Source organism: Phytophthora cinnamomi (assembly GCF_018691715.1).
Source record: "Phytophthora cinnamomi strain GKB4 chromosome Unknown Contig13, whole genome shotgun sequence".
NCBI lineage: Eukaryota > Oomycota > Peronosporomycetes > Peronosporales > Peronosporaceae > Phytophthora > Phytophthora cinnamomi.
In genome coordinates this window covers 195049-266944 of record NW_027150946.1, presented here as the reverse complement: position 1 = coordinate 266944, position 71896 = coordinate 195049, and the positions used below count along the sequence as shown (strand labels likewise).

At 53.3% G+C, this 71896-nt stretch overlaps 3 protein-coding genes across 4 annotated transcripts; 1 reads left to right on the top strand and 2 right to left on the bottom strand.

The window, feature by feature from the left end:
- Positions 1-18550: 18550 nt before the first annotated feature.
- Positions 18551-19178, bottom strand: IUM83_19490 (Glyceraldehyde-3-phosphate dehydrogenase; the record flags this gene model as incomplete). Its single annotated transcript, XM_067944542.1, has 2 exons — positions 18551-18811; positions 18870-19178. 2 exons carry the CDS (start codon positions 19176-19178, stop codon positions 18551-18553), a joined length of 570 nt encoding a protein of 189 aa, XP_067797758.1.
- A 36-nt stretch (positions 19179-19214) lies between these two features.
- Positions 19215-55465, bottom strand: IUM83_19489 (the record flags this gene model as incomplete). 2 transcript variants are annotated; one of them, XM_067944541.1, is made up of 2 exons in its annotated part: positions 19215-19574; positions 55142-55465. In XM_067944541.1, 2 exons carry the CDS (start codon positions 55463-55465, stop codon positions 19215-19217), a joined length of 684 nt encoding a protein of 227 aa, XP_067797784.1. The 2 variants fall into 2 exon arrangements, with proteins under 2 accessions (XP_067797784.1, XP_067797785.1); XM_067944540.1 differs by lacking the exon at positions 19215-19574 and having other exon boundaries at positions 55133-55465.
- A 6746-nt stretch (positions 55466-62211) lies between these two features.
- IUM83_19488 (uncharacterized protein) lies at positions 62212-62929 on the top strand (the record flags this gene model as incomplete). The annotated part of the gene is made up of 3 exons (XM_067944539.1): positions 62212-62665; positions 62744-62845; positions 62916-62929. 3 exons carry the CDS (start codon positions 62212-62214, stop codon positions 62927-62929), a joined length of 570 nt encoding a protein of 189 aa, XP_067797783.1.
- Between the last annotated feature and the right edge of the window lie 8967 nt (positions 62930-71896).

Genomic DNA, 71896 nt, shown 5'->3' with positions numbered 1-71896 from the left:
CCCTCCACCAAACGATTACCTCTTCTTCTCCTTCTCCTCCTCCTCCTTGAACCCATGCTCTCCACCAAAGGATGGACGGCGGCTTTCGCCTTGACGGGCCGTCAGTGCAAAGCCTCACTGACCTTAATTCGCTGGCGGGCCGAAAACCCGCGCTCGTACGCTCGACGAGCTCCTTGCCCTGAGGGGAGAGGTCCAGAAACCACCACACACTCACACACGCTTCTTGGACTTGCCGGGTGGCCCAGATCACTTCCGTCACTTCGGTAAGCCGATCTTAACGGTGGGCATAATCTAGTCCTACGGGGACGGTCGTACCTCGAAGAGTCGCCGCGTGGCGCTTGCGTTGGACCCCGTAAATTCCACTCTGTATTTATGTTTGCTTTGCTGGGCTCAACGGCCCTCCCTCAGGTCCCTATACAAATATCTAATGAACATGGGCTGTTACGGCCTCTTCCATACTAAAACTAAGTCACTTCGCTGACCAACCCTTTAGCTCGCTGACCTCTTCGGCGAAACTACCCGGGTCAATGTCCCGTGTACAAACTTGGGCCGGACTGGCTCTGGTCACCGAATTATGTACCTTGGTGTGGAGTCAGAAATCGCTTCACCACAGGAGCAACTGCTCGCTCTCGACGCTGGTGTTAGCGATGCCTGGATGGTTGATATTTTGGTTCGCTCGATGTCACAGTTCGAGTATTACCAGGAGTTGCACACGTTCACGCTTTTTGGTACTGCTGAAATGACAACCCCGCTTGATGCCAGGGCCATGATTATAATCCTCGAACAGAATACCGCTCTGGAACAAGAGCAGAATAGACCCAGTGCAAACATTACCGGCAAGAAAGGAGGTCGTGAAGACCGAGTTAGTGTGGGGAAGAAGAGACTGACCCACTATCTACCCGCTGATCAAGGTCAACAAGCGCAAACGAAGCAGAAGGTGATAAGTGAAAAAGCCGTGCAGAGACAGAAGGACATGTCGGAGGGAGGGTGTCCTTTGCTTTGAAACAGGACATCGAAAATTTGTATGCTCGGACGCGGAGAGTGGGTGCAGACACAAGATCGCAGCAGAAATCCAAATATTTCCCACGCAAAATTCACGGTAGAAGCTGGTACCGCCAGACACCAACCAGTATCGCGTCCCTCTACGGTTCGAGCAAGCAGGCAGACCGACGATAAGTCAAACGAGGAGAAGCCTAGCCTGGGTGGGAACTTGATACGGACAGACGTGTGGACACCAAGACCTGGCGATGATGGTTTCCGCGCCGACGCTGTTTTAATGAAACCTCGGACGATATGCCGTACTCTATTAGTCGATGGTGTTTTGATTGTACCGCTAATCGACACCTTGTAGAGGACAAGAGCTACTTCGTCAAATACAAGGATCTGGATGGGGACCAAAGGAAATTGATCCTAAGTTGCCATGGATGAACACAAGCTGAAGGCATCGGAACGGTTCGAAATCCAGGGTAAATTAGAATCTCTTCAGCTGGAGGGCGTATACTATGCTGAGAGACACGAAAGCCTTATTTCGCAGTCGAAACAGGAAGACCAGAGCTTCAACGTTCACTATGATTCCGATCGCACATTTACTCAATGGAAAAGGAAGCTGTGCCCAGCCTTGAAGTACAACGAGATGACGTCAGGATGTACTTCATTAGTGCAAATAATAACTTCCTGCACGGGACGCCTGACGAAAAGCAGCCGGACACGTACGTGAATTTTACGATGCACGACGGCGTAGCCAAATTGCAGAGATGACATGAGCGGCTCGGCCATACGTGCCCGCAGCATGTGGTGATTAAGGCTGACCTGGGTAAGTTCTGGAACGACGCGATTGGCGACTGGTACAAGCTACACCGGATCGAACACGCCAGGAAGTCGAAGAGCACGTCACATCTCAATTTGTGTGAGTGATCCCACCAGACGCTAACTGCTATGCAGAATACTATGATGACCCACTCGGGCTTTCCTATGTCATTCTGGATAGATGCAGCGCAGACAGCGATCTGCATAAAGAACCGGGGGTATACACGTGCGATAGAAAAAACTCCCTACGGAGCAATGTGGGGACGACACACTGACCTGCACCATATTCGACGATTCGAATGTTTGGCGTACGCTCACAGCAAGGTCGGACCTTCACGAAAGAAGTTCGCTCCCCACAGTAAGGTTGGTTATGTTTATGGATATCAAGAAGGACGGTTTGGTTGCAAGTTGTACTATCCTGACACGCGCATAGTTGGAGTCGCTCCCCACGCCAGATATAATGAAGACGTCGTGTTTAAGGATCGCCACGCCGAAGAAACAGCGGCCGCCGTTGCGGAATTATCGTACGTCAACCTGGACAGTAAACCGGTTTAGATCGTCCGGACCAGGCTGAAAGCGAGACTACTGAGCGCTCCAAGCGTATCGAGGGGTCGATCGAAAATGCCGGTCACCGCAGATCGCTCGAGGTGCTACGAACTACCGAGGAGCTGCGGTGGGTGGAAAATGAACTCAGGGAGTTTGAGGAAACTGACACTAGAGAAAGTGAGGCTGAGGGAAACCAGCCACATAATCCAGTGCTTTGTGGGGAGGCGCGGCTTCCCGTCTTTCCAGATCGAACCTTGAATAAACGTAGACCGCCGAACGTCGAACTAGACCACAGACGGCTCAGAGTCTTGGGGTCTCAGCTGAAATACCTCAGCTGAGCCCAACAACGGCTCGGATGAAACTTCCCAGCTCAGGTGCTTGGCCAGGTGCGGCGTGTGCACCCCCTTCGACGGTTCTTCCTACGGCTACGCTTTGGGCCCAGACGTCAGCCAGCCACAGCAACCTTGTTCCCACTTCAGATGTCTCCAGTTCTCTCCAAACGAAACGTGCTCCCCACTCAACAGGTCTCAGCTCGCACGTGTCTAACCCAATCTTCCCCTGGTTTTCTTCGATACAAACACAACACTCCACACGTAACTTGTCTACCTCTTCCGAGACCTTGGACCTGGTCTCCGTAGCTTCTTCACTTCCTCCGGCGGCTCCAGCTGGGATCCGCTTCCACAGGTCTTCACTCGCCCCTCAGACCTAGAGTGGCCCCGAGAAAATTGGCTCGGTTTGAACCTGTTCGTAGTTTGGGTTCTCGCTCTGCACCTGCGCACCACGCTCAAATACAAGCGAAATCTAGCAATCCCACCGAAGACTCGAGCCAATCGCATCCCCCGCGCAATCGCTCCGCCGAAACCTCAGGGGAGTCACTGACTCCCCGAAATATGAAATATGTGTCGGTAATGTCGTCCATAACACGTAATAATAAAAAAATAGCTAATTAAGCTCCTCCTCACACCAAGGCACACCCAAAAAGACTATATGGGACTTGGAACCGGTCCTCGACACCCTTTTACACAAGGAAACACTCCCACTTGCGTCTTTCGGGGCAAATTCGATTCTGATTCAATTATTACACATGCAAGCAAAGACCTACAAGTGGGGGCACACAGCGCCATTTGGAGAGCACTCACAAAGGCTGCTAAGACCATCCTGAGAGCTGCCGGTGTGCCTAAGGCATTCGGCCCTTCAACATGAGTTATAGCCAATAATGAGCCAAGCTCAGCAAAATCCACCGTGGTCAGGCATGGGTTCAGCAGATCTTCAAGGAAGCTTCAGTGGTGAGTAGCTGATCCCCGGTGACTAATTGGTCAAAAGTGTGTCGTAAGCTGGGTACAGCTCGTCCCATCTCCGCTGATATGTGAGTCCGTCATCATTGATGACGCGACCTCCAGCAGCGCGCATTCACCGTGTACCCATCGGCAATTCTGAGACCCCATAGTCTCAGGCGAGATTCCAACTGAGGTCCTCGGCATAAGTGTCCACCAGTGTCCGCATCATCTGAGACCTGGGTCGCCAAACTGAGACTCCGGAATGTCCGCTGAGCCCAAGCACATCCCGCTGAAACATCTGAGCCGAGACATACAGATTCCAGCTGTTCCGGCTGAGACCACCTAGGCTCATAGTAGTGAAATCTGAAACCAACTGACTTCATCTGAAACCAGCTAGTCTCAGTGATCCAAGCTGAGACCCGGGGAATTCAATTCTTCCAGCTGAGACTTGGAGACTTCAGCACCTTCACCACCAAAGCTGACCGAATCTCAGCCGATCCATAGCGAGTTCAGCTGAGACCAGGTCGGCTCAGTTTACCGCGCATCCATCCATCAACAGGTGTCTATCCGGGACGTCTGAGCTCAGCGGGGTGACCGCAATCCAAACGTTACAGGAGTCAATCCAATCCATAGTTAACTTCAGTCATCGTGCCTTCAGAGTCGCAGCAGTTGCAGCAAAATGGCCGAGACTCCCAGCTGAGACCTGAGGCTTCGGCCGAGACTGTGTCCATGTTCTCCGAGCCAGTTCTTATTGAAGCGACGGTTCCTTGAAGCCAGCTGCCCCCTCCCATCCACTAAGGGTCGCGCGTGGGACATAGAGTGCGTTGGGGGCAGACTATTGACGGGTTCGCCGGAAAGATCCGAGCGAGCCTCGTCACAACATTGACTGTGAAGTCTCTATACCTGACCGGCGCATTTTAAGTGGTGAAGGTCAGTTCCCAGTATTTATCAGTGCTCACAATACGGGATCAGCACGTAACCGCAGTGGTGAGCCTAAAGATCAACGACAAAATGCGGGCGGGGTGCCCTCGTTGAACGCCGGTTCAATTGGAGAAAGATGTCAGCGCAAGCATCGACCAGGATTGATTGAGTACGTTCCCCATAAGCAAGACGAGTTATGTACGCTGCACTAGCAGAAAAAAATGATATCGATGAAGCAACTTTCGCATAGATTTCTGATTTCGCAGATAAGGCTCATGGGCTAGAGGCCGCAGCTGATGATGACGAAAGTATTGCGACTTTTACGCTGCATTTACAGAACTGCTGGAATCTGAAGTTCCATCTGAAGGCCGTTGCAGGTGCGAGTGCCCCACGGCTGAATGTATGGGCTTACTGAGGGGCCAGGAAGTCGGACGCAAGGTGGTTGTGAAGGTTCCGAAGAAGTGATCTTCGGAGGACGGCGTGTTGGAAAGCTGTGCACTTTCCATGTGTGTGACTTCAAGTTGTCCGTTTGTACCGTTAGTTGCAGTATAGAGGGCACGACAAACTGAAAGTGCAAGGTCTATGACGTGGTGCGACGAGGGGCAGAATGCGTTAGGTTTAAGAGAGCTCAGTAGCAAAGTTTTCAAGAAGTATCGAGGTAACTCCACTGAGGCGCGCCGAGTTTTGTCATTTATTGAATCCCTCCCCCGACAGATTGCAAGAATGCGGAATCATGCAGACTCAAAAGACTTTCATCAAATCTGGTCCTTGTGTAGTCAAGAAGTAGTTTCTACGTAGGCTGCTAATAACTTTTTCTCGGATCTGGGATCTAGATCATGATCAGATTCTATCGATTAGAGTATGGAAAGTCGTGCTTTGGACGGGGAAGCTCTGGAATTTGTAAGTCAGTTTTTCAATTATTATATTTAAAAGTTATGTGATGATTAAAGTTATTGTATACCTCCGCTTCGCTCTGAGATGCTAATAGTCATTATGGCAATTTCACGTTTTCGACATACCTGTGAATTGTGTGACCACACTGTTTTGGTTGACGGTCCACGTTTTAAGACGCGAAAGACCAGGCTTTGCTGCTCGCCAAGCGTCAAGCTTTGGTGCTCCTTGCTTGACTCGCCGAACTCAGCGCGTGAGCAGATATCAAACATTGTCAGGTGCACTCCACGCACAAACAACGCTTTGCCGTAAAGACGCATCGTAGTTCGAACTGGAGTACGATTTCCAGGCGTCTCAAAATTAGGCAGAAATACCTACCTACCTAATTTAACCTCAAATAGGCATTCTGGAAAAAAGCGGATTAGTTAGTTCGATACAAACCGCTCAAAATCCAAATTAGGCATACCCGTGGTATATATTATTCAAGTGAATTGTCTTAGCTACGTGCGTTCTTAGCTACGTGCGTTCTTAGCGACGTGTTCAGCTAGATCCAGCAAACTGAAGTGCTGCAGCGACTGGAGTTGGCCTTTCATCGCATAGTTGGTTAGTTCTTTGCGGGTTCTTTACTTGCTTCATATCGCTGAACTCCCTAAAAAAAAAACGTAGCGTCTACCGGCTCGACCTTCACGTCATCCAGCGCATACAGTAGCTACAGCTACCAGGCAGCTTATCCGAACGACTTGCTCGCTCGCATGGTGGAGCTGGGCCGCGTGGCCGAGCCCACGTACTCCACGACGCAGCAGAACTGTATCTACCGCTCCCAGCATGTGCGCGCGAGGACGAGGACGTGCTGTAGAATACCAACTAGTTATTAGCTGGGACATGTGGACTCAAGCGACAGACATGGACACTCCAATTGCCAATTGTTACATGTATCGGAGGCAGGATGTGCTTCTACTCACGCCGGAACCAGCAGCACTTTGCCGGCAGTGCGGCGGACCCAAACGATGCAGTACAATGTGCAATTTCGCGGCCAAACGCTTCACAGAATTTGCATCTTGCCTCGGTAATTTCTCCATCAGCAACGCTAAAACCCAAAGGCTGAAGACCAAGCTCAGCCTCGTAGTTGGGGATCCATTTTGTCGCTGCTCCAGAGGGATGGTTTTAGTTTGCAAAAGGGCCGAGTAAAGAAGAAGAAGAAGAAGAAGAAGAAGAAAAATGAAGTTGATTAACTGGGAGATAGACTTGTCGTAGTGCTGGTTTAATCAAACCTAAATCAAACCACAAGCTGAGGTATCCACACACGCGTAATTGCGAGTTGAACGTCGTCACCAAATGGTTCAGGGAACCCCAGGTGGCGCAAAACCGTCCTGATCTCATCACTATCAAGCGAAGATCTCGAACGCGTTGAAGCATCAGCCACTGCGGCGAGAGTAGGTCTTATCCTGTGTGCTTTTTGACGCAAAGGCGAAAGTGACCTAGTTCCCGTTGGATGGGAGAGAAAGCATGCACCCGTTAGCTCCACGAGCTATCATTGCACCAAACCAACAATACGACAGGACTGTTTGAGCTAAGTAATATGTAATATTCTAGTATGCAATATTGTAGGTCTTTCTGTTTTTTGCTCTTGTGAGTGTGTTTCGTGACCATCATTGTGTTGAATGTGTATTGAGGCACAAGCAGCATTCAGTTTTGGTGTGAAATGAGTGCACGGGTATAATGCAGATATAAATCTGTTGTGGTGCTATCATTTCAAAATTGGGAGGGTTTTGGGGATCGCCCCAACAACTCTGGCTTAAAATCTAGAGAACACAAATCAGAAATGCGACCAAATATAATCTGATCCAGACCGAAATCGTCAACCGATCTGCTGAAAAGGTAACCCGTCTGTGTACGATGGATACTACAGTATCTACTACAACTAACAGAGTCTCCGGTGTGTTTGTCTGTCCGAAGGTCCGTTCTCTGTCTTCGGGCCTTAGCCTGCCATAGAGCATCGTCCTATCGCCCTGCATTAGCGCATTAGTAGCCTGCCCTATGGAATCTCACCATCATCCCGACTGGCTTATCTTTGCCCGAAATTACAACGCATAGCCATGCGTGATAATTATAACGCGCTGTGATTGGCCGATTTTCCTCAGCGCGCACATTTCCTTTTTTGAATTCCGCGCGCGGCGGAGCGAGGAAGCGCTCGGACGTCGGGCGCCGCTGCGAGCCCCACAGGACGCGAGCGCCGCACAGCGACGACGGTGCGCTGCGTGTCCGACATAGCAACCTGTATATGTGCTCTAAAGTTAATAGACGACGACCTTCTGGGCCTGAGCGTTGACTTGATAAATACATAATATATTATTACTGCTCTGTGATTGGCCGAAACCCTCTCTGTTAGAATATATTGCTATTCGGGGTGCCACACACATTTCGCGATACAGCGCGCGAAATACAAGACGTGCGCTGGACAGGGGTGAGTCAGGACCTTCAAGCACCTCCCACACGACCGTCAAGCACGTTGGACTTTCAATCATGCTGGACATTCGAGCACCGAACGCGATCGCGTAGTAGTGGAGCGAGCTGGAACAGCGAGCGGAACGGGTTGGGACGAACGGTATATCCAGTAGTGAAGCGAGCTGGAACAGCGAGCGTAACGGGTTGCGACCAACATGAAGTCCAGTAGTGGAGCGAGGTGGCACAGCGAGTGTAACGGGCTGTGACAAACGGTATGCCAAGTAGTGGAGCGAGCTGGAACAGCGAGCGGAACGGGTTGGGACGAACGGTATATCCAGTAGTGAAGCGAGCTGGAACAGCGAGCGTAACGGGTTGCGACCAACAGGAAGTCCAGTAGTGGAGCAAGCTGGCACAGAGAGCGTAACGGGTTGGGACGAACGGTACACCCTCCGGAGCGAAGCAGAGGGGGCTATCGCGATTAGTGGAGCGAGCTGGAACAGCGAGCGTAACCGCCTATGACTAACCACACACACACCGCCGCGAAGCGGCGGCGATCGGCTAGTCTACTACAACTAACAGAGTATCCGGTGTGTTTGTCTGGTGTCCGTCGTATTCCGCCCTTGGGGCATCAGCCTGCCATAGAGCATCGTCCTATCGCCCTGCATTAGCGCATTAGTAGCCTGCCCTATGGAATCTCACCATCATCCCGACTGGCTTATCTTTGCCCGAAATTACAACGCATAGCCATGCGTGATAATTATAACGCGCTGTGATTGGCCGATTTTCCTCAGCGCGCACATTTCCTTTTTTGAATTCCGCGCGCGGCGGAGCGAGGAAGCGCGTGGACGGCGGGCGCCGCTGCGTGTCCCACAGGACGCGAGCGCCGCACAGCGACGACGGTGCGCTGCGTGCGCGATATAGCAACCAGTATATGCGCCCTAAAGTCGATAAAGTTAATAGACGACGACCTTCTGGGCGTGAGATAAATACATAATATATTATTACTGCTCTGTGATTGGCCGAAACCCTCTCTGTTAGAATACATTGCTATTCGGGGTGCCACACACATTTCGCGATACAGCGCGCGAAATACAAGACGTGCGCTGGACAGGGGTGAACCCGGACCTTCAAGCACCTTCCACAGGACCTTCAAGCACGCAGGACCTTCAAGCATGCTGGACATTCGTGCACCGAACGCGATCGCGTAGTAGTAGAGCGAGCTGGAACAGCGAGCGTAACGGGTTGGGACAAACGGTATATCCAGTAGTGAAGCGAGCTGGCACAGCGAGCGTAACGGGTTACGATGAATGGTCCTTCAAGCGCGACCTGCGGGACCTTCAAGCACCGACCTGGCACAGCGAGCGTAACGGGTTGCAATGAACGGTATGGTAAGTAGTGGCCTAGCGAACTGGCACAGCGAGTGTAACGGGTTGCGATAAATTGTCGTTGAAGTACGCCGGACCTTCAAGCACTTCGGACCTGCAAGGCCGCAGGACCTACAAGTACCGAGCGCTATCCGTTTTAGTGGCGCGAGCTGGCACAGCGAGCGTAACGGGTTGTGACGAACGGTATATTCAGTAGTGGAGCGGGTTGGGACGAACGGTATATTCAGTAGTGGAGCAAGCTGGCACAGCGACCGTAACGAGTTAGGACGAACAGTAGGCAACGGGTTGCAACGTACGGTATCTTCAGCAGTGGAGCGAGCTGTCACAGCGAGCGTAACGGGTTGAGACGAACGGTATGGCAAGTAGTGGAGCAAGCTGGAACAGCGAGCGGAACGGGTTGCGAGCAACGGTATGTTCAGTAGTGGAGCGAGCTGGCACAGCGAGCGTAACGGGTTGAGACGAAAGGATTGCCAAGTAGCGTAACGGGTTGCGCCGAACTGTAAACCCACCGGAGCGATGCGGAGGGGGCTATGACAAATAGTGGAGCGAGCTGGAACAGCGAGCGTAACCGCCTATGACTAACCACACACACACCGCCGCGAAGCGGCGGCGATCGGCTAGTCCCCTACAACTAACAGAGTCTCCAGTCTGTTTGTCTGTCCGTAAGTCCGTTCTCTGTCTTCGGGCCTTAGCCTGTCGTAGCGCATCGTCCTACCGCCCTGCATTAACGCATTAGTAGCCTGCCCTATGGCATCCCACCATCTTCCCGACTGGCTTATTTTTGCGTGATTTCTATTCGTGCTGTGATTGGCCGGTTGATTTGCCTCAGCTTCACATTTCCTTTTTTGAATTCCGCGCGCGGCGGAGCGAGGAAGCGCTCGGACGTCGGGCGCCGCTGCGAGCCCCACAGGACCCGAGCGCCGCACAGGGACTCAGGTACGCTTAGCTACATAGTTTCCTAACTGTAATAGAAGTGTCGGTTTCGGGAGTTCCGCCTGTTGGGATAACTGGTACCTTCAGGGCAGTCGAGGTATTATAGTGTGGGATTAAGGGCGGCCTGGTGCCTACTCCGGTGGGGCCACGGGGGAGTTGCAGTGGGTTCCACGACACGGCCATGTAGTCGAGACTCCCCCGTTGGTGCACAGATGCCAGGCAGGCCGTCCCGAATCTGCAACATTGCTCTCTTGCTTGCATCCCGAGTTTAATTACCTTGGAGAATGGCATTTGGGTACTGCAGCTCTCCACTATACTGACCGTTACTTTCTCTAAAGTGGGTAGCAATACCCATTTTAAGATGATAAGAAAGACTGCAGCTGGCACCCGCCGCCGACGTCGGATTTCGCGTGTCCTTGCCGCAGCGACCGCTCTTGGGAGCCGCGACCCTGAGGTGCCCACGTCCGCCCGCCAGCGGCGTGGGAAATCTCATCCCAATCCGGGGTAAATGGGGCAGATCTCGGCGAAGCCGGGTGACCTGCCTCATCTCCGGGCCAGTGGTCGTGTATGGGACCGGTGCTTTAGGTGGACGCACCTATTTGCGCTTCTGTGTCCGCGGCGGGGCGCGTGTACAGGACCCAGGAAATGGCGACGGTGTTCTTAGACTTTATGTCTAACGCGCCATGTGACTCTGTTGCGTGTGCGTAGGTCAAAATTGGTCGAGTCAAAAGGAAAAGGACGCGCGAGGAGATCGAGCAGGCCATGCGGGACAATGAGCGTATCAACGCAACTCCCGCTGCCCCAGAGGAGCCTGCCGCTAAAAAGCGTCGCCAAGCGCGCCGAAGGTCTAAACGATACAACTTAAACAAGGAATTTCAAGCGCTTAACGTGACAGCCACAGCCACTACTGTCACGGCGGGCGAGAGTCACGTTGCGGCCGGGAATACGTCTGTTGAGCCCCCACCAGCCCGCAGAGAACAACCTTCGGTCCCGGCGGCGGCGTCTGTTGCTTCAACAGTTGTAGCGGCGGATACCAGCACAACGGAGCAAGTTCGTGGCCCGACCCCGGCGGAGCTAGCGCGTAGGCGACGCGCAGCAATGACAGCGTCTCAGACAGAACGCACGCGAGCCCGCGACAGAGAGCGAGCCCGAGTTAGAAGGGCTAACATGACCGGATCCCAGCGCGAGCGTCAGAGACGTAGAGCTGCAGAACTCCAACGTGCACGTCGAGCGTCAGTCCCCGAAGCCGAACGGAGCTCAGTGCGCGAAGAAAACCGTTTAGGACGGGCCAACAGAAGATCTAACCAAACGGAGCAACAACGGGAGATCGTGCAGGAGACCGATCGTCTACAACATGCACAACAACGACAGCAGGAAACGCCTCATGAACGTGAAGAACGCCAGGAACGCGAGCGCGTTCGCCAGGAAGAACGTCGAGGTAACATGACGCAAGAGCAAGCTGAGACGGAGCGAGCAGCCACTCGAGAATACCATGCCGTGCTTCGTGACGCTCTAGACGAAGAGCAGAGAGAGGAACAGCGGCAACAAGAGCGTATACGGCGCAGCACTCTTCGCAGAGGCCATGCACTCGCGAACCAGGAGGATTTCAGAGTCTCCATGCTCAGTGGCGCCAATATCGTCGATGGGCGCCACAGACTGCCTCCGACTACGGTCTGCCCTCATTGCAACGCGTGGAAATGGCCTGCGGAGTCCAAGAAAGACTGCTGTTTAGAGGGAGCGGTGCAGCTACCTTCACTACCAGCTGCGCCTCCGCGATTGCACCAGTTGTACACGGACGCCGAGTTTCGGCGCTGCATCCGTGCCTACAACCAAGTGTTTGCCTTCACGTCGATTGGGGCTTCCTGTAGCAGCCGGTACAACTTCGGGGACGTGAACCAAGACGAGAGCGTTGCGGGACAACGAGGCGTATACACGTATCGCATTCAAGGAGCCATGGGTCACTACCTGGGCTCTCTACTTCCGCGTATCGATACGTTCACAAATGAGCCCATGCCTCCCAAGTTTGCCCAGATCTACATCGTCGATCCAGACATGCAACAGCGAGCGGAGCGACGCCGAGGTATCTTCGCTGACCTCGATTCTGGAACGCTGCTGGAGATCGAGCAAATGATGGAGGAGTGCAATCCGTTCGCGCAACAATTTCTCAACTTCGCGGAGAAACTGCGCGCCGACCAGGCGGCGGGAAAGGAGGTGGTTGATATGGTGTTCCGGCTACATGAAAAGAGGTCGAACCCGCGAACCCACAACCTACCAACTGTCTCGGAAGTTGGGGCGACTCTTATCGAGGATGGCAACTTGGACAGCCCGCGCGACATCCTTCTGTGTGCAAAAGATCACTCTCCGTTGCGCCTTTTCGAGAGTGTACGACCCGTTGCAGTATCCCCTACTTCTTCCGCATGGAGAACTGGGTTGGACCTACACAGACGTGTATGCGAACAACGTGGTGCGCAGAAAGAAGCGTGAACTGTCCCTCCGCGAGCACGTAGCCTACCGGTTATTCCAGAAAGTCGGTGACGAATCGGTACTGCACCAAGATGGACGATTATTCCAGCAGTACTGCGTAGATCAACGAGCCAAGTGCGAGCAAGAACAACTGCGTTGGGTGGCATCCCATCAAGCTGAACTACGGGCCGATCAGTACAGCGGGGTTCAAGACGCGCTTCTAAGCGAAAACACGGCGGTTCTGCGCGAGGGAGAAGCTCTACTAACGGAATACAACCGCGAAACGGGGGCGCTACAACACCCAGACGAACCGCAACGTCGCTCGGGACACTTTCTGGACCAAATCGGCAAGCGCATCGTTTTACCAGCTACGCATTCGGGGAGTCCGCGGGCCATGTACAAGTCTTACCAAGATTCCATGGCTATCGTGCGCGAGTACGGTAAACCGGACGTCTTCGTCACTATGACGTGCAATCCTACGTGGGAGGAGATCCAGGAGAAGATACCGGAGCCAAACCAAAGCGCACAAGACCGTCCGGACATCGTAGCCCGCGTTTGGCAGCAGAAATTGGCGGCTATGCTGAAAGACTTGGATGAAGGCGTACTGGGACGTGTTCTGGCGAGGATCTACGTGGTGGAGTTCCAGAAGCGGGGCCTCCCACACGCACACATTCTTATCATTCTCGCAGACGAAGACAAGCCGCGTACAAGACAAATCATCGACAAGTTGTGCTCTTCGGAGCTCCCGGACGCCGAGATCAACCCCCAGCTGTACGAGACCATCCTCACTTGCATAATGCATGGTCCATGTGGCGCGGCCAACCCCTCCAGCCCCTGCATGAAGGACGGAAAGTGTACGAAGGGATACCCGAAGCCGTTGGTAGAGGTTACCCAAGGAAACGTGAACGGGTTTCCTGTCTGCAGACGTCGCCGCCGGCCACCAGGAGTACTCAAGTTCAAGGGAAGGGAGTACGACAACGCCACCATTAACCAATGGGTGGTCCCGTACAATCCGTACCTTTCGCAGAAGTACAACTGCCATATCAACGTGGAGGTTTGTACGGCCCTCACGGCGGTCAAATATCTGTACAAGTACGTCTACAAGCGGTCCGACAAGGCTGTAATAACTGTGGAAACGGTGGGCGGGGAGTCGAATAGCGCAAGGATGGAGCCCAACGAGATTCTCCGGTTTCTGAACGCAAGGTATATATCTCCGATAGAGGCATGTATGCGGCTTCTCGACTTCTCCGTTCAAGGCAAGACGCACTCCATTGTACAGCTGACGATTCACCTGGAGAACGAGCAATTCGTGACCTTCCGTTCGAGCGACAACCCGGATCGAGTTCTCACGCGTGGTCGCCACTCGATGTTGACCCGCTTCTTCGAACTGTGCGCGAGTGAGGCCCCGGAGAACCAAGTTGCAAAGACCATGGTGTACCAAGACATTCCGAAGCTATTCCGATGGGATGACAAGGCAAAGAAATGGGTTCGTCGCAAACAATACCAAGCGGCGCTTGGGCGGATGGTTCATGTTACCCCTCGGGACATGGAGAGGTTCTACATGCGTGTACTGCTGTGTCACCGCAAGGGACCTCAGTCCTTTGCCAAGCTTCGGACAATGGATGGTGTTACGTATGCGTCGTACCGCCAAGCCGCACTCAAACTGGGCTACCTTGAAGACGACGCAGAATGGATTACGTGTATGGAAGAAGCCGCATCCTTCAAGATGCCGTACCAACTCCGCCAGCTCTTCGCGACTATCATTGTTTATTCTCAAGTTTCGGAGGTTCGCGTACTGTGGAATCGATTCTACGAGGTTCTTTCTGAAGACTTCGCGCACACATACCGGGGCTTGGAAGGACAGGAGAAGGAAGACATGATCAGGTTCCACACACTCAAGGACCTTAACGACCTGCTCCAGATCAATGGCTACGTAGTGGCGGACTTTGACCTCCCTCAGCTGGATGACTACCCGCGGCTGGTGCTGGATTCGCTGCTGCGGAACAACCTCATTCGACGCGAACTGGAGGGGTACCAGCACTCTACCCTTCAAGCCATTGTGGACCAAGAAAGCCAGCTGAACGACGGCCAACGAGCTATTTACGACGAAATCATCCAGGCGGCCGAAGTACCAGTTCAAGGCAACAAGCTGTTCTTTATTGACGGCCCGGGAGGTACAGGAAAGTCAACTCTGCTGCGGCATATCCTGGCGAAGGTGCGACTGTCCGGGAAGATCGCAATTGCTGTGGCTTCGAGTGGAATTGCTTCGCTGTTGCTCACGGGTGGGCGCACAGCGCATTCAACGTTCAAGATACCTCTCAAGCTGAACGACAAGTCGACGTGTGCGATTTATAAACAATCGCGCCTCAAGATGTTGATCGAGCGGGCCAGTTTGGTTATCTGGGACGAAGCTCCGATGACTTACAGGCACGCCTTCGAAGCGGTGGACAGGTCTTTGCGTGACATCATGGGTAACGACCAGGAGCCTTTTGGAGGAAAAGTATTTGTACTTTCGGGTGACTTCCGACAGATTTTGCCGGTGGTAGTACGCGGCACACCAGCGGAGACCATCGACGCGTGTCTGAAGTCATCTACGCTATGGCGACAATTCAAGCAGCTGCATCTCACGGAAAACATGCGTGTACAATCGACAAGTAACGAAAGCACCGCCGCAGAGCTCGCGGCTTTCTCGGAGTTTCTTCTACAAGTCGGAGAGGGTAGGCACGAGGTCAACAGGTCCCTGGGCAGGGACTTTGTGAAGATTCCGCGCGATATGCTGATCGACAACATCTACGAAGAAGGAGACGACATTGAAGACGAAGAAATTACACCTGGAGCTGTTCCACGGGGTTTGAAGAACATTATTGATAAGATGTACGCCGACATCAACGATCCCGAGGTTGCTACGGACGAGTACTTCGCCAACAGGACCATCTTGACGACTACCAACGCCGTGGTGCACCGCATCAACCAACCCGTCTCTGAACGACTCTCCGGGGAGGCCCGCGAGTATCTATCGGTGGATTCAGTGGATGACGACAACGAAGGCAACTTCTTCGAGCCGGAGGTGTTGCATTCGGTGACTATCAACGGTATTCCTCCACACAAGCTTACATTGAAGGAAGGCGCCCCAATTATGATGATGAGAAACCTGAACCCCGACTTGGGCCTCTGCAACGGAACACGACTGCGGGTTGTCCAGCTCAAGCCTCACGTTATTCATGCTACCATCATGACTGGCGAGCGCATAGGCCAAAACGTTCTAATTCCAAGGATCGTCTTCGTCAGCGATGGGGACGCGCGCGAGTTCCCCTTCCGTTTGCGACGCAAGCAGTTTCCAGTTGTACCAGCGTTCGCCATGACCATCAACAAAGCCCAAGGCCAAACCGTCCAGAACCTAGGTTTGTATCTGGCGACACCCTGCTTCTCCCACGGACAGCTCTATGTGGCGCTGTCGAGAGTTACATCCAGGTCCAAGATCAAGGCTTTGATCGAGTATCCAGAGCTGGAGGAAGACGACGGTGCATACACTGACAACATTGTGTACAGGCAGATATTCGAAGATGCTTAGGCGGAGTAGGCAATCAGCAGTACACACTTCATAATTACATAAATACACACTTCATAATTACAGAAATACATGTCCTTTTGGAAGTGCGTTCCAGTTTAGCAATGTAATCCTTTGACGAAACCATCGCCCGCCGGAGCGAAGCGGAGGCGGGTATACCCATCCCCCAACGACAAAGCGTAGTCTAAGCGAACCAATCAGCCCGCCGGAGCGAAGCGGAGGCGGGCGGTCCACACTACTGTGACCAAACCCACAACCACCGCCGCGAAGCGGCGGCACTCGGCTAGTCCTACACAACTAACAGAGTATCCTGTCAGTCTGTCTGTCCGTCGGTACGTTCTCTGTCTTGGGGCCTTAACATACCGTAGAGCATCGTGCTACCGCCCTGCATTAACGCATTAGTAACCTACCCTATGACATCTCACCATCTTCTGGACTGGCTTATTTTCTGCGTGATTTCTATTCGTTCTGTGATTGGCCGGCTGATTTGTCTCAGCTTCACATTTCCTTTATTGAATTTCTCGCGCGGTAGAGCGAGGAAGCGCTCGAACGTCGGGCGCCGTTGCGAACCCCACAGGACGCGAGCGCCGCACAGGGACTACAGTGCGCTCGTGTAGTGGGTTTAACTTGACTCACTACTATCGCTTACACGTTGCGCTACGTGTATGAGAATCGTAGGTACTTGGTAAGAACTTGAGTTAATTATACTTGAGTACACAAGTATAATACAAATCAAATAAAACACCAAATAGCTAGTTTAAGGTAAAATGAGAACTGTATTGTTTGTAAATTGATCTTCCTCCTAAATCTGCTAAAACTGTTTATCATCTATGAAAGGGGTTGACAGCGGCTGGCTGTCAGAGCCCCGTCAATATGCACGTCTCTAATTGGTAGAAATATGCTGCTTTCTACCAATAGGGTCTTTGGGTAGGTGCGGACTACTCATCGTGGTGGCCCACTTCAATGTACCCATTGGCGTGACTTACAGCAAGGTGAGGAACTATCTAAAACTTTTAACAGATATCCTATCTGTTAAATTCACAAGTGGTTTGTAGCCACTTGTACGTGTAACCCAGTTACACTTCGTGTCCGACATACCAACCTGTGTATGTGCTCTAAAGTTAATAGACGACGACCTTCTGGGCCTGAGCGTTGACCAGATAAACACATAATATATTATTACTGCACTGTGATCGGCCGAAATCGTCTCTGTTAGAATATATTGCTATTCGGGTTACCACATACATTTTACGATACAGCGCGCGAAATACAAGACGTGCGCTGGACAGGGGTGAACCCGGACCTTTAAGCACTCCCTCCAGGACGTTCAAACAATTCCCCTCGACGTTCAAACTATTCCACTCGACCTTCAAGCACGTCCGACCTTCAAGCCCGAAGGAACTTCAAGCACGCTGTACCCTCAAGCACCGAACACGATCGCGTATTAGTGGAGCGAGCTGGAACAGCGAGCGTAACCGTCTGCGACGAACCCCACACCCACAGCGATCGGCTAGTGTTGCAAGTCTCGATTCGAGACTCTCGAAGGTCGGATCTCGTCCGATAACAAAACGGGGTTGGACGGGCTGCACTGCGCTGTGCATTTGCTCCTGAGACGACGAAAGCTACTCTGTCTGAAGGGCATGGCTTGTGTGTGCATGTGCCCCTGCCGGTAACCAAACTCAATCCATAAATGAAAATGCCGTATATGTACGAGATACCAGAAAATTTCAAAACCAACTTACTGAAGTACACAACGACAACAGAAACGCGGCTTCATAGTGGATATGCACCGCGCAGCTCGCGTGCATTAGCGTCGACCTGCCCAACATACCAGCAGATCGTATATGTATCCGCTCATATCGAACGCACTGCAGTTGCCTACAACGCATTGCACCAAACTCGAGGGAGTCGAAACCCCGACAAACACCCGAAGAAGACGCGTGGGAGGAAGGCGAGTCCCCGGCAGACCCGCCACGGAACTGAGCATTGCTGTGCCACAGTCGACACCGATGTGTCCACCGTATCGATTCGTTCGTAGGAGAGTCCGCGTGACCGTCAGGTGGGTTCGCCAGGTTTCCAACTTCAGTGCACAAAAACAAACTAAAACAGTCTTGGAAGCAATTTCAATCCGGACGTTATATTTTATAAAACAAAACTAGGCTGCGCGTCAACAACAAACACGGCAACAGAATCGTCTCGTCAGCGCTTCGCCGGAAACGCACACTCCTTGCATGCACGCGCGCTGTGACAGGAATCTGGCAGACGACTCGATCTATTCACTACACCAGGTGCGTGAACTACACGCACCAGTCAGCTTAGTTGTCGATGGTGGTCAAGTGCAGCACCAGGTCCACGAGGCGGTTCGAGTAGCCCCACTCGTTGTCGTACCACGACACCAGATTCACGAACGTATCGTTAAGAGCAGTGCACCCGTCTGCGTCGAACGTGCCCGAGTGCTTGTAGTGCAGGAAATCGTTCGACACCACCTGGTCCTCCGTGTAGCCGAGGATGCCGGCCAGCTCGCCCTCCGACGCGGCCTTCACGGCGGCCTTGATGTCATCCATCGACGCAGGCTTCTGCAGACGGCATGTCAGGTCCACCACCGACACGTCGGGTGTCGGCACGCGGAATGACATGCCCGTCACCTTGCCGTTCAGCACCGGCAGCCTTGCCCACGGCCTTGGCGGCGCCCATCGATGACGGGATGATGTTCTGGCCGCAGCCACGGCCGCCACGCCAGTCCTTGCCGCCCTTCACAGGGCCGTCCACGGGAAGCTGCGTCGCCGTCGTCGCGTGCACGGTCGTCATCAGACCCTCCACGATGCCGAACTTGTCGTTGATCACCTTGGCCAGCGGCGCCAGGCAGTTCGTCGTGCACGACGTGTTCGACACCACGGGCGCCGAGCCGTCGTACTCCTTGTGGTTCACGCCCATCACGTACATGGGCGTGACGTCCTTCGGCGGCGCAGAGATTACCACCTACTTGCAGCCGCCCTCGATGTGGGCCTTGATCTTCTCCGTCGTCGTGAACACGCCCGTCGACTCGCACACGTACATGGCGCCGGCCTTGCCCCACGGGATCTCGGCCGGGTTGCGCGCCGCGAACACGTGGATCACCTCGCCGTTCACCACCAGGTTTCCGTCCTTCGTCTCCACGGAGCCGTCGAACTTGCCGTGCGTCGAGTCGTACTTGAACAGGTACGCCATGTACTCCAGGTCCATGAACGGGTTGTTGATGGCCACCACCTTGGTCTTGGGGTTCTCGATGGCGGCGCGGCACACGAGGCGGCCGATGCGGCCGAAGCCGTTGATCCGATGGCGACTTGCTCCGGCATGGCTCTAGTAGGTAGGGAGAGGTAGTTGGATGTGGTGCTCGGAAGCGTGCAAATGAAAGAATGACCTCTGCAGTCGAGCAGGAGCAGCAGGACACGCATTGGTCGGTCCCGATGGCGGATCCGGAGACGTTCTTGATGGACTCCATCAGCCTACACGCATTGGCACGCATCGGGTCTGTGAGACTCACAGTGAGTCACAGTAGTATCGGCCCTGCCCTGTCACAGTGTGACAGGGCAGGGCCGACACCGTAGAGTGAAGTTGGGGCTTCGACGTCTAAGCTTGGACAAGCCATGCAGTTCATTGACTTGTGTCGAGATTCCGTAACCAAACTGTCATAGAGTGAAGTAGCAAGTTGTGATTGGATAAAACTAGGTATTTTCAAAGATCACTTGCAGAGCTTAGCACCCAGCCGCCGACAAGCTCAACAACGGTAAGAGGAGCTTCATCAACGCCTTTATAATCATCTAGCACTTATTTATCAGTTACACTGTTGCTTCTTGCGCTTTATGTGACGAAAGGGGACTGAGAGTGCACCTGGATTGGCGTCGTAAATGGTCTCCTGGATACGACGCAGTGTGATAACAGCACGCTCGAGACCCTGTGTTTCGGGTGGGCAGATGGCTTGAGCGCCATGTTTGCCATCCCTAGGTGATAGAGACGATCTACCTCCCCTGGCTTGGAGGGCGATGCATTGCTACCCCCCCCCCACGCCATTCTTAATGTAGCGCACGAGCACCGACCGCTCCGAATACATTTTTCGGTTCGAGGCGGTAAAATCGGAGGCATGCAAAGTTCGAAACGGAGGAAAATCGGCAGCTGAATTACCTAGCCACCACAATCGCCACACACACGCCCAGTGGAAACTTAAAGTCGTTGGGCATGCGGTGGAATCGGCCGTCAGAGGACCAGTAATAGGTAGTGCTGCTTGAGTGTTGGGGCGAGGCCTCTTCACGGCCAGAGGCTTGAGAGCGCACAATCCAGCTTCCTCCAGTAGTGTATGAATTGTAGAATGAAGCATGTCACAAGTAATACTTTCATGACCGACACGTCGGTCTTTCGGTAGCTTACCAAACCCATCTAACAGCACATCAAGCAGCTAATGTAGAGTGGTGCAAGTTTCGGCATGCTGGTGAAAGATCTCGATGTGAGGAGAAATGCTGGTTTGCCGCATCCATGAACTACCCTCAGTAAGAAGAGAGCCACGTAGCCTAGTCAATACCTCCTGAGACGTAGGAGGACCACAAGCATAAAAAAAAACAGAAAGGTTAATGCTGCTGCCCGCCTCCACGAAATTGTCAGGGGAGCCCTGTGTCTCGTGAATCTAAGCAAGGATCACTCTGATGTAGCTGCGGTATGCTCTTGCTTTGTATTGGAACACTGCAAATACTACCCAGTTGTTCTGCGTTCAGCGCACCAGGCGACGGGGTGGCAAAGCATGCCAGGTGTAACGGGGTTACACGCACAAGTGGCTACAAGCCACTTGTGAATTTAACAGATAAATATCTGTTAAAAGATTTAGATAGTTCCTCACCTTGCTGTAAGCCACACCAATGGGTACATTGAAGTGGGCCACCACAATGAGTGGTCCACACCTACCCAAATATCCTATTGGTAGAAAACAGTATATTTCTACCAATTAGAGACGTGCATATTAGCGGGGCTCTGACAGCCAGCCGCTGTCAACCCCTTTCATAGATGATAAACAGTTTTAGCAGATTTAGGAGGAAGATCAATTTACAAACAATACAGTTCTCATTTTACCTTAAACTAGCTACTTGGTGTTTATTTGATTTATATTATACTTGTGGACTCAAGTATAATTAATTCAAATGATTAACACACTCCTACGCTTCCTCATACACGTAGCAGAACGTGTAAGCGAAAGTAGTGAGTCAAGTTAAACCCACTACACCTGGTAGCACTTTGTAGTCCATCCAACGACCGACTGCTTGACGTTCGTACGAGGTGTACGAACGCGGAGCCGAGAACCACATGAGCACGGAGGTGTCCATGGAGAGCTCCAACATGTCTGCAACGGATGTTGCACGCGCCGACTGCCCCCACCTGTCGGATCCATAGTGGGAGGCCCTCCAACGCCTGTCAACAGTCATTGGGGAGGCGGCGATAGCTACGATGCTGCGTACGCTATCGCCGACGGAGCAACATGGTGTTGCTCTGGGCTTCATTATGAAGGAGCAGCGTGATGCTGCTTCCTCAGTGACGGCGTCGTCAGGGACGACACCGCGAGCTCAATCATTGAAACTGAGTGTAAGCAACTACGTGGGAAGAGAGGGTGAGCCTCTCCTCCGATGGCTTGTCGAACTCGACACAGCCATTGCGGCTCGACGTATCGTCGACCCGTTGTCAAAGGTTGCGTTCGCCATGTCATGTCTTGGCGGACGAGCGAGGGGTTGGGCGTACTGACGCCGACTCTCCGATCCTACGTGCTGTAGCACGTATGAGATATTGAAAGAGGAGCTCAAACAAGCGTTTGAGCCCCCGCAAAACGAGTTCCGGCGAGGGCGGAATACCTCGACCTGCAGCAGGGTAAGCATGACGGCCATGCTTACGCGCAGCGCGCACGATACTTGGTCTCAAATATCGTGAGTAACCCGATTGACGAGGCGACTAAGGTCGTCACGTTCATGAAAGGACTTAGAGATGGGCCCGTGAAGACCTATCTCTTCCGAGAGTACCCGAGTACTCTCGAAACTGCAATCACTCTATGCATGCAAGAAGCGTTTAGCCTGCGGCAGTCTCAACTCCATGCAAATGCGCCGAGGCCGCAACCGGTCACATTGCAAGAGAGTGCACAGCTCCCATGCCCCCAGGAGGTGGCCGTCGTGGCGATGCTAGGCATCGCCGCGGACCAACAACAAACCAGTAGGCCCGGGGCGCCCTACTGGTAATGCAGTCGCGCGTGCCGACATCGGGCACGCGACACTGAGGACTGCAGCCCCCAGTGAGACCAGCTCTCACTGCAAGAAACAAGATGACAGGCCGAACCTAGTCATCTTGAAGGTTTACTCGAAGAGAGCGAGTGACTCGCTTCGAGCTTTGGTAGATTCAGGCGCGTCGAACAACTTTGTTCGACTACGAAGCCTGTCGAGACTTGACTTCGAGGAGGTAGATACACCTCGAAGTCTTCTGGAGGTACGACTGGCAACAGGTGCCATCGTAAAAACCGAGAAGCGCGTCGTGAACGTGCGCTTCTCGTACAAACAACAAGTGTTTGTCGAACACTTTATCGTCCTGGACCTGGACGATAAGTTCGACGTGGTAATGGGCATGCCGTGGCTTGCACGGCATGATCCGGTGATAGACTGGATGAAGCGCACGCTCGTGCGCTTCGGACGCGACAGCGGAACAGAGAGCGATGGCCCTGTTACCGCAGCGCACGCACCAGCAGGTGCGCGCGGCTCACCAGTCGAGACAGCGCTTAATGCTGCTATCCCTGAGTGCCCAAGAAGTGCGCGAGGGCGCGCACAAGTGAGACCCACGTCGGTAATGCCGACGTCAGAAGAAAAAGATGTACTGGTTCCAGGAACCAATACCCACGTTCAAGCGTGTAAGGGATAGTCCCTGACCCGAAGAGGTCAGGTCGACAACGACGCGTCGGCTCCGAGAGCCGACGCACCCTCGGTCATGAGGGGCTCCGCCAATGAATGGCGTCGAGGTGACGAAGGCGTGCCAACTCCGGGAGTTGACGCTGCAAACCGTGCAGACGGTTGCAAACGTACCGCACTGACGCAATTTGCATGCTGTCATGCAGCCGGGCTGCACGACGAAGTGCCATGCGATCAAGCCGGGCTTGATATCGCGCGCCCACAGACAGGGTCCGCCGGCGAAGGGACACGTTACCGCGCAGCCGGGCTGCACGAAGGAAAAAGCGGTCAAGCCGGGCTTGATACCGCGCGCCCGCGGACAGGGCCCGCCGGCGAACGACTGTCCACGGCCGGGCCTGGACCAAAAGAACAACTGTGCGGAGCCCGGCTCCGCACAACAAGAAAACGGCGCAAGCGGAAAACGCTGCGCAAGTCTCGGTCCGGGACCGAGACGCAAAAAGAGCAGTCTGCTGGGCAGACTGCGGCGGTGACGCCGAATGTCAAGACGCTAAGCGTCTTGACGCGCACCGATACTGGATTCCAGTATCATGAGATGGAACTCGCTAGTCCTCCGACGACGGCGTCGGAGTTGACTTCGCTTCCAGCCATGAGCTGGAAGCGCTTCACGCGCGACTTGCACGATGGACGCATCGAGCAAGTCTGCGTTCTTTCGGACAGCGGAAGAACGGAGAGCGAGAACGAAGAGCTGAGGCAGCTCTTCATGGGAAGTACCACTGAGAGTGAAGACACTCTCAGTGCGAAGACGAAGCGAGAGCGCTTCGAGGAACAAGGTTGGGACTCGCTGAAGTCGAGTCCCTATTACGAATTGTTGAGGGAGTACAAAGACGTACTGCCGGAAGAGATTCCTGCGGAGCTTCCGCAGGATAAGGGCATTCAGCACGAGATTGATCTCGTGCCGGGCACGAAGTACTGTATCACGCGGCAGTGGCCACTGCCGCGATAGCAAGTAAAAGCAATCGACGACTTCTTTGAAAGTCGTCGCAAAGCAGGACAAGTGCGGGAATCAAAGTCCCCGCACAGTGCTCCGACGTTCTGTGTCAAGAAGCCACAGGGCGGATGGCGCATCGTTCATGCCTACAACAAGCTGAACGATGGGACGGTACTGGCGCAGACGCCGATACCGCGAAAAGATGTTATCATCGATTCGATGGCCGGGAGCACCGTTTACAGTGCTCTCGACTTGCGAGATGGATTCTATCAGATCCTAATGCGTGAGAGCGATATCCCTCTGAGGGCAGTGAGCACGCCAAGCGGCATGCTCTGGGAGTGGCTAGTGATGCCACAGGGACTCAAGAACGCCCCTGCGACCTTCAACAGGTGCGTGACGCACTTGTTGCGCTCGGTGCGCGACTTCGCGCCGAACCGCTTCGGTGATGTGTTCATCCACAGCCGGGCTGTGGACGGGAAGACCGAGATTGAGATGCACCGGGTGCATCTCCGGAAGCTACTTGAGCTTACGCGAAAGCATAAGCTCTATGCGAACCTGAAGAAGTGTATCTTCGGGGCGAGCGAGATACCCGTCCTCGGGTGTCTCGTAGGGAAGAATGGTGTTCGCCCTGACCCGGAAAAGGTCAGAGTGGTTAACGGATGGCCAACGCCTTCAAGTGTCAAGGAACTGAGGCAGTTTCTTGGCTTGGTCACGTACTTGTGCAAGTACGTGGATGATTACGCGGGCAAGATCCGCCCGCTGTCACAACTTCTTAAGAAAGAAACTGGACAACCGATTGGCAAAGGCATTCGATGCAGTCAAGCGGGGCTTGACTGAGGCGCCGATCTTGGCAGTGGCTGACCAAGATCGCCCATTTCACGTAGTGTGTGACGCATCCGACTTTGCTATCGGATGTGCGCTGATGCAGCACGATCACGAGGGCCGTGATCGTGTCGTCTACTACCAATCTCGTCAGCTGAAGCTAGCTGAGCGCAATTATCCGGTGTATGACAAGAAACTCCTTGCCATGAAATACGCACTCGCAAAGTTCCGAGTGAATTTGCTTGGAAGTAGACCGTTTGTGGTCTACACCGACCATGCATCACTGCGCAATGCAGTGAAGTCACCACACATATCACAAAGAATGGCGAGATGGCTCTCATTCTTTGCAGAGTATAACTTCCGGGTCGAATACAAACCCGGAAGATTGAACGTGGTGGCCGACGCGTTATCACGTCGGCCGGACTATGCAGAAGCTGTTGACGTCAACGCCATTGACGTCATGCGATCGAGCAAACCCACATCATCTCTGTTGGATGATGTGAAGGCCGCGTACGCGCACGACGCGGACGCGAAGCTCTTGCTGGCCTATGGCACAGCGCCTTCTGACAAGTCTCGCCAGAAGCTGCCCAAGCACCTTCGAGCGCGTGCACACCGCTTTCGTGTGCACGACGGACTACTGCTTTACAATGCAGTCGACGGCAACGTGGATCGCGTTGTGATGCCGATTGACCATGATCTGCGACTCAGGATCATGTACGAATATCATAATGCCCCGACTGCGGGACATCTCGGACGTGAGAAGACATACGTCCTTCTCACGCGCAACTTCTACTGGCACCACCAGTATAAGTGGGTGCGCAAGTACATCCGTGCTTGCGAGGTATGCCAACGCGTAAAGCCTGCGCCATTCGCGCAGGCTCCGTTACAATCACTACCGACTCCGTCGGAGTGTTGGAAGTCCATGTCTTTGGACTTCATCTTTGGTCTTCCCCCGGATAGCGGAGGGAACACCGGTGTTGTGGTCTTTGTAGACCGTTTCAGCAAGATGGTACATCTTGCTGCGGTGCCAGCAGAGGTGACCGCGAAGCAGACGGCCCGTCTGCTCGTCGACATGGTGTTCAAACACCATGGCATGCCGTCCGACGTCGTGTCGGACAGATACCCGCGCTTCACAGCGCACCTGTGGCAAGAAGTGTTTACACTTCTTGGGAGCCAGCTTTCCATGTCGACTGCGGATCATCCGCAGACGGACGGTCAAACCGAGCGCGTGAATCGCGTGCTCGTCGATATGTTGAAGAGCTACGCTCACTCGTTCCAATACTGGAGCGAGTGCTTATCGATGGCAGAGTTTGCCATCAACAACTCAGTGCATGCCTCGACAGGGCATACACCGTTCTACGTGAATGCCATGCGACATCCACGCCTACCGAGTTTACTCGGAGTGACGGCTCCCACTTTAAGTGGGGGGATCTACGACTGCAATACAGCAACCGCAGAAAACCGCTGACACTTGCATAGTGTCAGCTGCAGCAACGAAGAAAACGCATGAGTATGCGCAGGGCGCAGACTCCTCCACCAACAAGGACAACGACCACGGGTCTGCGCAGGGCGCAGACACCGCAAAGAACCACGCAGAGGCCGGGCCTCTAGCGGAGAGCGAGCTGAATGATTTCAGCTCGGATGCAATCAGTTTCATCACCAAAAGACAAGCCGTAATTCGGTTTGTCCAAGACACAATGGCAGCTTCTGTTGATCAACAGAAGCTGAACGCAGACAATGTGGGCAGAGGCAACACATGAATTCAAGGTTAGTTCATTGGTTTTGTTAGCTACTCAAAACCTGCCTAAACATGCAGTTTCGGATTTCCGAGCAAGCAAGCTTGCTCCGCGCTTCATCGGGCCGTTCACTGTGTTGGCACGGCACGGCAACGCTTACACGCTAGACATACCGTCTAGCATGCGCCTCCATCCGACCTTTTACGTCGGACGTCTGAAGCCATACCTGCAGCACGAGCCATCTAGCTCGGCTGACCCGAAGCCGAGGCAGAAGCGGAAACCTTGGCCTCGGCGACGAGCAGCCTCTCCTCCAGCGCGCGGACGCGCTGGAGCAACCCCTTCATCTGGGTCCCCAACTCGACCTGGATATTCGAGGCGGTCTGCGAGACCGCCGCGACTTGAGCTTTCTGGTTCGCCAGCTCCTGTTTCAGGGCGGCGAACTCAGCGCCCTGCAAACGCTCCACGGCGGTCATCCAGTCGTGGAGAGACGCTAATTGATCAGCCCGGGGCTGATCATACCCGGGGCGTGTTCTCACCCCCGCCACCGCCGATCCGTGACGCCCGCGACTCAACCCGCTGGATTGTTGAGCGGATTGTTGACCATAGTATCCCGAAAACGAACCCTCAAGGGGCTCGTTTTCGTATTCGTTGGAGAGGATTTCCTCCCCATCAAGATACATGGGAGCCGCGGAACGTCTTGCTGGAGGACGTGCCGGAAATGGTGAGGGCGTACGAGGAGCAGTACGCGCTGGTGCAGCGGAAGTAGTACGAGCGCTGCGATCATCGCTAGCGCTCGAACCCTCACGTGCTAAGAACTTAGCACGGAGCTCTTTGAGACTCTCGGACACACGGAACGACGTGTACCCGTTCAGGTCGCGGTCACTCAAGCGGACCGCGCCTGGAAAGCACTTCGTGCACTGAAAGCCCTCGGGCACAGCGCACGGCACATTTGCCTCCTCCGCAGCAACGTGGAGTTGCTCCAACTTTCCACTCTTCGAGTACGTCACGAAGCGATCACGCACTTGCTTAATCCGATCACGGTAAGCACTCGGCTTCTTGTTGAAGTTCTCAACAAAAGCGTTCCAGCTTTGACAAAGTACCTGCCACTCGGGAACTTTGCTGCGAGAAGATGTCTTCTTGCTTTGAAACCATCGGAGCTCATGGAAGCGTCCGATGTAATAATCGCGCCTTTGATGCGTTTCCGCATCAAAGTGCAGCTCGGCAGCCACGGCGTCATCTTTGATGGCGCTGCATACGTACAGCGGCACCTCATTCGGAGCTACCGAGTTCCCATACCAGTCCGAGATCTCGGACACGGACGGCATCCACGGATCGCGCGCTGCACCTGCAGCGCGCGGAGAACCCAGCGCGCGGAGTACTGAGAGCCCCAGCGGAAGCGAGTGGGGTATCGCTCTCAGTTCGCGAACGCTTCGAGCTCGAAGCGTCCGATTCGTCCCCTTCACGCGGACGAATGTTCTTAGCATGAGGGTCGAGCGATTCGCTCGACACTGAGTCCTTGCGCTTTGAGGGCGAGTCCTCCTCGCCCTCCATGTCTTCATCGTCGTCGTCGAAGTCGACGACGTCACCGTACTTCGCCTTCTGGCGTTCGAAGTAGTCATCGATGGAGAGATGACTCCCCACCGACTTCGAGATCTTTTCCTGTGGCGCGGTCATCGTTGAATGAGCGCGGGTTTCTTCTCCAAACGCGGAGAATTGACGAATGGTCAATTCAGAAGCTTGACGTGCGGAGACCCCGCGCGTCTAACCTTAAAGGTGGATGGTGTAACGGGGTTACACGCACAAGTGGCTACAAACCACTTGTGATGTTAACAGACAAAATATCGGTTAAAAGGTTTAGATACTTCCTCACCTTGGTGTAAGTCACACCAATGGATACATTGAAGTAGGCCACCACAATGAGTGGTCCACACCTACCCAAAGGCCCTATTGGTAGAAAGCAGCATATTTCTACCAATCAGAGACGTGCATATTAGCGGGGCTCTGACAGCCAGCCGCTGTCAACCCCTTTCATAGATGATAAACAGTTTTAGCAGATTTAGGAGGAAGATCAATTTACAAACAATACAGTTCTCATTTTATTTATTCTAAGTCACTTGGAGTTTTTATTTGATTTAAATTATATTTGTGTAGTCAAATATAACTAACTCAAGTAATTACTAAGTACTTACGCTGCCTCATACACGTAGCGCAACGTGTAATGAGTCAATTTAGACCCACTACACCAGGGCTACGGGCTCGCCTCGGGTGCGCTCGGGGGGCGAAAGGCTCATGTTGGGGCTTGACATGCGTGTAGGTTGAGCTGGAGGGAGGCTGGCTTCTTGGGGCCCGGGGAAATGTTGGAGTGAAAACACACAACTCGCGAGCCTCCTGTGGAAATTTTATACCAACCAAATGCACACAAAGGTGTAACAAATCCAGGTTACCTATTCCGCAGCAAAAGCGTTGATAGGAACGCTCCCTGTCTCGTGAATAGAAAGTAATGGTCGTCAAAATCACATTGATGGAAATAGTAAGGCATTTTGGTTACGTTGACACAGATTCTGCTATAGTGGTGTTACTAGTGTTGGAGAATGCCTGCTGACGCCTAGTCACTTCTTGTGAGCAAGCACGTGAACGGCGTACTGACAAGACGGTGGGTGGGAGCTTACCCGCCAGCTGATGAACGAATGCAGCCACAACGCACGATGCATGAGTATTATATTGAAGGCCAGTAGAAAAACCAAGGTCATGCATGTATGAAGTTGGAGAAGGATTGACACATGGTTGAGGGAGTAAACCATGAATACAACGAGACTAGGACTAGGTGTTTTAGGCGGCCCTCGAACTACACCTTTTCCAGGCCAACTTCACAAAGAACAAGGTCAAATACACAACGAACAAAAGCAAATGCACTGGAACCCAAATCAAATGCACAATGTGCAGGTTGAAATGCATTTAACCCCTGTATCCCCGTATTTTGTATCCTACAAAATAAGAAATATGACAGGACAAAGTGTGTCGATAGCTTCCCATTAAACATTTTCACCGCATAGATATATTTGTATTCCATGGGGATCGGGGAAATTTCACATAGAAAGGCTGTGAGGGGAAGCTATGTACACATTATTCGCATAGAAAGACGATATAAATGAGTGGGAGGTACCTCCCCACTCATCATTCGAGAGCGTAACACGCGGCGCGCAATGAATGGACCAGGGGAGAAGAAATTCAAGCGCTTGTGGCGGGAGCTAACGGCGACCGGGTGGAAGGAGCGCAAGCCAAAGGGGTTCAGCGTCGATTATTCGTATGTCAAGCCAGGTGTTGCGGGGCGGCTCGATGTATCGAAGATGGGGGTCGACTTCTTTGTCGGTGTGTTCTATACAGGTGCTTTTGTCGCGGGCCATGTTGCTTACAGTTGTTGCTTTGTAGGGGAGCGGCACTCGTGGCGTATGGAAGGGCGTCAAAAATCCTACAACTAGAACCACCACCACCTACACCACATCAAGTGAATGCTCGATCCGCTGGAGCGCGTGCGTCTACTGAGGAATCTAGCCGGCTATCAACAATCGACGCCGACCCTCCACGTACGCCGACAACGGTGTCACCCGAAACGGATCGCTCTTATCGAGGAAGGCGATCGTCCACGACGTCCCTGAGCGTGCCACCCCATCCAGTCTCAGGTGCGAGCAACTCATTGGTCTCTGCTTTGGTGGTGAATCTGACGATACAGATTTCATTGTTCTGTCTCCTACAGAATTAGCTGTTCCGGTTTTAGCCGCTACAGAGTTGCCTGTTACGGCTTCTTCAAATTACGACCAGCGGTTCATCCGAAGTCAAGTAGATGAAGAGCAAAGAGCGAGAGCAATGAAGATGACAAAGATCCTATCCAGCCATATGACGACGATGCATTTTTAGATGCCTTACCCAAAGATACGCTATTTGGCACGACAGTGTCTGATGATATCAATCTATGCTTTGTTGATTCTACAGCTGGGTCGGCATCGAATGGTGAAGGAGAAGACGTCATTGTGGAGTAGCGCCCTCAGAGAAGCCGTAATTTACTGTAAGTTTGTCATCGCAAAAAAAACTTCACGTCCAATCCGGGGCGCGTCGGGCTAATTCCCAGTCCGTTGAGTAGCGTATCTTCGGGGGGGGGGGGGGGGGGCTGCCTCCAGGGCAAGGAGCTTGTCGAGCGTACGAGCGCGGGTTTTCGGCCCGCCAGCGAATTAAGGTCGATGTGGCTTTGCACCGACGGCCCGTCAAGGCGAAAGCCGCCGTCCATCCTTTGGTGGAGAGCACGGGCGCGAGGAAGAGAAGGAGATGGAGAAGAAGAGGTGGACGAAGTAAGGGGAGCGTGCTGTGTGCTCAAGGCACGGCTCCTGGTAGGGCTTGGCAGGTGTCTAGGGAGGAGCCACTACACCACTGTAAACGGACTGGGCGATCTTCGGATCACCCGACAGGCCTACGCTCAACGAGTGTAGGTGTTGTTGGTGTGTGTGTGTGTGTGTGTGTGTGGGGGGGGGGGGGGGGCGAACGATTTTGGCACGTCTCCTACACCACACTCCCTCAGTGGTAGCTCGTAAGATAGATGGTCTCCACGTCAGCACCGTACCCACACTAAGCATTTTCGAGTTTCTGTCGGAGTGTCCGCTGTGTATACAGTTTCATCGTGGTATTTTCACGCCCTTCAAATCGCTTCGACAGCTAGTCACACATCTCCTGGCCGGAGTTGAACCTCATTACCTGGTGAGCCAGCGTCCACGACAACGAGCTTTGATATGAATTTGGCCAAAAGTGTATTTTGCCTCTAGAATCGGGCCTTCTTCTCGTTGGTCCAGCACTCTAGTGCCACTTCGCCACACATAGCATCCAAGGAAACTCGTTCTCCTTAACCTCCACCCAGGTAAAGTAGAGCATCATCCGGCGTGTGTAGAGTGGCCAGTCACGACCACTCAAGTTGATCGGGCGGCCGTCCTCGTTCCAGGCGACGTCTGGTTCCTTCACTTTACTGTCCATTCGCGCTTCCCCCGGCCACGCAGCTTGGTTCCCAATCTGTCGTGGGGGTGTCAGTAAACGACAAAACTCGGCGCGCCTCAGTGGAGTTACCTCGATACTTCTTGAAAACTTTGATACTGAGCTCTCTTAAACCTAACGCATTCTGCTCCTCGTCGCACCTCGTCGCAGACCTTGCACTCTCAGCTTGTCGTGCCCCATATACTGTAACTAACGGTACAAACGGACAACTTGAAGTCACACACATGGAAAAAGCACAGTTTTCCAACACGCAGCACACTGTCTTCACGGTTACTTATTTTCCGGGTCGTGTATGGTCGGACTTTACGTCAGGCTTTTCTGGAGACCTGAGGTCAAATTGGGAAGCCCTCGGCAAGTGAGCTCCTTGTTTTCGCCACCAATTTCGCTTCGCTCATGGCGGGCAAGACGTCGGTAAATCTACTACAACTAACAGAGTATCCTGTAAGTTTTTCTGTAAGTCCATCGTATTCCGCCCTTGGGGCATCAGCCTACCGTCGAGCATCGTCCTGCCGCCCTGCATTAGCGCATTAGTAGCCTGCCCTATGGCATCTCACCATCATCACGACTGGCTTATCTTTGCCCGAAATTACAACGCATAGCCATGCGTGATAATTATAACGCGCTGTGATTGACCGATTTTGCCTCTGCGCTCACATTTCTTTTTTTTTAATTCCGCGCGCGGCGGAGCGAGGAAGTGCTCGGACGTCGGGCACCGTTCACTAATTGCCGACACCCGCTGATTAGGCGGGGGCGTGTCTGCGCGAGCGAGTGGAGCGAGCGCTGCAATGCGATATTTTGTTCTAGAAAACGCGCCTGGCCAAGACGAGGACTTTGCCTAAGGCGGTGGGGCAGGCCGCGCACCCCCGAGCGCAGCAACAGAGCCCCCCCCCCCCCCCCCCGTCGCTAAGTGCGCGAGTGTCCTGTCGATCTATAGTCAAAACAAGATGAATTTTATAGTGTCTCCTTGAACTATCCATGGATTTTAGGGTGGATTTTAGGGATTTTTGTTAGGACAGATAAGTTGGTTTAAGACGCTTTGAGGTACGCACAGGACGAGTTCTAGGAATCGATCACGAAATCTCCACATATTAGAATTACTCGAACTAGAAGTGGAAGCTGTGGGCGAGTTGATGATATGGAAAAACGTTTTTGCCTATTACAATCGGCTTTATCCTCAAATGACTATCGGATGGAAGATGCGGACGACAAACTATACTACGCTTGGCAGAACGTGGTAAGACAAGAAATCGTCAACGAAGGAGCGCGAAGTTGGAGAACCGGAACCTTCGCGAGCTCCTAGCGTGTTAGCTGAAAGGTAGCGCTGCCATCAAGAAGATATTGGGACTACAGGCGGTGATGAAGTCCATTCCCGGGTTTGTATTGAGATCAACACCTATTGATTCATTCGTTTCTGTGTCCGCAGAGATAAACCTGACTGTCGTGCTCGTCCGTATTAAGACGACTAGGTGTGCAAAGTGGATGAGGCAGCCAGACGACTATTCTTCTTGCCCAGCTATGGGCAGTACGTCCTTATGGGTGAGGCTGCTTCTGGCTACCAGGATCTGGCAACGGTGGGCGTTTTACGTGAGCTGAAGTGCTGTGTTACGAATATTCTGCTTAGGAAGGAGCCGAGTAACAAACCAATACAACATGAAGCGAAGTGGCCTCGTTGGTTTAAGTCACGCAGACATGGAACAAACGACAACAATTAGCTGGGCGGCAAAAGCCACCTTGTTGGTCCAGCGTGTATTCTCAACTGAACCGTTCGTCTCTTAGATTACTCTCTTTCCACCTTTTTGCCTTACATCTACTGCAAGTAGTAGAGTGGGGATCAGTATAATCCTCAACAGCCCCACCTACGGATTCTCATTAACTTGTAGCTCAAAATCTTGCCCTCGGTAATAACCCCATTGCGGCCCTGTGCTTTTCAAATAAAGGACGCGATAATGGATTGGCAAAAGCATCGGTCACGTTACCCAACCCTGGTACTCGAAGCACCTGGATTTCTTTCAAATCGATACGCTCACGTACACACCGATGCCGTTCATCGTTGTGCTTGGTCCGAGAATGAAATACAAGGTTGCTTACAAGCTTCTTTGCGCTTTCATTGTCCACAAAGATTTGTGATGGCTGCTGTTGCTGCACTTGCAGCTCTGTCAGCATATGGCGCAACTGCACCACCTCCTGCACCAGAAGACTTAGTGTCATGCATTCCCCTTCCGTCGTGTGTAGCGCGACGGTATTCTCAGTTTGGCTGCTCCACGAAGTTATGCTCCCACAAAACTGAGTCACATAGCCTGCAACAGAATTTCGGTCGTTAACTCGATTTGCGAAGTCAGCATCTGCGTGTGCTCTTGGATGATAATCCAGCTTTTGATCTGGCCATACTAATCCACCAGGTTGGACTCCCCAGTCAACTGTCTCTTTCAGGAAGCGCAAACCACGTTTGACAGCTCTCCAGTGCAATAAACCTGGATTCTCCGGGAACCGGCTGCACTCTCTCACTAGGTAGGCCAAATCTGGTCGGGTACCAAACATTAGGTACATCAAACTGCTGACCACTGCACGATATGGCTTTGATCTCATTAATTTCCGTTCGTCATTTTCCGTGGGCCACATGGCTTTGCTCAACTTCAAATCTGCCGTGCTTGGCGTCTTACAACAGTTGCAATTCTGCACATGGAAGCGCTTTAGAACGGACTCAGCATACTTCCTCTGGCCAATGAACACCGTCCTTTCTGCCCGGTTCCGGTGATCTCCCAGCCAATGACATAATGTAGTTCTCCAAGATCCTCCATCGCGAACCGATCCTGGAACATCTTCTTCATCCTGTTGATGGGCGCCATCGATGGAGCAAACATAATCAAATCATCTACGTAGAGAGGGTAAAGATCACCGTCCATCAATTACTTTAACAGACGCGCAGGTCTCCGACAGCAGTATTGTGAAGCCCTGCTCCTCCAAGAATGACTTGAGCAGTTGAAACCACACTCGTGGCGCTTGTTTTAAGCCGTAAATGCTCTTGTTCAATCGGCACACGCAGTCTTCTTTGCCTTTCACTTTATAGCCTTCGGGCTGCTCCATATAGACCCCCACGTCTGTTGCTCCATTCAAGAAAGCAGTAGTAACATCCATCTGATGCACTTCATAATCCCAGACAGCAGCAAGTGTCAATAGAACTCGTAGCGTCTACAACCTTACAACGGGAGAGTACTCTTCTAGGTAGTCGATGCCATAAATCTGCATGAGGATCTTGATTACGAACCTCGCTTTGAATCTCTCGATATCTCCGCTCGCGATATACTTAACGCGAAATATCCAGCGATTCTGCAGTACTTTCAGGTGCTTCTCACGAGGTACGAACTCCCAGGTATAATTCTTCATCAATGAGTCATACTCGTCATCGGCTGCAATTTTCCAGTGCATGGAGTGGTCATTTTCCATAGCCTCACCATACGTGCCTGGCTATGTGAGTTCACCAGTAGCCATGCAGTAACGATCCTCCCACCGTGTCAGGATTAATTCGTTAGTCATAGCACGCTGCAACTCGGCTCGTGCTTTTCTCCATCCAGCTAGTAACGAATTTACACCATCATGTGGATTTGTGTTTTCGTATGCATGTAGTCGTAGTAACCGAACTACGTTAGCGGCTTACTCATCCGACCACTCCGTCTCACAGGAGGGTTCTGAGGACGAGTACATTTCGGAGCTTTGTACTCGCCTAACGCTGTACAAGTGGACGTTCGCAGACGCTCCTGACTTGCCGCATCACTCGATAATTGCCTCTCCGAATCAGCCCGCTCAGCAGCCGATGACTTGCTTTCTTCAACTGCATGGCGCCCTGGTAGTAACCCCAACTGGACAGTAGTCGGTGGCTTGCGTCGCCTACTGCTATGTTTTCTTTTTCGCCCTCGTGTAGAATTTCCTGGCACGCACTCACCTTGCAGGTTGTCTACCTCATGGTCATTGACATATTCCTCATTTCGTTCCGCCACCATGATAGAACGACCACGTTCAGGCGTCGCAGAGCGCACTCTACGTTCTTCATCTGGTTCTACCACCATGCTTGATCAGATCCCGCAGATCGCACGCTCTTTGGCCGACGTTTTCCGGTACTACTACTGGGGTTTCGCTTCTTGACTCCACTGACTCCACCTGACCGGACCACCCGTTCGACTGCCCCACCTCGCCGATCATCACATTGAGTGTCATCGGCACCACAAGGCCGATAATCACTTCCGTCACTAGTCGTCGGCCTCACCAGTCCAAGAATCTTCTCCAATACTCCAACTGTCCCATTTGTGCCCGCATGCATTTCATCCAGCATCGGCTCAATATCATACTCCGCTATCAACTCCAAAATATTCTGCTGTAGAGGCTGAACTTGGCGGCAAAGCTGAGTTCGTCCAGCTTTATTCTCATAGAAGACAACAGTATGACTGTAGAGGCCTTATTGGTCTTGCTATCGAGCAAGCGGTAGCCTCGCTTCCCTCGCGAATACCAAATCAAGACCGCATCCCAAGCCTTCGGCTGCATCTTTTTGGCGTCCAGCCTTGTCTACATACAACAGGACAGCGCAGGCGAACGTCTGAAACTTCTCGTATGCAGGCGTTGCCACACTGCATATGGAACCTTCATGCCTCCCACAGAGCTGGACATAATATTCACGTAGTGTGCAGCTGTCATCGCTGCCTCAGCTTACATCGATTCTGGTAGGTCGAAGTGTACAATCATGCTTCGCATTCGCTCCGTAATGGTGCGGACCATTCTCTCCGCGACAGCATTTTGCTCCGAAGTATGCTTGATACTGCTGTCAAACTCCATGCCATACTTCGATTCGCATGCACTTTGCAGCTCCTTGAACCCGTTTGCGTTGTCTGACCTCAACGTTTTCATTCGTGTTACGGCGTCTTGGCACGCTCATAGTATTCCTCAAACTTTTGGAACAGTTCCAAACGATGCTCGAGTACAGGTCTCGCAATTGAAACCCATTGGAATACGCAAATTCATATGTGGCCACTGATCATGGCTCAACAGTGCATTAAATGCATTTTTACTAGGGTGCCCCAATCTCACATGCCACCTCTCCAAGCTACTCACTTGGATTGGTAGCGCCACCGTGGCTACCTCTCGAGGTCTTTCCAACTTCAAGCGATACCATCAACGTGAGCGATAGGCACACCAGAGTATAGAATAACATCTGCGCGATCTGCAGCATCAAAGTTCATCTTTACACGATCATGTTCAGGCAGATATTGCTACAATTGCTGTCGCACTGAGTAGAGACTGCACAGTAGCATAGCGTACTCCACGCAGTGTCAGTGAGCACGTCCTACCAGAGGTCTTTATCTCTTTGACTACAGTGCCAATACCTTCTACACTCCGCGAATTATTTCCTCCAACGCGAACAAGGGCACTGAGAGGCGTGAACTCCACAAAATCAGTCAGCTGGTTCGAGATATGACTCGATGCCCGGAGTTCAGGTACCAGATATCATGGGCTTTGCCTGCGACCGGCTTTTCATTTCATCACTTGAAGAATAACATATGCTCTATCATCACTTTCATTAGCATAGTTACCCTTATGCGCAGCCTTAGCACTCTCTTCACCACTCAACTTAACAACTTAACGCGCTTTTGTGCTTGTGTATCACTGTGATCCTCGGCTGAAGGTCGCTTGCCTAGGAAAGGGCAATCAAGTACATGGTGTAGTGAGCAAGGTGTAAGAACTGAAGCCCTTCCACCTTGCGTGGGGATGACGGGCAACCGAAGCAGCAGCAGAGACGGCGGATAAGTGGACAGCGGCGAGGACGCTCAAGTGGACAGCGGCGAGGACGCTCAAGTGGATGGCGGCGAGGACGATCCAGATGACAGACGCGCGGACGACAGTGAGACTGACACAGAAGATGAGGAGATGCAGCCATGCATTGGCATTGCAGAGAGCAGCTGGCTCACCGAGGAGACGGCAGCTGGGGTGTGCCACGAACCGGCATTTCAAGGACGCAAGGATATCGCACGTGAGCGGCTGTAGAGAGACAGAAGCAGGTGCAGAAGTAGATGTAGCAACAGAGTTAGATTCGCCCTGTGGAGCGTAAGCCGCAGCGGTGCGCGGTGTTGCCGGCATTGGTGACGCCGTAACTACTCTAATAAAGCTGAAGATGCGAAGCAAATATGTGTGTGTTGGCGAGATGTCCAAGTGTGGCGAATGGGAGTGTGCCTGAGTGGGTATCTGCAGCCCCACGAGAGGAACGAGACCGCGGTATCGGCAGCCCGCGTAAGCAGAAGCGTGCATGGCCAAGAGAGGTATCAGCAGCCCCGCGGTAGACTAGCCCGCCCGCCCCACGCCTGCAGGTGTCCTGAGGATCTCCCGGACTGCCCCAACTTCAGCCGGATGCACGGAGGGTCGACCAGCAGCTATGCGTGTTTCATATGTAGTGTGCGTGTGTAGTAGCAGCTGGAAGGCTAGTCCATCGAGCACTGTCTCGACGGCCGCGAGATAAGATCGACGCTGGCGACTGGAGTCTACGGGACAGATTGCCCCCGCTTACTTGGTGGTCATACAGGGGCCTTCCAATCGGGAGGCTCCATTCAGCTGAAGAGGACCTTCACGAGGCTCGGCCTTGCGGCTCGGACCTTGGTGTTGGCAGCAAGGGAGAGAGGTGTTGGCTGAGAGAGAGGTGTTTGGCTGAGAGAGAGAGGTGTGTCGGCGGATGATGAGAGTGTGGTGAACGGTGGAGGACGACAATGCAGACGCAGCAATTCCAGCTGTGAGAGCCACAGATGAAGATGTAGCAGTCACAATTGCAGAGGACGGGGATGCAGATGCCGCAGCAGTACCAGCATAAGAAGACGCAGCAGAGGAAGACGCAGCAGAGGAGGTCATGGTACATGTTGGCCTAGTCCGGAAGATGCAGCAGCAGGTGGCCGCCCCGGACAAGATGCAGCAACAGACAGCCACAGCAAGCAACCTAGCAAAAACGACAGGGTGGCTACGGAAGCCGAGGACGCAGCCTTGAAGTTGAGCGTGATTCGCACCCAGCAGCGAAGACTTGTAGCAGAAGACGGCACAAATGTCGCAGAAGCCAGCAGCTAAGTTGCGAAGAAGGTGGCACTGGGCCAAGATCCACAGCAGAGAGTCGCAGGATGCAGCCGCATGCAACGGATGGATCCAGACTCAAGGGTCGCAGGCGAAGATAACCCATAGAAACATTTGGCCGATGGAAAGACAGCAGCGGCAGCCGCAACCAGTGAATGAAGCACAGTTTGAGTTGAAGCAGCAGCCGCAAGTGGAATACGCAGCAGTAGCAGTAACCACGACGACGGAAGCACGCCACATGACGCCACGTGCCACGCGAGCAGCGCGCCGCGCAGCCTTGATCGACGATGACACGTCGCCTCGGGGGTGCCGGTCGATACGCAACGCCGAGAAGAAACCGCAGCACGACTCGTGCACGAAAGAGACGTCGCACGGCACAGACGCGCCTTCGCATTGGCACTGGCGATGAAGATGATGAGACGGTCTTGGTCAGCAGTGATGTGGCCATTGCAGCCGCCGGTGACGGTGGCTCAGGTGATAGCAGCAGTGAAGAGGAAGCCGAAGACAACAACCGTGAGCACCGAAGAGGCAGCGGAAGACCCAGCACGCGGCAGCCAAGTCGTCGTTCGACACGCGCGACTTGGTCGAACCAAAACGAAGACGCCGACGCAGGAACCGATGCGGCCGACGATCTGGAGGACATGAGTTGGTGGGAAGCGCTGACGCCCAGCCGGCAACGTAGCATGATGCGCCGATTTATCATGGCACCACCGCCTGCAGCAGCTGCAGCAGCACCGCCGCGAGCTGTTGTACCGGTGGAGCAGCTGAGGAAAGCCAAGCGGAAGAAGCTGCTGATCAGCGACTTCTACGGGAAACCGGACGAGTCGGTGGAAGTGTGGTTAGCGTCGGTCGTGAAGGAAGCTGAGAACCAAGCACATCTGGGGGAGACGAGTGGACTGTCAGTGACCTCTACCATGGCGCCACTCGACACCTCAAAGGCAAGGCTGAGAAGTGGTTCATTGCCTGGTCGCAAAATGTAGCTCCAGGGGACGAGACGTTCCCGAACTTGGTGAAGAAAATGAGGGGAAAGTATGGCGGCCGGGAGGATGCGTTCGAGATCGGACAGCGGCTAGGTCGACGCAAGCAGCAGCCGGGCGAGCGCCTGAGTAACTTCGCCGATAGCCTGGTGGACATCGCGTTCGGGAAAAACGTAGCAGACGAGCTCATTAGAGAGGCGTTCTTGCGCGGCATGAACAATGAAGTGGTGGCCACACAAATACGTACCTCGAAACCAGCCACCCTAGAAGACGCAGTGCAAGCAGCCATCGAGACGTGCGGCGAGTACGGTGAAGGCCTCAGCGTCACCGACTGGAGGACGGCGCAGGAGTGCTACCGCCCCAAGCGAGGTTCCGCCACTGAAGAGGCAGGGTCTAAGAAGAAGGCGGCGAAATCGGAAGTTGCAAGCCAGTTTGATTGGAAGCAGCTAGGACTGGGATTCGGTACGGAAACGCAACCGATGTACGATAACTCAGGGGAAGCTGTTAGCGGATTGGCCGAGACGGTCAAGAAAGATCCAGTGTCAGTAGCCGCCCTCCGCGCCTTGATGGTGATAGTTGGTGTCGGAAATAAGACGGCCGATCCCAGTGAACAGCAGGCGAAGGCAGCAGCAGGCAAGACCAAGGCGAGGTCCTGGAGATCAAGGCAGAGAGGACAGCAGGCGGCGCAGCCGCGGAAGAGCAGCCCGCAGCCGCAGGACGCAGCTGGCAGCTACAGCCGGCCGGCGCAGGTGGCAGAGGGTATGGCAGCCGCTGGGCGCGGAACGGCCGAGGACGAGGCGGAGGACGCGGAGCTGGCTTAGAGAACTACGGGCCAGTCGACAATCGGCCGATTGCGCAGAGGAAAGCCGAGTCGTCGTGCAGCTACGGCGGACGAGCAGGCCACTGGTGGCGAGAATGCGCTACGCGCCTAGCAGACGCCAGCGCCACGGAGGCACAACAAGCCCAAGCCGCCGGAACCAACAGCAGAACCCGAAGCAATCAGGATGCTGAAGCAGAGGAGAAGGCAACCCACTAGCAGCGCAGGGAAACGGCCAGCGGCAGTAGACGAGGGGACTCTATTGCCGGCAGAACAGGAACGCCCCATAGCGGAAGTGACGGATGGAGAGCGCACAGCTCACAGACGGAACCGGTGTAGGAAACACCAAGAGAGACGACGTACGATACGCAGTGAAGCACCCAGAGCAGGACAAGGGATAGAGGTTCCGCGGAGTGCACCAATCTGGGGGAAGAGCGAGTCTGCGGCCAGTAGTCCAGTCTGGGGGAAGAGCAGCAGTGCGCGCGAAGACGAAGAGGCCAAGAGTGAAGATATGGCCGATGAGGAAACCAAGGAGGATGCAGTAGCGGTTTTGGCCGTGTTAGCAGACAGTGGAGGCGCTCCTGCGCTCGCGCAGACGCCGACAGCCGGAGGTAGTGCAGCTGTCGTGCAAAAGACGCCGCAGGGATTGATGGGGAAACGCCTGTTACTGAGCGGAGGCCGGACCACGGCCGCCAAGAGGCGACAGCGGAGAACGGAGCAAGAGTTAGCCGAGGCGAGACGCATACTGGCGGCAGAGATTCGTACAGAGTACACCGAACCTGCTAAAGTGCTGCGGAAGAAGGTTCAGAGAGTGATAGCCGAACTGCGCAAGGTGTCCGATCTGTTGCATCTGGAACACGACCGTCGAGACGCGCAGATAGCAGCAGCCGTTGTGCTGCGAGAGGAACGCAAGAGGCGGTTGAAGTCGACGACCGCAGTCGCAGCAGCTGACGACGAGCAAGTCAAGACTGGACCATCGACAGCAGTCGAAACTGTGCCAGAGGTGGCACAGCAGAAGGCTCAGAAGCCAGCAACCATTACCGAGGAGGAGTGACAGAGGATTGTGCAGCAGTATGCTGACAAGGCGCCCGAGACGCTCGAAGAAGCTGGCTCGCGGAGGCAGATGCGTGCAGCACGCCGCCGAGCCGAGAAAGAAGCCAAGTCGTACCGGGTGGCAAGATGCATAAGAAGACTGCAGCAACGCCGAGAACGGCAGAGGCGTCTGAACGTAGCAGAAGCAGCTGGTCGAGCAGCAAGTGAGCAGAATAGAAGACGCCGAGCCAAGAGCAGCTACCGCTATGAACAACAAGGCAATTACGGAGACGTAGAGTTGCGGACAGAAGCCGACGGCCAGACGATACGAGTGGGGAAGTTGCGCGCCACGAGCAGCGGCAGTCCTAGCTGTTTGCCCACCGCGCTTCTCGCTCTGACGAAGAGACACACAGGAAGTGAGGCTGGACACTTGTGCCCAGTATAGTGTGGCTGGTGATGGTTTACGCAAGTACGGGTATTGTGTGACGCGCAACGCGCCGGTGGACATTGTTGAGGGATTCGGCGGAGGCATCAACCGGGTACTTGGTGTATGGAGATTCACGGGCACGACGCGATACCAGCAGCGGATAGTCGTGGATGCATTGTTGGTTGAAGGCCAGGGCGACGAGTTCCTGATCGGTGAGAATTGGATGGTGGACAAACAGGTTAAGATGGATTTCGGCAGCCGTGAACTAAAGTACCGCGACGAAGCTGGACAGAAAGTGATCTTACCCTTCACCTGTTATGGAGTGAGTTCGCTGCCACAAGCGAATGGCACCAGACGAGCTGTGGTACGGCTGGCTAAGACCATGAAGTTAGCCACCAACACCCGCAGCATATTGCGAGTCGCAGTGGATGCAGAGGATGGCACCACTGGCGTGTTCTTGCCGAAGGCTGGAGGCAGAAGGCATTTAATGCTAGCGCCCACAGTCGACACGGTGCGCAACGGGAATGTTCGGATAGCAGTGCTCAACGTAGAAGGCCGCCGCGAAAAGCTGCCAGCGCGAGAAGCGTTAGGGACGTGGATTCCTGCTGATGTTGACATGCAGATCCTGTCTCTGAATGGCGAGTTGGAAAGGGGTCGAGTGGCCGAATGGGTCCAGACGCTACGTAAGGCAGACGTTAAACCCTTAAAGGACGAGGATAAGCCGGACATTGGTGAGATGGAAGCGGAAGACCGTGACCTAGTCATTGCATTGCTGAGGCAGTATGCCGACGTTGTCGAGAAGAAGGAAGGCTGTCCGCCGCTCTCCAAGACGGGAGTAGTGCATCATATCAACACGGGCGATGCAGCGCCAATTATGCTGCGCCGTAGACGACACGCCGTAGCCGAGCACGCTATTATCGACAAGGAAGTGGATGAGATGCTGAAAACAGAGTCATTGAAGAAGGGTCAGGCGCTTGGGGTTTCCCAGTCGTCTTAGTGAAGAAGAAAGATGGCACCGTGCGCTTCTGCATTGATTATCGGGCATTAAATGCAGTCACAGTAAAAGATGTATATCCCTTGCCGCGTGTGGACGAGACCCTGGAGGCCTTGCATGGAACTCAACGGTTTACAAGCTTAGATCTACACGCCGGATATTGGCAGCTGGGCGTAGCAGAGGAGGATAAGCCGAAGACGGCCTTTACAACTCGCCGAGGGCTGTTTCAATTCGTGCTGATGCCATTTGGTCTTTGCAATGCGCCGAGTACCTTTCAGAGATTGATGAATTGCGTGTTGAGGGGCCTCATGTGGATTTGTTGTTTGGTTTACTTGGACGACGTGATCATCTATACCCGAGGCACTGTCGCGAGACATGTCGTGGAGCTTGCAGTGGTTCTGGAGAGACTTGCAGAAGTTGGTCTGAGATTGAAAGCAGATAAATGCACGTTTGCAGCAACAAGCATGGAGTACCCCTGGGTCATGACTTGACACCCGAAGGTATCAAGCCGACAAGCCGCTTGATCAGAGCGATCACTGAGTTCCCAAAGCCAGAAGATGAAGCAGCCGTTCGCAGATTTGTAGCTTTATCGGGCTATTACAGGAGATTCATGCCAGAATTGGGCACGCGAATGGCTCCACTCACGACGCTGTTGCGGAAGAGCAGTGAATAGACATGGGGACAGCAGCAAGAAGAGGCCTTGGGCCAAGGCCTGGTTAAGTCAGAAGCCGGTGTTGATTTATCCTGATTATCAACTACCCTTCAAGGTGACAACGGATGCTTCGAAGACGGGGCTAGGCGCGGTGCTCTCGCAGGATCAAGGGAACGGAGACCAACCCGTCGCCTATGCCTCCAAAGTGAACAGTCCTCAGGTGGCGAAGTATAGCATATCGGAGTTGGAATGTTTGGCAGTAGTTTGGGCAGTGCGTTTGTTTAGACCGCACTTGTTCGGGCGCAAGTTCACTATCGTGACAGACCACTCTGTGCTGAAGTGGCTGATGACTGCAAAAGAGCCAGCTGGACGCTTACACCGCTGGGCTTTGACCCTGCAGGAGTATGATTTTGATACCTGTTATCGTCCGGGGAAGGAAAACCATGTTGCTGACGCCCTATCCCGAGGGCCAGCAGCTGAAGACGGCGCCGCAGAAGCAAAGGGAAGGGACACCGATGAGGAGCTAGCTATTGGAGGTGCCGCAGATGCCGTTGAGGACGAGTCAAGGGCAGGTGGAACCGGAGAGCCCGTTGTGGCAGTCATTCGCCAAATTGCCGGCCAGGGCACAAGAGCGATGTTGTCGCAGGATGAAGCTAAAACGCTAATGACTCCGTCACAGCAGCCCAGCAGTGAAGCTGCTGAAGTCAAACTGACGATGGAAGAGATTGCCGATGAAGTTGCAAAATGGAGTTGTGGTAGCAGAAGTAGCATGTGCGCTGAGAATGCAGATGTAATTGACGCTGAGATTGAACCCGCAGCAGACGATATGGTTCGAATGGCAGTGATCCGACGTGTGGAAGCTGCAGAAATGGGCGTGGTGCAGTTCACTGATGAGGACATTAAACGGGAGCAGGCTAAGTCAGTGATGGTGCAGACATTGAAGGAGAAGGGCACCTACCGAGGACAGCAGGTGGTGACCGATGATGCCGGTCTAGTGAGTATTGTTACAGCCGAGGGAGAGCAGCATATCATCCTGCCCGCGGTATATTGGGCTTTAGCTTTCAAAGAAGCACATGGCAGTATTTGGGCTGGACATCTACGGATGCCGAAGACATATGAACGGCTGCGGAGGATGTATTGGTGGCCGCATATGCGTGAAGCTGTGTACAGCTGGGTAGCCGCTTGCCAGGACTGTGGTTCGCGCAAGGCGAAACCCCAAGCTGTGGTGCCGCTGTTGAGAAGTGTCAGAACGGGAGACGTTTGTGATCGATAGGCTATCGATGTTGCGGGTCCTTTGCCGGAGACGGAGAATGGTCATCGCTATGTGATTGCCGCTATTGAATACACGACGCGGTATGCAGTGGCAGAAGCAGTGAAGGAACACACAGCTAAGGCAGTTGCAAGATTTCTAATGCATCGGGTTGTGTTGGTTTTCGGACCCATGCGCGAGATTATGATGGACGGGGCCGCGGAGTTTTGCAGTCAAGCGACAGCTGAATTGCTAGAATTGATGCAGGCGAAGCAGTCCACACCAGTGCCGTATCGACCGAAGCTATTGGGGCTGGTTGAACGTTTTCACCGCACATGGAAGGATATCGTTAGCTTATACGTGGATGAGTAGCAAACAGATTGGGATGATTTCTTACCGTGCGCGTTATACGCGTACAATGGCGCGGAGCATGCTAAGTTGCGAAGAAGGTGGCACTGGGCCAAGATCCACAGCAGAGAGTCGCAGGATGCAGCCGCATGCAACGGATGGATCCAGACTCAAGGGTCGCAGGCGAAGATAACCCATAGAAACATTTGGCCGACGGAAAGACAGCAGCGGCAGCCGCAATCAGTGAATGAAGCACAGTTGGATTTGAAGCAGCAGCCGCAAGTGGAATACGCAGCAGCCGCAAGTGGAATACGCAGCAGCAGCAGTAACCACGACGACGGAAGCACGCCACATGACGCCACGTGCCACGCGAGCAGCGCGCCGCGCAGCCTTGATCGACGATGACACGTCGCCTCGGGCTGGTGCCGGTCGATCCGCAACGCCGAGAAGAAACCGCAGCACGACTCGTGCACGAAAGAGACGTCGCACGGCACAGACGCGCCTTCGCATTGGCACTGGCGATGAAGATGATGAGACGGTCTTGGTCAGCAGTGATGTGGCCATAGCAGCCGCCGGTGACGGTGGCTCAGGTGATAGCAGCAGTGAAGAGGAAGCCGAAGACAACAACCGTGAGCACCGAAGAGGCAGCGGAAGACCCAGCACGCGGCAGCCAAGTCGTCGTTCGACGCGCGCGACTCGGTCGAACCAAAACGAAGACGCCGACGCAGGAACCGATGCGGCCGACGATCTGGAGGACATGAGTTGGTGGGAAGCACTGACGCCCAGCCAGCAACGTAGCATGATGCGCCGATTTATCATGGCACCACCGCCTGCAGCAGCTGCAGCAGCACCGCCGCGAGCTGTTGTACCGGTGGAGCAGCTGAGGAAAGCCAAGCGGAAGAAGCTGTTGATCAGCGACATCTACGGGAAACCGGACGAGTCGGTGGCAGTGTGGTTAGCGTCGGTCGTGAAGGAAGCTGAGAACCAAGCACATCTGGGGGGAGACGAGTGGACTGTCAGTGACCTCTACCATGGCGCCACTCCACACCTCAAAGGCAAGGCTGAGAAGTGGTTCATTACCTGGTCGCAAAATGTAGCTCCAGGGGACGAGACGTTCCCGAACTTGGTGAAGAAAATGAGGGGAAAGTATGGCGGCCGGGAGGATGCGTTCGAGATCGAACAGCGGCTAGGTCGACGCAAGCAGCAGCCGGGCGAGCGCCTGAGTGAGTTCGCCGATAGCCTGGTGGACATCGCGTTCGGGAAAAACGTAGCAGACGAGCTCATTAGAGAGGCGTTCTTGCGCGGCATGAACAATGAAGTGATGGCCACACAAATACGTACCTCGATACCAGCCACCCTAGAAGACGCAGTGCAAGCAGCCATCGAGACGTGCGGCGAGTACGGTGAAGGCCTCAGCGTCACCGACTGGAGGACGGTGCAGGAGTTCTACCGCCCCAAGCGAGGTTCCGCCACTGAAGAAGCAGGGTCTAAGAAGAAGGCGGCGAAATCGGAAGTGGCAAGCCAGTTTGATCGGAAGCAGCTAGGACTGGGATTCGGTACGGAAACGCAGCCGATGTACGACAACTCAGGGGAAGCTGTTAGCGGATTGGCTGAGACGGTCAAGAAAGATCCAGTGTCAGTAGCCGCCCTCCGCGCCCTGATGGTGATGGTTGGTGTCGGAAATAAGATGGCCGAACCCAGTGAACAGCAGGCGAAGGCAGCAGCAGGCAAGTCCAAGGCGAGGTCCTGGAGATCAAGGCAGAGAGGCCAGCAGGCGGCGCAGCCGCGGAAGAGCAGCCCGCAGCCGCAGGACGCAACTGGCAGCTACAGCCGGCCGGCGCAGGTGGCAGAGGGTATGGCAGCCGCTGGGCGCGGAACGGCCGAGGACGAGGCGGAGGACGCGGAGCTGGCTTAGAGAACTACGGGCCAGTCGACAATCGGCCGATTGCGCAGAGGAAAGCCGAGTCGTCATGCAGCTACTGCGGACGAGCAGGCCACTGGTGGCGAGAATGCGCTACGTGCCTAGCAGACGCCAGCGCCACGGAGGCACAACAAGCCCAAGCCGCCGGAACCAACAGCAGAACCCGAAGCAATCAGGATGCTGAAGCAGAGGAGAAGGCAGCCCCACTAGCAGCGCAGGGAAACGGCCAGCGGCAGTAGACGAGGGGACTCTATTGCCGGCAGAACAGGAACGCCCCATAGCGGAAGTGACGGATGGAGAGCGCACAGCTCACAGACGGAACCGCTGTAGGAAACACCAAGAGAGACGACGTACGATGCGCAGTGAAGCACCCAGAGCAGGACAAGAGACAGAGGTTCCGCGGAGTGTACCAATCTGGGGGAAGAGCGAGTCTGCGGCCAGTAGTCCAGTCTGGGGGAAGAGCAGCAGTGCGCGCGAAGACGAAGAGGCCAAGAGTGAAGATATGGCCGATGAGGAAACCAAGGAAGATGCAGCAGCGGTTTTGGCCGTGTTAGCAGACAGTGGAGGCGCTCCTGCGCTCGCGCAGACGCCGACAGCCGGAGGTAGTGCAGCTGTCGTGCAAAAGACGCCGCAGGGATTGATGGGGAAACGCCTGTTACTGAGCGGAGGCCGGACCACGGCCGCCAAGAGGCGACAGCGGAGAACGGAGCAAGAGTTAGCCGAGGCGAGACGCATACTGGCGGCAGAGATTCGTACAGAGTACACCGAACGTGCTAAAGTGCTGCGGAAGAAGGTTCCGAGAGTGATAGCCGAACTGCGCGAGGTGTCCGATCTGTTGCATCTGGAACACGACCGTCGAGACGCGCAGATAGCAGCAGCCGTTGTGCTGCGAGAGGAACGCAAGAGGCGGTTGAAGTCGACGACCGTAGTCGCAGCAGCTGACGACGAGCAAGTCAAGACTGGACCATCGACAGCAGTCGAAACTGTGCTAGAGGTGGCACAGCAGAAGACTCAGAAGCCAGCAACCATTACCGAGGAGGAGTGGCAGAGGATTGTGCAGCAGTAAGGCGCCCGAAACGCTCGAAGAAGCTGGCTCGCGGAGGCAGATGCGTGCAGCACGCCGCTGAGCCGAGAAAGAAGCCAAGTCGTACCGGGTGGCAAGATGCATAAGAAGACTGCAGCAACGCCGAGAACGGCAGAGGCGTCTGAACGTAGCAGAAGCAGCTGGTCGAGCAGCAAGTGAGCAGAATAGAAGACGCCGAGCCAAGAGCGGCTACCGCTATGAACAACAAGGCAATTACGGAGACGTAGAGTTGCGGACAGAAGCCGACGGCCAGACGATACGAGTTGGGAAGTTGCGCGCCACGAGCAGCGGCAGTCCTAGCTGTTTGCCCACCGCGCTTCTCGCTCTGACGAAGAGACACACGCAGGAAGTGAGGCTGGACACTTGTGCCCAGTATAGTGAGGCTGGTGATGGTTTACGCAAGTACGGGTATTGTGTGACGCGCAACGCGCCGGTGGACATTGTTGAGGGATTCGGCGGAGGCATCAACCGGGTACTTAGTGTATGGAGATTCACGGGCACGACGCGATACCAGCAGCGGATAGTCGTGGATGCATTGTTGGTTGAAGGCCAGGGCGACGAGTTCCTGATCGGTGAGAATTGGATGGTGGACAAACAGGTTAAGATGGATTTCGGCAGCCGTGAACTAAAGTACCGCGACGAAGCTGGACAGAAAGTGATCTTACCCTTCACCTGTTATGGAGTGAGTTCGCTGCCACAAGCGAATGGCACCAGACGAGCTGTGGTACGGCTGGCTAAGACCATGAAGTTAGCCACCAACACCCGCAGCATATTGCGAGTCGCAGTGGATGCAGAGGATGGCACCACTGGCGTGTTCTTGCCGAAGGCTGGAGGCAGAAGGCATTTAATGCTAGCGCCCACAGTCGACACGGTGCGCAACGGGAATGTTCGGATAGCAGTGCTCAACGTAGAAGGCCGCCGCGAAAAGCTGCCAGCGCGAGAAGCGTTAGGGACGTGGATTCCTGCTGATGTTGACATGCAGATCCTGTCTCTGAATGGCGAGTTGGAAAGGGGTCGAGTGGCCGAATGGGTCCAGACGCTACGTAAGGCAGACGTTAAACCCTTAAAGGACGAGGATAAGCCGGACATTGGTGAGATGGAAGCGGAAGACCGTGACCTAGTCATTGCATTGCTGAGGCAGTATGCCGACGTTGTCGAGAAGAAGGAAGGCTGTCCGCCGCTCTCCAAGACGGGAGTAGTGCATCATATCAACACGGGCGATGCAGCGCCAATTATGCTGCGCCGTAGACGACACGCCGTAGCCGAGCACGCTATTATCGACAAGGAAGTGGATGAGATGCTGAAAAACAGAGTCATTGAAGAAGGGTCAGGCGCTTGGGGTTTCCCAGTCGTCTTAGTGAAGAAGAAAGATGGCACCGTGCGCTTCTGCATTGATTATCGGGCATTAAATGCAGTCACAGTAAAAGATGTATATCCCTTGCCGCGTGTGGACGAGACCCTGGAGGCCTTGCATGGAACTCAACGGTTTACAAGCTTAGATCTACACGCCGGATATTGGCAGCTGGGCGTAGCAGAGGAGGATAAGCCGAAGACGGCCTTTACAACTCGCCGAGGGCTGTTTCAATTCGTGCTGATGCCATTTGGTCTTTGCAATGCGCCGAGTACCTTTCAGAGATTGATGAATTGCGTGTTGAGGGGCCTCATGTGGATTTGTTGTTTGGTTTACTTGGACGACGTGATCATCTATACCCGAGGCACTGTCGCGAGACATGTCGTGGAGCTTGCAGTGGTTCTGGAGAGACTTGCAGAAGTTGGTCTGAGATTGAAAGCAGATAAATGCACGTTTGCAGCAACAAGCATGGAGTACCCTGGGTCATGACTTGACACCCGAAGGTATCAAGCCGACAAGCCGCTTGATCAGAGCGATCACTGAGTTCCCAAAGCCAGAAGATGAAGCAGCCGTTCGCAGATTTGTAGCTTTATCGGGCTATTACAGGAGATTCATGCCAGAATTGGGCACGCGAATGGCTCCACTCACGACGCTGTTGCGGAAGAGCAGTGAATAGACATGGGGACAGCAGCAAGAAGAGGCCTTGGGCCAAGGCCTGGTTAAGTCAGAAGCCGGTGTTGATTTATCCTGATTATCAACTACCCTTCAAGGTGACAACGGATGCTTCGAAGACGGGGCTAGGCGCGGTGCTCTCGCAGGATCAAGGGAACGGAGACCAACCCGTCGCCTATGCCTCCAAAGTGAACAGTCCTCAGGTGGCGAAGTATAGCATATCGGAGTTGGAATGTTTGGCAGTAGTTTGGGCAGTGCGTTTGTTTAGACCGCACTTGTTCGGGCGCAAGTTCACTATCGTGACAGACCACTCTGTGCTGAAGTGGCTGATGACTGCAAAAGAGCCAGCTGGACGCTTACACCGCTGGGCTTTGACCCTGCAGGAGTATGATTTTGATACCTGTTATCGTCCGGGAAGGAAAACCATGTTGCTGACGCCCTATCCCGAGGGCCAGCAGCTGAAGACGGCGCCGCAGAAGCAAAGGGAAGGGACACCGATGAGGAGCTAGCTATTGGAGGTGCCGCAGATGCCGTTGAGGACGAGTCAAGGGCAGGTGGAACCGGAGAGCCCGTTGTGGCAGTCATTCGCCAAATTGCCGGCCAGGGCACAAGAGCGATGTTGTCGCAGGATGAAGCTAAAACGCTAATGACTCCGTCACAGCAGCCCAGCAGTGAAGCTGCTGAAGTCAAACTGACGATGGAAGAGATTGCCGATGAAGTTGCAAAATGGAGTTGTGGTAGCAGAAGTAGCATGTGCGCTGAGAATGCAGATGTAATTGACGCTGAGATTGAACCCGCAGCAGACGATATGGTTCGAATGGCAGTGATCCGACGTGTGGAAGCTGCAGAAATGGGCGTGGTGCAGTTCACTGATGAGGACATTAAACGGGAGCAGGCTAAGTCAGTGATGGTGCAGACATTGAAGGAGAAGGGCACCTACCGAGGACAGCAGGTGGTGACCGATGATGCCGGTCTAGTGAGTATTGTTACAGCCGAGGGAGAGCAGCATATCATCCTGCCCGCGGTATATTGGGCTTTAGCTTTCAAAGAAGCACATGGCAGTATTTGGGCTGGACATCTACGGATGCCGAAGACATATGAACGGCTGCGGAGGATGTATTGGTGGCCGCATATGCGTGAAGCTGTGTACAGCTGGGTAGCCGCTTGCCAGGACTGTGGTTCGCGCAAGGCGAAACCCCAAGCTGTGGTGCCGCTGTTGAGAAGTGTCAGAACGGGAGACGTTTGTGATCGATAGGCTATCGATGTTGCGGGTCCTTTGCCGGAGACGGAGAATGGTCATCGCTATGTGATTGCCGCTATTGAATACACGACGCGGTATGCAGTGGCAGAAGCAGTGAAGGAACACACAGCTAAGGCAGTTGCAAGATTTCTAATGCATCGGGTTGTGTTGGTTTTCGGACCCATGCGCGAGATTATGATGGACGGGGCCGCGGAGTTTTGCAGTCAAGCGACAGCTGAATTGCTAGAATTGATGCAGGCGAAGCAGTCCACACCAGTGCCGTATCGACCGAAGCTATTGGGGCTGGTTGAACGTTTTCACCGCACATGGAAGGATATCGTTAGCTTATACGTGGATGAGCAGCAAACAGATTGGGATGATTTCTTACCGTGCGCGTTATACGCGTACAATGGCGCGGAGCATGCCACTCATTGGTACCAACCGAACGAGCTGATGTTCGGGCGGAAGTTGCGATCGCCTTCTGAGTTGTTGAGGCGCAGTCATTTACGGCGGCCGTATCAGACGTTGGACGAATACCATGAAGTGTCAATGCAGGACCTACAGACAGCACGCGAGTTAGCAGCAGTAGCATTGCAGAAGGAGCAGGCACGTCAGGCGATGTACTATAACCAACGCAATGTGCGGCAACGCACCGTGTTTTCGACCGACCAGTTGGTGTGGGTCTACCGACCAGCACGCGGACCGGAGATCACGAAGTTTGGACACCGCTGGAGAGGTCCGGGACAGATTGTTGAAGCTGCAGGATATGACAACTACTTAGTGAGATGCTGGAGTCGGGAAAGGAACTTGTAACACATTGCTCGTTCTTATTACCTTCTTATTACCCCACGAATTTGTTGGAGCAGATGGCTCGTGACATCGCGTTGGATCTACATGAAGAAGCCGTAGCAGCAGCTGATATTGGTCCAGATGACGAAATTGATGGAGCAGACCAGATGGATGATCCACAAATAAATGGAAGTGATAGGACTGCGGATATTTCCGTGATGGAACACGACGACCGAGTGACTGGAGTGGGTATATCCTCCACAGTGGCTCCGAACGCAGTTGCCAATTTACCCGCAGCAGCACAGACGACAGCCGCCGAAGTGGCAGACGAACAGCAGCCCGCAACAGCAGCTGTCGCGCGTGACGCCGAAGAAGCAGACGAACAGCGGACAGGAGCAGCCGTAGCAGCAACAACCGAACGCTCTAAGTAATGCAGCAGGAGACGCCAAGAGACGTCGTGGACGCCCGCGAAAACACCTGATAGCAGCAGATGCATCTGCAGCAGCCGAGCGAGCACCGAAACGACGGCGTACGCGAACAACAGCAGCGCTTGGAGATGCCGTTGCCGGACGCACTCGTGCACGCATTCGAAGAGGTCCCTATCCAGTAACTTAAGATGACGATCAACTTCGACACAGAGGCAATAGCCCGATTCGAGCATTGGTAGCTGGCGTCAGCCTGGAAGGTGACAGTGCAGCCGCTCCCGATGCAACAGCAGCAGACGATGACGATGCACTTGCCGCAGCCCGCGTTGCTGAGCAGTCAGCCAGAGATGCAGGCACAGCCGAGCAGCCCAGTGATAGCCGAGCAGCAGGAGCAGCGGACCATGGAGTCTATGTTCAAGATGACGGAGCAGCAGAAGCAAGACGTCGACAAGGCGCTGAAGCTGGCAGAGCAGATATCGATCTAGAACGTGAGACACATGCTGACGAAGTTGAGGCAAGAAACGCAGCAGCTGACGAGGAAGAGAACTCACAGCAGCGGTCCAGCCGACGACGACAACCAGCGGCCGAGGTAGCAAAAGAAGAGCCGAGAGTATGCGTTTTTGTTGGACAAGGACGCCGAGGCGTCGACAGCCTCGTGTCTCCGAGACCAAGGCTACCACGCATCGGTCCCGACGAAGCCGTGGTGGAGCTCCGTAGAAGGAAGTATCGAGCACGCACAGGGCGTTACTCGATGGAGTTCCAGATTGTCCGTTTGGCTGATAGGTTTGACCCTAAAGCGGACACCATCTGGATTAATCAAAAAGATTACGAGCAGCTGTGGAAAGAAGGACGCATACGCACCGAGTTTGAAGATGATACAGCTGGCGAAAGTATATCCCAACCTGATTGTGAGCACTAATGCAGAGGTTGCAGTAGTCGAGTGCGTAGAACAGCAGTATCGCACGCGCTTTGAAGATGACGGTAACGCAACCCCAGATGAAGATGACGGCGTGCCCACAGACGAATCGGGGACGATTCGAGGCACGAGGGAAGAGAGTGAGCAAGGTGTAAGAACTGAAGCCCTTCCACCTTGCGTGGGGATGACGGGCAACCGAAGCAGCAGCAGAGACGGCGGATAAGTGGACAGCGGCGAGGACGCTCAAGTGGATGGCGGCGAGGACGATCCAGATGACGGACGCGCGGACGACAGTGAGACTGACACAGAAGATGAGGAGATGCAGCCATGCATTGGCATTACAGAGAGCAGCTGGCTCACCGAGGAGACGGCAGCTGGGGTGTGCCACGAACCGGCATTTCAAGGACGCAAGGATCGCACGTGAGCGGCTGTAGAGAGACAGAAGCAGGTGCAGAAGTAGATGTAGCAACAGAGTTAGATTCGCCCTGTGGAGCGTAAGCCGCAGCGGTGCGCGGTGTTGCCGGCATTGGTGACGCCGTAACTACTCTAATAAAGCTGAAGATGCGAAGCAAATATGTGTGTGTTGGCGAGATGTCCAAGTGTGGCGAATGGGAGTGTGCCTGAGTGGGTATCTGCAGCCCCACGAGAGGAACGAGACCGCGGTATCGGCAGCCCGTGTAAGCAGAAGCGTGCATGGCCAAGAGAGGTATCAGCAGGCCCGCGGTAGACTAGCCCGCCCGCCCCACGCCTGCAGGTGTCCTGAGGATCTCCCGGACTGCCCCAACTTCAGCCGGATGCACGGAGGGTCGACCAGCAGCTATGCGTGTTTCATATGCAGTGTGCGTGTGTAGTAGCAGCTGGAAGGCTAGTCCATCGAGCACTGTCTCGACGGCCGCGAGATAAGATCGACGCTGGCGACTGGAGTCTACGGGACAGATTGCCCCCGCTTACTGTGTGCTGCGTCATGGCAAGGAAAGCAGCTGTCACTCTGTTTCTGTCCACTGTTGGGTTGGCCACGGTCACCACCGCGACCCCTACCGTGTTTGCCGCGACCACCAAAATCCACGACCACGACCTCGTCAACGGCCGCGTCCTCCACCAGCAAAGAACGTTTTTTTCTTCATTTTCATTGTCCTTGGTGTTTTCTGCTTTACGACCTTGGCGATGGTCGAAAGACATCCCCAATGCCAGTTCAAGTTGTTCATAGTTGGGCGGATCGTCAGGATATTGAGGCTTGTGGCCGACAAAAAATGTTTGTACGACATGGTCGTACACTCGCAGCAGCGATCAGTATAGCACGTTTCACGTATTCATCCACGGGGCGCCCGACGGTAGCAATGATTTCCACCAGCCGCCGCATTTCACTCAAGACATCGGGTACGTTGCCGTTGGAGGTGAGCCGAGACGACTGAGCTTACGTTGCTCCTCAGCGTACTTCAAGTACGTCTTGCCCAAAATTATCTTTTTCAGGCGCTCCATGACTCGAAATGGCGTGGATTTTCTTCATTATGGTATTTGTCATCGCATCGTAGTTGATTTCCTTCGCATGGGACATCTCACTCGTCCACGTCGCGTGCCCCTCCTCCTCCTTGCTCTCGTCCGACTCGGGCAGACCCTCCTTGCAGTACTTCCACAGCTTCTGCCTCTCCAGCTTGAGTTTCGCTCGCTCGTACCAGACTTCATAGTCTTTGCCGTCAAACGGTGGGGTCGTCCTCTTTTCTTCACATGCTTCCTTGGGTGCCTTCTTCTGCTCCGTCAGGATGTCTTAGTTGTTGTACTTCCCTCGCGTGAGCTTTGGGTTCATAACCTGAAGCGAAGTGGCCGCGTGGGCGCAGGTCACGCAGACATGGAACAAACGACAACAATTAGCTGGGCGGCAAAAGCCACCCTGTTGGTCTTGGTCCAGCGTGTATTCTCAACTGAACCGTTCGTCTCTTAGATTATTCTCTTTCAAGCTTTTTGTCTTGCGTCTACTGCAAGTAGTATAGTGGGGATCCGTATAATATTCAACACAACACATTTTGCGTTGACGCTTCGTCGTGTACGAATTTGTTTTATTTTTGGAAGACAACATTCTCTCGTTGCTTTTAAACTACCAATCTTGACGCTTGACCGTAAGTACAGTGGGTCCCCCGTTTTCCATCCACTGACCTCTGATAAACTGTTATATCTCATACTCGTTAATTTGGAAGATGGCGGATATCGCCGTATACGCAATGGTTCGCGCTCTTCTTCAATACTTTCCTGGGGAGGGATGATACGCCGCTAACTTCGATTCAAATATGGGCGCGAAGCCGCTCCGACCTCATCTACCTCATTATTTTCCCCCTAAGACTCGCAATATGGAATCGCCCCTTGCGCTATTCCACTCTGTCGCTGGGCTGGCCAAAAGCGCGAGCTTTGTGCCAAAAAAGCAATGGAACTAACATGGAATCCTGCCAAGCTCGCCCAGTAGGTAACCGCTGAGCTCAAGACGCCCACCAACGTCGGTGTATGTACCGTTCGGGGTATTATTTTAAGTGCAAGCAGCACTTCAACGACGTACCTGAAGTCTCTACTTATTAATCACGTTGGTTTCAATCAACTACGTTTGCTTTGTTTGCGTAAATATTATGGGCAGAATTTTTCACTACCCGTATACCCTGACCGGAATTTTTTACCTGGACGATTTTTCCGGGTAAAAGTCCAAACATCTGGGTAACGGGGAATGCTTGCCATGAGCAAGTTGTACTAGCGAGTTCAATACACGTTTTGATGTATTAAGGTATACAATCCGCGCTACGTGTTAACGTATGTATTGCTGACTAGCATGACCACTCTTCCACGTTGCTATCGTCGTCGGAATCGGCATCGCCCTCCTGATAAGGGGAAAAGCCGTCCATATTCGCGTGATCCTCAATTTCCTTATGCACGTCTTCAGCAGTCCGCGCGTTTTCTGGGGGATCTTCGTCTTCAGAAGAGAGGTAACCTCCTCCACCGCGATAAGATTCAATAGAGCTGTCAGAATGTAGGTCTTCATCAGCATCGACCTCGTCTTCCAAATCAGGAGGGACTTAACAATGTCAAGTCGGGGGCAGTCGGTAGATTAATACAAGGAGGACGCGGCTTCTTTATGCGGAGACCGTGTGTGATACTGGCTTGACGCTGCGCATGCGCGGTGGATATCTTAGCAATTGTTGAAACATATTGTCGTAGTTTGGGGTGAGGTTTCTTGTTCATCTCCCTGTTGGACTTCTATATGGGATTGTGCGTGTCACTAGAGCGTTTGCAAGGCCGAACGCGTTCCACTCACTGATGAAACACTGCTCGATCCAGAATATTTTTGTTTGAGTAAGATGTGGGCCTACCTACGCTTTGGTTTTAGGGAACCAAATTTGTACAGATGGGTGGGACTAAACTCAAAATCGCACGCAGGATTCAGCTTTCTGCCAGTGTGAAACGTAGAATACTGAATAGTACACAGTGATTTATTGTTATAAACCGCCCTTCAGTGCAAGGGAGGGTGTTATACACGATATGCGTTCAGTTAAGACTGCGCTATTTTGATGGTGTTGTATTAGTTGTTGAACGCCATAGAGGAGGGCGTTTAATTCACAGGGCGTTCAAATACTTTACCGCATATTATTCGGTAGTCTACGCTAGTGCATCGTCATACATTCCCTCAGTCTGACATGCCTACAACACGAAGTACACCGGCGTGGATTGCTCGCGGGTTGGATCATCGAGCGCCATAGTACTGGCGCCGGACACAACGGACACACCTGATTACTCCAATGTTAATCGATCTACAAGCTTATCGCTTTCCGCCATAAAAAAACAACTCACACATTCTCCTAAATTTCACTCTCCGGCACAGCGAGGAGCTCTGTGGCTAGCCGATCGGTAGTTCGTTTCATCGCGTCGGTCTCGTCGGTCAGATGGCCATTAACAACCAGGCCTCGACGGAAACTGTGCTCAACCTGTATCCGCCAATCAGCACTCAGACCTATCTTGAGCGTAGCTGTACACTTAGTAGACGTGGAAGTACTGCTGCGATAGACAATGTTCTTGATGAGGACTATGACCAGCAGTACCTAACGCCTTTGCAATTCTTGGTCGTAGCGGACACTATAGTTTTTAGTGCTCAAGGAATGGAGGTTGGACGATAGTAGATGCCATTGCGCTGTCATTGGTAACTTTGAGGTTGCTCGCACGATCTGGAAGCACCAAAAACTCAAGTGGGACAGAAAGCTCATGCGATTCGTCTACAGCCTTGCGGCGAACGGTGCGCTTTGTCATGGACTGAATGCGAGTGCTCTTCCGAGTCATCATTAGCATGACAGGGTGGCTTGAGGTCGCCTGGGCTGACTACAAAGGTGAGCGGAATGGTGTGCTTGGGGAGGATGAGGAAAATTGGTGTGTGAGTTGTGCCGTGTTGGTAGTGCGGTCAGGCGATGCCATGCGACTGTGTCATGGGCAAGAATAGCTTTACAAAAATAGTTTTGCGGTAATGAACACAATATCCGTGTTGTACTGGATATCTGTATAACGTCCGCGTATTCCTCCAGTCATTAAAAACATCGCCACAACATGCCCAAAATTTGCCCGGGTAAAAGTTGCGGTCAGGGTGGTTGACGGGTAGTGAAAAAGCTTACCGTATTATGAACCCGAAGATTTGATATGGTCCGACCTAGCGAAAACGGGGGCCCACTGTATCGTTCAGGGCGCGGTTCCGTTTGCGTTGCAAGACTTTTGACATTTCCAACGAGTCTTGGAGAAAACCGTTAAATTGTTTAGCGCTGAATTCGCGTTTAAAGCGTTTGACTTCGAGCTAGCCAGACTAAGTAATGGGACCGAAATAGAAAGAAAAAAAGATACTCTACATTCGGAGAGCGATTGATGCTTCGAATCAGCAACCATTTATATGAGACGGACAGCTCAAAACATCGTGTGCTTAACGCGTAACAGTATAGGTCTCAAATGCTATGTTCTTTAGTCTACACGACAGTCCGACTTTCGAGTGAATGCGTCTGCTCGTTTACTATTCTCTTGTTAGGATCTTGAAAAACGCAGCAACCAAAGCTACATCATCTTACCTGAAGCTCGTGAAAGAAACTCAACGAACTTTCCGATCGTGTTCTGGCCAGCAGAGGAGGGTTTTATGTCAGCATATTTGGGTTATCAGAAGGCGATGCTGTGTTGAACGGGCATTTTTTCCTCCACCCCCGTATTTTGATGGTTGTCATCCATCCACTGACAGAATGGTATTTACCGGATTTACCGGCCGTACATAGCGCAAAGTCGACACCACCAAAATAAGTCGGAAGGAGAGGTCCACTTGGACACTGAATAGATTCACCGCTGAGAACGCTGCTTGATACCACGCTGGCGTTATTGAGAGCAGGCAAAATGATATCGAATGGTGAAACGGACGACAGACATTCCACTGTTTGGGAAATGGTGGGGTCTTCCGAAGTAGTCACCATGTATCCCGCGTCGTCCACGATCATGTATGTACGTAGCGCATCACCTTGACTGATTGTTGTAAAGCCGTCGTAGCGAATACCAGTCTTGTCGGCAGATACGATTGGTCTCATGAACGCATCTTGTCCGTGAATAGATAACCCGTCACCCCCAAGGGTGACACAGAGCTGTAACGGTGGGGCATCCAACAACGATGTCTGGAACGGGTGCAGACAAGCTTCCTCCATTGCATCTCTCGAAAGGTGCGAGTACAGAGCATGTGCCACGCAAATGGTGAGCGTGATAACTGCAGCGATGGTCGATTCGAGTGACAGCTGCATCTGGAAAAGTGGCTGTGGTCGGGCGCGCAGATTCAGGAATGTGTTGCTTTGATTTTAGGGTCGATCTATCTCGGACGGGTTTGGGGTGGTTTGAAACTACCGACTAACCTATGTTATCATCTTCTATATGTTCTCGCAATGGTGAGATAGCCCATGCTTCGTGCACCCTAAGTTATCCTCGAACTGTATGTTTCGGAGCTCATTTTACCATCCGATGGTTCGTATGTCGGCAGTACCGACGTCCAAAAGCTGCCAAGCGACGAAAGTCGTAAGCTAAAGCCTCGCGCTATTTCATTCTTCCCCGCGTCACACAAGATAAAGGTCTCAGACCATTTTGTTACCTACAATGATATCGAGAAGACTATCAACCACTTCTACCAGCGGTTCAATTGGACAAACGCTCAGTGAAGGATGTCTAGATAAAACTGTAGGCATTTTCAGCCCGGGCGATGACTTTGACGATATGTTCCGGGCCGTAGCCGAGCTTAACATCGATAATGTAGACTCCATTTGGTTCTTAAATCGTCAAATATCTAGTCTATGTTGGTGCACAAAATTGTATGAGATAACATATGTCAGTCAGTACTGCACATGTACAGTGCACCATTTCCCACCCTACTCGAAAGTTTTAAAAACCAAGGCGCAAATGACTAGTCCATGCAATTTCCATTGTAAGGCTACGTTTTCTGGCGATCTCAAGAAACGGCCAAATTTTTCATGACTTGCAAAAACACCCAGAGCACTTTTCATGCAATTTACAAACCCATCCTACAGCGTCTTGGAACTCCACTTTGTAATAATGGGCGCATGCTCCAATCGAACCCAAGGACGAAATAAAGCAGCAAAACACACACTTTTGACGCCTGTAAGCTATACCATGTCATTGAAAATGTGTTCATCAAGTTTGAGCGACGTGTTGGATACTTGATGAGCCCTGAGGTGGCCAACGTCCCCGTCTCCATGATTACATAGTGGAGTTCCAAGATGTTGTAGCACGGGTTTGCAACTTGCCTGATAGTGATAAGTACTCCGGATGTTTTTGCAAGTCATGAAATACGTGGCTCTTTCTTGAAATTGCCAGAAACGTAGCCTTAAATAAAAAAATTGTATAGACCAGTCATTTGCACCTTGGTTTGTAAAACTTGCAAGTAGGGTGATAAGTGGTGTTGTAAAAGTTACTGTGTGCCTAATACCATCTGCGCTATGTGATATATGTGGGAATAATGACTTCACTGATGCGATACAGTAGTAGAGTGTCAATTGGCATGACTGGCAGTAACCTTGATAAGGCTCCCCGAAATGTGGAGCATACGGTATGAATTCAAAGTAAGCTGGCTTTTTCTTAATCCTGGTCTTCCATTTGCGCGGTAGAAGGCTTTGTCATTCTGACAAACATACGACAAGGTTGCGGCGTTCAATGAAACGATTAGAGATTGTTCCTGGTTGAGCAATCCGTTCGTTGGATTGCATGACGCAGATGTACTTATAGTAGAACATGTGACACAGGGATACGATAACGTGCGCGATCGACTGAGCCTTGGGTGGAGGAGTTAGTCCGGTATCAACTCATTCATCGACCGCTTAGTCAGGGATCAATGATCCCAATAGGTATAATTTGATCTCGCCGCAGCCGGCACGGAAGCAACAGACGTGATCCCGGCGAGGCTTTGCTCTCGCTCTCTGCTCGAGCCATCTGGATGTCAATTTTGTTCGCGTGAAAAATGTCCTTCCATCCCGTTCAATTTAGCACGTGGCCTTGAGTGTATGCCTGGTGAAGCACCAGTGGTGATTTACTAGTGGTAACGATCCTTTCTGGCGACAACATGATTGTCTTGACCGCTTGACCAATGAACTCCCCCTGGGACAGGACCGTACATGTAACGAGTCGGAATGCTGAGCGGCTTTGTCATAAGTATCGGTTTCATGCCCAATTCCTCAGCCGCAGCTCATCATGGTCGTCACGCACAAGTGATTTCATCTTACCAATCGAGGCATTCACCCAGGGTCACGCATCATAGTGCCACTTGCGTACTCCTACCCAATTTCACAGTTCGCAGAACTGTGTATTATGTACTGATTTTCTGACCAACTACACGGGTTGCCTGTCACGCTTGTCACGCTACCGGTATTTTTCTACACAACTGACACACTAACTTTCATGGGGGACTTAGTCCCAACCGGTATCGGTATCGACACCGGTACCCACACACCACTGCCACACCAATTTGATTGTACACAACTGACACACCACCGATTGACACACGCCCCGGGTGTCACATCGGTGACGGTACTGACATTCACATTCATTCACATCGAAAGGCCACAGGGGACATCGACCAACTCCTCGACCCCCCGCCTTCCCTCGCCTCGCCTCAGCACTCGATGGGCGGGCTCATGAACACAGAAACTCCATGCGGTGACGTGGATGGGCATCCCATTATTTGTATTGACGGGAAAAAAAGTTCAACTTGCTTCGATCGAGCTGCACCATTGCTAGCTCTAGCGAGGCGGTCAGTTCGGAATTGCTGGGCAAGCGGACGATGGAAAGCAGGAAAAGAAATCGCGACGACGGCGATGGAAGTGCTGATGAGTGCGACCTTTAAAGCACCTGGATGATACGCGTCAACAGGAACTAGACCGCTGGAATCAAGACCGCTGCAAAGCTCGTCGACAGGATTCGGCTTTTGGGAGCACTACAGGTCGTGAAGCAGGAGCTGATGGAATGCAGGACACCGAGCGTTGCGATGGTGTTGTGGGCACCACACCGTCGGCTGCTCAAGTTTTCTGTGCGCTATGGAGACAAGTACATGACGAGCTAGTCCGCCAGAGTGCAGGTGAGACCTCGGAGCCTTTGCGTGCCTCAAATGCAGCGGCTGTGAATGGGGTGGATGGTGACCAAGGCTGCACCAGTGATGATTCCGGTGGTGACGATCTACTTGCGCTCTTGGATGATGCGCGGCGCAAGGAGTTACATCGACTGCGGCAACGACGCTGTCGAGCGAAGCGCAAAGCTTTGCAGGCGGGTATGGCATCAATGAATAACGTTCACGCTGACGAGGTCATGGATACTGGTGAAGGCGTAGGTGGCGCAGGTGGAAGCGGCGATCGAGTGCTGGATGTTGATGGACGTACGGGGAGCGGCTGCTGTGACTCGTTGTGTGGAGCACGCTGTCGAGGTAAGCGCAAAGCTGTGCAGGTGGACTCGATTCCAGTGAAAACTGTTGGCGCTGACGAGATCGCTGATGACGAGGAAGGCGTAGATAGCGATGCTGGGAGTGGTGATCAAGTGTTGGATAACAGTGAACAAGAGCGGCGCAGTGGTCGTGAAGCGTTGCGTCGACAACACCGTTGTGGAGGTAATTTCACTGCGGCGCAGGCCTGTACGTCGCCAATGGATTCCGTTAACGCTGACGAGATCATGGATAGCGATGAACGCGTAGGTGATGCTGCAACAAGTGGTGATCAAGTGGAGGTTTTGGATGATCCGAGACGCGAAAGGGGGCAGCGAGTACGCCACCGATCTACCCGAGGCAGTTGTGTTGCGTATGAAAACGAGAGACCTCAAGCTGATTTTGACAATGAACTTAGCGTGGAAGAGAGAAAACGCTGCTTGAAAGGGCTCCGGCAAGCATTGAGCGCTGAAGGAATGGATGAGTGCGTGTGTACCGCATGTGACAGACTGGTGTAGCGGTGCGAATCGCAACGGGTGGATGGTACGGATGTGTGCTACCTCGGCAAGATGCAGAAGGTCCTCAGAGTACACGAATCGGATCTGCCGCCGACAGCTCTGTTAGATCAGTATCGATGTCCAGAAAGCTTAATGGAGCTACAAGATGCTTGGATTTCTCCTCGCGGATTAAAAACTTACACAGATGAGCATGACTGTCAACACATTTGGCTTACCGTTTGCAAAGAGTGTGATCGTTCAATTCAGCGTGGGCAGCTCCCTAGGTTTGCAATAGCAAACGGATTTTTTTGTGGGGCGTCTTCCTCTCGGTCTTCAGCACCTCTCGGTCCCGGAACGATGTATGACTCAACTGGCAAACATCGTCGCGATGACTCGTGTAATGCGTGGCGGACTCCATCGTTGCATACGATCTCACTGTATTGCTTTCGACTGCACTCCAGGGCCTCCTGTGTCGCTACTTCCACGATCACTGGAAACGGTTGAGTCGTACCGAGTAGTTATGGTTGGGGAGTTTACAGCAGCACAGGTGGAGCAAGTACGCAAGATGCAACGTGTTCGAAGCAAACAGGTTCGAGATGCGTTTTCATTTTACAAAGTAAACAACCACCTTTACGCAAGCATTGTTGAAGATGAGGATGTCACTAGCAGTGAGTACACGGATGCTCGTGTGGAAAGGGCGTTCGTCGAATACGTGGCTGATCCTGGTGGTAGACTAAATCATGACATGGACAAAGAGCAAGAAAATATTCGTGGAGACACAGACGCTTGGCGCGTACTAAGCGAAACCAACGAATGCAGCATACTTGAACGGCGAATTGGATTATCAGACGACGGAACTCCTGCTCAAGTTCGAGAGCATCCTATCGTTCCCGACGGTGGTGATAGTGGTGATAGCAAAGAACGTGAATTTGAGATTCGGAGATCGAATCACTTGGCTAACGACATATCTGGCACATTGTTAGCGCGCGTGTTCTCCCACTTGTTTCCTTTTGGGCAAGGGCATCCCGGTGAGCAGCGGAAAGTTCATGTATCGGTGCTAGAGTGTGTCAAGCATTACACGATGCTTAGCGAACGACAGTTTGCGAGGGATGAGCTTTTTACTCTAGTTGCTTTTGACAGAATCTCGTTGAAGAACATGTACCTGCAGAACCACATCCGTTGCCAACGTTTCCCGCATCTCCTGGAGGGCTATGATAAACTGAGCAGCGAACAATGGGGGAAGGCGCTGCTTGAAAATGAACGGCGACTTCAAGGCTGCTTACCGTGGAAACCTGGTGCTGACGCTGTTGCACAAAAATTGCTTAAGACTGTTGAGATTGGATCCCGAGCGTTGTGGGGGAGTAACGCAGAGCGGTCCCAGTTCCGCCATAAGGCTTTTGCTTACCAAACTAGATTTGGGCAGCCAGCGTTATTCGTCACGCTGACACCCAACACAGACAATTCGTTGGTGTTGGCGCAGTACACTGGAATATCTTCGGTTGAAACACTATTTGATTTACTTGATGCTCAACTATCAAGTAAAGCGGGGCTACGAGAAGCTAGCAGAAGTAACGATTGCGCATCGACACGCCTATTCATGAGGCAAGTTGATTCATTTATCAAGTATGCACTAGGAATCGATCCACGGACCAAGAAGCGGCTATCCTTTCGTGGACTACTTGGCGATGTCAAGGCATATTTCGGGATGGTGGAAACTCAGGGGCGTGGCACGTTGCATATTCATTTTCTGATTTGGCTCAACAATTGCCCGCCCAATTCAGCTGCTGTGAACGCAATCCTATCATCACCGGAAGGACCCTTTTTCCGAGCACGTGTGGCACCCTACGCTAACAGTATTGTTGGGAACGACTTACCTATTGCACTGGACAAATGCGGCTGCTCAAATTGTGGAGCATCCTTTGAAGACCTTGTTGCACTACCGATCCCAGACTTGGCTAGAAAAGACCCACAAGATTGTGCTCGTAGAGCGCGTGTTCGGGTCAAACCTAAAGAACCCATGCTAATTGAGTGTCGACGATGTGGCTCGCAGTGCAGCTCCCAACATCTCATCCGCAACGCATTGCTGAAAGCTCGGCCAGAGTTTTGGCCATTATGGGAGCGACCACTCTCTACCGGTCAGCTTGAAAAGCAGGCACGGATAGAAAGTATCTGTCGTCACACGAAGCAGCAGGCCTTGCGAATCGTATGCGACCGCGAGTCTACTCACGAAAGTTTTTCCAGTGATCCGATTTCTCGTGAGAGTCTGGCCATGACGACGGAGCTGCTGCAGCAGGCCAATGATAGACAGATGCCGATCTGTAAGGCCGACGATGACCCGTATCGTAATGACATGCTGACACGCTTGCTAGAAATATCGCCCCCGTCTCCTTCTGATGCCAGGACATTCAAAGAGGCACAAGATTATATGGTCTCTGCTCTCGCAGTGTTGCTGAACCAGCATTTATGGTGCCACACGACTAGTTGTTTTAAGACTTCTGGAGTCACACCAAGTGATAAGTACTGCCGGTACCGATTTCCGCGACCACACGTGGACAACACGTCGTTTGAACAATGTGGAGTAGAGTTGAAACGAACTTTGGGCCATGAGTTTATGAACGGCTACAACTACGAGCTAATGGCGAGTTTTAAATGCAACCAGGACATTCAAATACTGCTGGGTGGTGTTGATGTCACTGACAGGATCCATTACTGCTGCAAATACATAACTAAACCCCAACGACGACTAGATTCCTAAGCTGCTGTAGCTGCCGCGGCTCTCAAGCGGCGCCAGCAACGTGAAAGCCCTGAAATGGATGCGACTGGAGTAGCAGTACCAGACCGTCGCGTTATGGCTCGAAAACGTGTATCTGCGCTAGTCTACAACTTAACAAACCGACAAGAGATAGCTGGACCCTTGGTAGCTCTCTACATCTACCGTAATTCTTGCTGCTATTCAAGTGCTCGATGCGTATCACTACTTCTCGGAGAAATCGTTCGGCAATTGATGAGGTCAGAAGAATATTCTTGCAGCATGGTTAGAATAGACGACGGTATAGTAGGGAATTTTCGTGCAGTTTCCTATCTCGACGACTACATCTTCCGACCAAAGACGCTGGAGCAAGTCAACCTGTACGAGTTCACGATATGGTTCTTCGGGAGAAAGCGGAAAAAAACTGCAAATTCCCGTTACAGGTTTCTGGACGAGCATCCACTCTGCAGCTCTCACTGTCTAGGTATGCGTTACGAAGAAGTTGTCCCGGTGATTCAGACGTTTAGGCTACCTGGCAGTGAGGGTGGGGAATCAACCGAGAAGCGCTGGAAATATGCAGTTTTATCCATGACAGATGCTTAATCAATTTGTGGGACATTGATGAAAATAGTAGTACGGTTGTCGATAGTTCATCGCTGGACCCAGCTTCTTGCCCGACCTCGGTGGCCCCAGAAGGAGCTACAGCTGGCATGATTGGGATTTTTAAGGAGAATGGCTTACTGGATCACTGTGCGCAGAATCTGACAAGAAGTACAATTGACGAGGTGCTGGCAGCTAACTTATTGAACTCATGAAGAAGTGTGTAACGGGGTTACACGTACAAGTGGCTGCAAGCCACTTGTGAATTTAACAGATAGGTTATCTGTTAAACGTTTTGGATACTTCCTCACACTGGTGCAAGACACACCGATGGATACATTGAAGTGGACCACCACAGTGAGTGGTCCACACCTACCCAAAGATCCTATTGGTAGAAAGCAGCATCTTTCTACCAATCAGAGACATGCATATTAGCGGGGCTCTGACAGCCAGCCGCTGCCAACCCTTTCATAGATGATAAACAGTTTTTAGCAGATTTTAGAGGAAGATCAATTTACAAACAATACAGTTCTCATTTTACCTTAAACTAGCTACTTGGAGTCTTGTCTAAGTTAACTTATATTTGTGTATTCAAATATAATTAACCTAAGTAATTACTAAGTACTTACGCTTCCTCATACACGTTGCGCAACGTGTAAGCTAAAGTAGTGATTCAAGTTAGACCCACTACACCTGGTAGCACTTTGTAGTCCGTCCAACGACCGACTGCTTGACGTTCGTACGCGGTGTACGAACGCGGAGCCGAGAACCACATGAGCACGGAGGTGCCCATGGAGAGCTCCAACACGCCTGCAACGCATGTTGCACGCGCTGACTGCCCCCACCTGTCCGACCCAGAGTGGGAGGCCCTCCAACGACTGTCAACAGTCATTGAAGAAGCGGCGATAGCTACAATGCTGCGTATGCTATCGCCGACGGAGCAACATGGTGTTGCTCTGGGGTTCATCATGAAGGAGCAGCGTGATGCTGCTTCCTCAATGACGGCGTCGTCAGGGACGACACCGCGTGCTCAACCATTAAAGTTGAGCGTAAGCAATTACGTGGGAAGAGAGGGCGAGCCTCTCCTCCGATGGCTTGTCGAACTCGACACAGCCATAGCGGCTCGACGCATCGTCGACCCGTTGTCACAGGTTGCGTTCGCCATGTCTTGCCTTGGCGGACGCGCAAGGAGTTGGGCGTATGGACGCCGACTCTCCGATCCTACGTGCTTCAGCACGTACGAAGTGCTCAAAGAGGAGCTCAAACAAGCGTTTGAGCCCCCGCAAAACGAGTTCCGGTCGAGGGCGGAATTCCTCGACCTTCAGCAGGGTAAGCATGACGTCCATGCTTACGCGCAGCGCGCACGATATTTAGTATCAAATATCGTGACTAACCCGATTGACGAGGCGACCAAGGTCGTCACGTTCATGAAGGGGCTTAGAGATGGGCCCGTGAAGACCTATCTCTTCCGAGAGTACCCGAGTACTCTCGAAGATGCGATCACTCTTGCCATGCAAGAAGAGTTTAGCCTGCGGCAGGCTTAACTGCATGTGAACGTGCCGAGGCCGCAACCGCGCCCGGTAGCGAGGCCGGGAGGTCCGGAGCCAATGGACCTCTCGAATGCAACAACTGCTGGTTACCAGCAGCAGGGAGGTAACGTGCGATGCTTCCGTTGCGGAAGGATCGGTCACTTTGCACGGGAGTGCACAGCTCCCATGCCCCCTGGAGGTGGCCGTCGTGGCGATGCTAGGCATCGCCGCGGACCAACAAAAAACGCGAACATCCAGTAGGCGCGGGGCGCCCTACTGGTAATGCAGTCGCGCGTGCCGACATCGGGCACGCGACACTGAGGAGTGCAGCCCCCAGTGAGACCAGCTCTCACTGCAAGAAACAAGATGACAGGCCGAACCTAGTCATCTTGAAGGTTTACTCGAAGAGAGCGAGTGACTCTCTTCGAGCTTTGGTAGATTCAGGCGCGTCGAACAACTTTGTTCGACTACGAAGCCTGTCGAGACTTGACTTCGAGGAGATAGATACACCTCGAAGTCTTCCGGAGGTACGACTGGCGACAGGTGCCATCGTGAAGACCGAGAATCGCGTCGTGAACGTGCGCTTCTCGTACAAACAACGAGTGTTTGTCGAACACTTTATCGTCCTGGACCTGGACGATAAGTTCGACGTGGTAATGGGCATGCCGTGGCTTGCACGGCATGATCCGGTGATAGACTGGAGGGAGCGCACGCTCGTGCGCTTCGGACGCGACAGCGGGACAGAGAGCGATGGCCCTGTTACCGCAGAGCACGCACCAGCAGGTGCGCGCGGCTCACCAGTCGAGACAGCGCTTTATACTGCTGTCCCGGAGTGCCCAAGAAGTGCGCGAGGGCAAGCGAGACCCACGTCGGCAATGCTGCCGACGTCGGAAGAAAAAGATGTGTTGGTTCCGGGAACCAACACCCACGTTCAACCGTGTAAGGGACAGTCCCTGACCCGAAGCGGTCAGGTCGACGACGACGCGTCGGCTCCGGGAGCCGACGCACCCTCGGCCATGAGGGGCTCCGCCAATGAATGGCATCGAGGTGACGAAGGCGTGTCAACTCCGGGAGTTGACGCTGCAAACAGTGCGGACGGTTGCAAACGTACCGCACTGACGCAATTTGCATGCTGTCGTGCAGCCGGGCTGCACGACGAAGCGCCATGCGATCAAGCCGGGCTTGATATCGCGCGCCCGCAGACAGGGTCTGCCGGCGAAGGGACACGTTACCGTGCAGCCGGGCTGCACGAAGGAAAATGCGGTCAAGCCGGGCTTAAATACCGCGCGCCCGCGGACAGGGTCCGCCGGCGAACAACTGTCCACGGCCGGGCCTGGACAAAAAGAACAACTGTGCGGAGCCCGGCTCCGCACAACAAGAAAACGGCGCAAGAGGAAAACGCTGCGCAAGTCTCGGTCCGGGACCGAGACGCAACAAGAGCAGTCTGCTGGGCAGACTGCGGCGGTGACGCCGAATGTCAAGACGCTAAGCGTCTTGACGCGCACCGATACTGGATTCCAGTATCATGAGATGGAACTCGCTAGTCCTCCGACGACGGCGTCGGAGTTGACATCGCTTCCAGCCATGTGCTGGAAGCGCTTCACGCGCGACTTGCACGGTGGACGCATCGAGCAAGTCTGCGTTCTTTCGGACAGCGAAAGAACGGCGAGCGAGAGCGAAGAGCTGAGGCAGCTCTTCATGGGAAGTACCACTGAGAGTGAAGACACTCTCAGTGCGAAGACGAAGCGAGAGTGCTTCGAGGAACAAGGTTGGGACTCGCTGAAGTCGAGTCCCTATTACGAATTGTTGAGGGAGTACAAAGACGTACTCCCGGAAGAGATTCCTGCGGAGCTTCCGCAGGATAAGGGCATTCAGCACGAGATTGATCTCGTGCCGGGCACGAAGTACTGTGTCACGCGGCAGTGGCCACTGCCGCGAGAGCAAGTGAAAGCGATCGACGACTTCTTTGAAAGTCGTCGTAAAGCAGGACAAGTGCGGGAATCAAAGTCCCCGCACAGTGCTCCGACGTTCTGTGTCAAGAAGCCACAGGGCGGATGGCGCATCGTTCATGCCTACAACAAGCTGAACGATGCGACGGTACCGGCGCAGACGCCGATACCGCGAAAAGATGTTATCATCGATTCGATGGCCGGGAGCACCGTTTACAGTGCTCTCGACTTGCGAGATGGAATTTATCAAATCCTAATGCGTGAGAGCGATATCCCTCTCACGGCAGTGAGCACGCCAAGCGGCATGCTCTGGGAATGGCTAGTAATGCCACAGGGGCTTAAGAACGCCCCTGCGACTTTCAACAGGTGCGTGACGCACTTGTTGCGCTCGGTGCGCGACTTCGCGCCGAGCTACTTCGATGATGTATTCATCCACAGCCGGGCTGTGGACAGGAAGACCGACATTGAGATGCACCGGGTGCATCTCCGGAAGCTACTTGAGCTTACGCGAAAGCATAAGCTCTACGCGAACCTGAAGTGTATCTTCGGGGCGAGCGAGATACCGGTCCTCGGGTGTCTCGTAGGGAAAAATGGCGTTCGCCCTGACCCAGAAAAGGTCAGAGTGATTAATGAATGGCCAACGCCTTCAAATGTCAAGGAACTGAGACAGTTCCTTGGCTTGGCCACGTATTTGTGCAAGTACGTGGAGGATTATGCGGGCAAGATCCGCCCGCTGTCACAGCTTCTTAAGAAAGAAGCTGTGTGGAATTGGACACCCGATTGCCAAAAGGCATTCGATGCAGTCAAGCGGGGCTTGACTGAGGCCCCGATCTTGGCAGTGGCTGACCAAGATCGCCCATTTCACGTAGTGTGTGACGCATCCGATTTCGCGATCGGATGCGCGTTGATGCAGCACGATCACGAGGGCCGTGATCGTGTCGTCTACTACCAATCGCGTCAGCTGAAGCCAGCTGAGCGCAACTATCCGGTGCATGACAAGGAACTCCTTGCCATGAAGTATGCACTCGCAAAGTTCCGAGTGTATTTGCTTGGGAGTAGACCATTTGTGGTCTACACCGACCATGCTTCACTGCGCACCGCAGTGAAGTCGCCACACATTTCACAAAGAATGGCGAGATGGCTCTCATTCATTGCGGAGTATAACTTCCGGGTCGAATACAAACCCGGAAGATTGAACGTGGTGGCCGACGCGTTATCACGTCGGCCGGACTATGCAGAAGCTGTTGACGTCAATGCCATTGACGCCATGCGATCGAGCAAACCCACATCATCTCTGTTGGATGATGTGAAGGCCGCGTACGCGCACGACGCGGACGCGAAGCTCTTGCTGGCCTATGGCAAAGCGCCTTCTGACAAGTCCCGTCAGAAGCTGCCCAAGCACCTTCGAGCGCGTGCACACCGCTTTCGTGTGCACGACGGACTACTGCTTTACAATGCAGTCGACGACAACGCGATCCGCGTTGTCGTGCCAAATGACCATGACCTGCGACTCAGGATCATGTACGAGTATCATGATGCCCCGACTGCGGGACATCTCGGACGTGAGAAGACTTACGTCCTTCTCAATCGTGACTTCTACTGGCACCACCAGTATAAGTGGGTGCGCAAGTACATCCGTGCTTGCGAGGTATGCCAACGCGTGAAGCCTGCGCCATTCGCGCAGGCTCCACTGCAATCACTACCGACTCCGTCGGAGTGTTGGAAGTCCATGTCTTTGGACTTCATCTTTGGTCTTCCCCCGGATAGCGGAGGGAACACCGGTGTTGTGGTCTTTGTAGACCGTTTCAGCAAGATGGTACATCTTGCTGCGGTGCCAGCAGAGGTGACCGCGAAGCAGACGGCCCGTCTGCTCGTCGACATGGTGTTCAAACACCATGGCATGCCGTCCGACA